This window comes from Triticum urartu, chromosome 4A, assembly GCF_056163025.1.
Source record: "Triticum urartu cultivar PI428250 chromosome 4A, HENAU_Tu73, whole genome shotgun sequence".
NCBI classification, from domain to species: Eukaryota; Viridiplantae; Streptophyta; class Magnoliopsida; order Poales; family Poaceae; genus Triticum; species Triticum urartu.
This window is the reverse complement of record NC_141876.1, coordinates 139,434,801-139,506,889: the sequence shown is the minus strand read 5'-3', so window position 1 is coordinate 139,506,889 and position 72,089 is coordinate 139,434,801. Positions and strand designations below refer to the sequence as shown.

Sequence of the window (72,089 nt, the reverse complement as noted above, 5' to 3'; positions counted from 1 at the left end):
ATCAGGAAGTTAATACTACAGGAGGCCCATGACTCACCATACTCGATACACCCCGGAAACACCAAGATGTATTTGGATTTAAATGAACGTTTCTGGTGGACGGGTATGAAGAAGGATATTGCCGAGTATGTAGCTGTATGTGATGTATGTCAAAGAGTGAAGGCAGAGCATCAAAAGCCGTCAGGATTGTTACAGCCTATGTCGATACCCGAATGGAAGTGGGATAAACTTGGCATGGACTTTATCACAGGATTGCCCAGGACCAAATCAGGATATGATTCCATATGGGTAGTAGTTGATCGCTTGACCAAAGTGGCTCAATTTATCCCAGTGAAAACCACTTATACGAGTGCGAAGTTGGCCAAGATATATATGTCCAGGATCGTATGTCTGCATGGAGTTCCGAGGACCATCGTATAAGATAGAGGAACGCAGTTTACCTCAAAGTTTTGGCATCAGTTACACCAGACTTTGGGTACGAGATTGGAGTTCAGTACAGCGTTTCACCCGCAGACGGATGGACAGACTGAGAGAGTCAACCAGATTCTGGAAGATATGTTGAGAGCCTGTGCGCTAGATTATGGGTCTAGTTAGGATGACAATTTTCCTTACGCAGAGTTCTCATACAACAATAGCTACCAAGCTAGTTTGAAGATGGCACCGTTCGAAGCCCTGTATGGATGAAGGTGCAGAACGCCGTTGATGTGGGATGAAGTAGGAGACCGACAGTTGTTTGGACCAGACCTGATTAAGGAGTCTGAAGAGAAAGTTAAGCTGATTCGTGATAGACTGAAGATTGCTCAGTCCAGGTAGAAGAGTTATGCAGACTCAAAACGCAAGGAGGTAACCTATGAATTTGGAGATAGAGCATATCTGCGAGTATCACCCTTGCGAGGAGTGAAACGTTTTGGAGTTAAAGGAAAGTTAGCCCCGAGATTTGTAGGACCGTATCGTGTTTTGGAACGGATGGGAGAAGTTGCCTACAAGTTGGAGTTACCCGAAGGACTGTCAGGAGTTCATGACGTGTTCCATGTTTCGCAGTTAAAGAAGTGTCATGCTGAGATGGCCGATATACCATTAAGAGATACAGTACCCTTGGAGGCGATTCAGTTGGACAGTGATTTGACTTATGAGGAGAAGCCAGTTAAGATTCTTGAGTTTGCCAGCTGAGTCACCCGCAGCAAGGTGATCAAGTTTTGCAAAGTTCAGTGGAGCCACCATACCGAGGATGAAGCCACCTGGGAACAAGAGGATGATCTTCGCAAAGACCACCCACACCTATTTTCTAGCCAACCCAAATCTCGAGGGCGAGATTCATCTTAAGGGGGGTAGGTTTGTAACATCCCAAATTTTCAATTTGGAATGTTATACATAGATCATTCATGCATATCATATTTTATTGCATTTTCATGCCGCAATCCTCAAAATCCTAAGCAACTCAAGGACCCTCGGAGAGAGTTGGGGATTTCCCGGTTTTCATATTTGAATTTTATCAAATAACGAAACGAGGATTTTTGATTTTGATTATTTTTCTCTCCGAAAAATATTTCATAATAAAATATATGAGAGGAGATAATATGACTTCTCCAAAATAATTGAAATATTGGAGGAAAAATATTAAAATCATTTATTTGATTTTATTTGGATTTTATTTGCAATTAGAAAAATTGCACGTTTTCCAAAATTGCATTTTAGGGCCAAGAAAATGTTCATCTCGTCCTAAATATTTTATTTAGAGGGTGAAAATTTATTTTGGAATTTTTAGATTTTTATTTTATTTTTTTAGGATTTATTTTCTGTTCGGCGAAATTATTTAAAAAGAGACCACGCCTAGGCCGACTGGGCTGAAGCCCAGCCGGCGGCCCAACTCCCGCCGCCGCCGTCTCCCGCGCGGAGCCGCGCGCGCCGCCGCCGCCGACTCGGACCGGAGTCTGAGCCGGACTCCTCCCCGCCGCCTTGCCCCCTCCTCCAAGCCACCCCGCCCCGCCCCTTTATAAGCCGCCCCGACCCCCGCCACCACCACCACAAGCCGCCGCCGCCGCTTCGTCGCGCCACGCCACCGTCGCCCCACTGCCCCGCAAGCCCGCCACCCCGCCGCCGAGCCCCGCCTCGCCGGAGAGGTAATGCGCCGTTTTTGCCGCCGCCGGTTTTTTTTTAAGAAAAACCGATTCGGTTTTTTTAAGAAAACCCTAGTTCGTTTTTTTATCGGTTCGCCATTTTTTCCAGTTCTTCTATTTAGCGGACGTTCGTCCGTACGTTCGTTTCAACGAACGGTTTTCGCTCGCTAGTTACAGATAATGAACGCTCGTTCGTTAGCCTGTTCGTCAGTTTTCTTTTATCGGATTTTTCCGCGATTATTCTCGATCGCGATTTCTGATCCGATTTTCGTTTCTGTTTATCTTTTCGCTCATTAGTCGGAATCAGGCGATTCAAACGCCTAGATCTTTGTCTCGAGACCCTCTTTCCGCTTAACCAACTTGAACAAGATTTTGGTACTGTAAAATTTGACTTTAGTTTAGATTAGTAAATGGATCTTGTTTCCTTCGCCGTTTGAGTTTTGTTGCTCCGTTTGATTTGATTCTTTTTGCAAACCGGAGTTCTTAAGTTGAACTTTCCGGTTAGATCTTCTTATTTGAGTTTTACCCGTGCTTCTTAGCTTGATTGCTTATGTATGATATTGTTTGCTTGTGATAGAATTCCCGGAGTGCGAAGCGTGTTATTTGGAGTCTCTAGGTTTCGCGGATCGTCAGCAAGGCAAGTAACACTTTGATCATACCCCTTTACCACCCAGTTTTTATGATTTAGTACCAATCCTCAAACATTGCATGGTTAGGATGTCATTAACATGTGGGTTGGGAAGTAGTTGATGAGGTAGAACCTATTACCCTGTTTCATTCAAACCCTTGGGAGTTACTTCTACGCGTTGCTTATATTGCTATGCTATGCTCGTAGACGTGGTTTGGGTGAGTGAAATCCATGACAGATGTGAGATTGTTAATTAATGGTTCAACTTAAGGTGGCAACTTAAATACACATCTGGGTGGATTGAGGCACCTGGAGTACCCAGTGTTGCCTGTATTTTTGGAAATCCCGGAGTACCCATGTGATCTTCCTATGGACCGCCACCCAGGCTCAAAGGGAACTGAGATGATTCATGCTAGAAACTTCCGTGTGCAGCCACAAGCTATTATGGGCTCTAGCATAGTTGAGTATGTTACATGAAGCTCTTGAAGAGGTAGATCAGCAGGTAGTGGGTTTTGTAGGTTTGGTATGGTCTGCTCGGAGTAGAGAGTTAATGTTTCTGAAAGACTGTGTCTCGGTCATCCGTTTCTCAAACACCATGTAGTGCGAGAAATCCAATGGAGGAGATCAAGTCTTGTGGGGAAAAATGCGCAAACCTCTGCAGAGTGTACAAACTAATCATGGTTAGCCGTGTCCCCGATTATGGACAATCTTGAGTATCTAGTACTTGGAGTATCTTAAGTATCTCATCACTCTTAATTAATATTGTTGGGTTGTTAATCACTTTAATTGGGATTGAGTTGGAGGAACCTTCTCAATGATGTTTCAACTACCATGATAATTAAATTAAAATCTATTCCTTTGTTGTAGGGAAAAATTGGCTTTTCGCAAAACTGTAACCATAGAGCTTTCGACCAGCCAAATATGCATGTAGTGATAGCATTATTTTGTTCTTGCTCTACTGTGTTACTTTGCGAGCATATTCCATGTGCTGGCCCGTTTTCGGGCTGCAACGTATTATGTTGCAGACTTTTCAGACGAGGAATAAGGTTCGTTAGGTCGTTGGCGTGCAGCTCAACTATGCTGTTGGAGTTGATGGACTCACTTTATCTTCCAAGCCTTCCGTTGTTATCGTATTAGATGGCCTTAAGCCATATTTATTGTATTAAGTTCTCTTTGGAGACATTCGATGTAATAAGTGTGTGATTGCTACTCTGTTATAAATCCTTCGAGTACTGTGTGTGTCAGCATTACCGATCCAGGGATGACACTGAAGCATAGAGACTTGACCGTTTGAGGTCAGGTCACTACATAGTGTGCCGATGGCGATCACATCGACTTTGGAACCATTTCCCACGTGCATCGCCACCTCGTCCTTAGCCAATCTTCGCTTAATCCGTAGCCCCTATTTCGAGTTGCAAATGTTAGCAACTGAACCAGTATCAAATACCCAGACACTACTGCGAGCATTAGTAAGGTACACATCAATAACATGTATATCAAATATACCTTTCACTTTGCCATCCTTCTTCTCCGCCAAATACTTGGGGCAGTTCCACTTCTAATGACTAGTACCTTTGCAGTAGAGGCACTCAGTTTCAGGCTTAGGTCCAGACTTGGGTTTCTTCACTTGAGCAGCAACTGGCTTGCTCTTCTTCTTGAAGTTCCCCTTCTTCCCTTTACCTTTTTTCTTGAAACTAGTGGTCTTGTTGACCATCAACACTTGATGCTCCTTCTTGATTTCTACCTCCGCAGCCTTTAGCATTACGAAGAGCTCGGGAATAGTCTTATCAATCCCTTGCATATTATAGTTCATCATGAAGCTCTTGTAGTTTGGTGGCAGTGATTGAAGAACTCTGTTAATGACACTATCACCAGGAAGATTAACTCCCAGCTGAGTCAAGTGGTTGTGGTACCCAGACATTGTGAGTATATGTTCACTGACATAACTAATCTCCTCCATTTTGTAGCTATAGAACTTATTGGAGACTTCCCATCTCTCAATCTGGGCATTTGCTTGAAATATTAACTTCAACTCCTGGAACATCTCATATGCTCCATGACGTTCAAAACGTCATTGAAGTCCCAGTTCTAAGCCGTAAAGCATGGCACACTGAACTATCGAGTACTCATCAGCTTTGCTCTGCCAGGTGTTCACAACATCTGGCGTTGCTCCTGCAGCGGGTTTGTCACCTACCGGTGCTTCCAGGACGTAATTCTCCTGTGCAGCAATGAGGATAATGCTCAAGTTATGGACCCAGTTCGTGTAGTTGCTACCATCATCTTTCAACTTAGCTTTCTCTAGGAACGCATTAAAATTCAAAGGAACAACAACTCGCGCCATCTATTTACAACAACATAGACATGCAAAATACTATCAGGTACTAAGTTCATGATAAATTAAAGTTCAATTAATCAAATTACTTAAGAACTCCCACTTAGATAGATATCTCTCTAATCATCTAAGTGATCATGTGATCCATATCAACTAAACCATGTCCGATCATCACGTGAGATGGAGTAGTTTTCAATGGTGAACATCACTATGTTGATCATATCTACTATATGATTCACGCTCGACCTTTCGGTCTCAGTGTTCCAAGGCCATATCTGCATATGCTAGGCTCGTCAAGTTTAACCTGAGTATTCTACGTGTGCAAAACATGCTTGCACCTGTTGTATGTGAACGTAGAGCTTATCACACCCGATCATCATGTGGTGTCTCTGCACGACGAACTGTAGCAATGGTGCATACTCAGGGAGAACACTTGTACCTTGAAATTTAGTGAGAGATCATCTTATAATGCTACTGCCGAACTAAGCAAATAAGATGCATAAAGGATAAACATCACATGCAATCAATATAAGTGATATGATATGGCCATCATCATCTTGTGCCTTCTCCATCTCCAAAGCATCGTCATGATCACCATCATCACCGGCTTGACACCTTGATCTCCATTGAAGCATCGTTGTCGTCTCGCCAACTATTGCTACTATGACTATCACTACCTCTTAGTGATAAAGTAAAGCAATTACATGGCAATTGCATTTCATACAATAAAGCGACAACCATATGGCAGTTGCCAGTTGCCGATAATTCTGTTACAAAACATGATCATCTCATACAATAAAATTTAGCATCATGTCTTGACCATATCACATCACAACATGCACTGCAAAAACAAGTTAGACATCCTCTACTTTGTGGGTGCAAGTTTTCCATGGCTGCTACGGGCTGAGCAAGAACCGTTCTTACCTACGCATCAAAAACCACAATGCGGTATAGTGATTGCTTTTTGATCTTCAGAAAGAACCCTTTTCATTGAATCCGATTCAACTAAAGTTGGAGAAACTGACACCCACCAGCCACCTGTGTGCGAAGCACGTTGGTAGAACCAGTCTCGCGTAAGCGTACGCGTAATGTTGGTCTGAGCCGCTTCATCCAACAATATTGTTGAATCAAGAATCAACTAGTGACGAAAAGAAATATGTATATACCTATGCCCACAACTCCTTTGTGTTCTACTCGTGCATATAACATCTACGCATAGACCTGGCTCGGATGCCACTGTTGGGGAACGCAGTAATTTCAAAAAAAATCCTACGCACACGCAAGATCTATCTAGGTGATGCATAGCAACGAGAGGGAAGAGTGTTGTCCACGTACCCTCATAGACCATAAGCGGAAGCGTTATGACAACGCGGTTGATGTAGTCGAACGTCTTCATGATCCAACCAATCCTTGCACCGAAAGTACGGCACCTCCGCGATCTGCACACGTTCAGCTTGGTGACGTCCCACGAACTCTTGATCCAGCTGAGTGTCGAGGGAGAGCTTCGTCAGCACGACAGCCTGATGACGGTGATGATGAAGCTATCGGTGTTGGGCTTCGCCTAAGCACTACGACGTATGACCAAGGTGGATTATGGTGGAGGGGGGCACCGCACACGGCTAAAAGCAATCAACTTGTGTGTCCTAGGGTGCCCCTGCCCTCGTATATAAAGGAGCAAGGGGGGAGGCCGGCTAGACCTAGGGGAGCACCAAGGGAGGAGGAATCCTCCTCCTAGTAGGAGTAGGATTCCTCCTTTCCTAGTCCTAATAGGAGGAGAAGGGGAAAGAGGGAAAGGAGAGGAAGAGGAGAAGGAAAGGGGGGGCGCCCCCTCCCTAGTCCAATTCGGACTCCCTATAGGGAGGGGGCGTGGCTGCCCCTTGTGGGCTGCCTCCCCTCTTCCCTATGGCCCATGTAGGCCCAATCTTTCCCCGGAGGGGTTCCGGTAACCCTTTGACACTTCGGTTTTCTCCGAAATCACCCGAAACACTTCCGTGTCCGAATATAGTCGTCCAATATATCAATCTTTATGTCTTGACCATTTCGAGACTCCTCGTCATCTCCGTGATCATATCCGGGACTCTGAACTACCTTCGGTACATCAAAACACATAAACTCATAATACCGATCGTCACTGAACGTTAAGCGTGCGGACCCTATGGGTTTGAGAACTATGTAGACATGACCGAGACACATCTCCGGTTAATAACCAATAGCGGAACCTGGAAGTTCATATTGGCTCCCACATATTCTATGAAGATTTTTATCGGTCAAACCGCATAACAACATACGTTGTTCCCTTTGTCATCGTTATGTTACTTGCCCGAGATTCGATCGTCGGTATCTCAATACCTAGTTCAATCTTGTTACCGACAAGTCTCTTTACTCGTTTCATAATGCATCACCCCGCAACTAACTCATTAGTCACATTGCTTGCAAGGCTTATAGTGATGTGCATTACTGAGAGGGCCCAGAGATACCTCTCCGATACTCGGAGTGACAGATCCTAAACTCGATATATGCCAACTCAACAAACACCATCGGAGACACTTGTAGAGCATCTTTATAGTCACCCAGTTATGTTGTGACGTTTGATAGCACACTCACTTCTTTCGAGAGAAACTCCTTCTCTAGAAAGGATCCATTCTTAGCAACGAATATCTTGCCTTCGGATCTATGATAGAAGGTGTACCCAACAGTCTCCTTTGGGGTATCCTATGAAGACACATTTGTCCGATTTGGGTTCGAGCTTATCAGGTTGAAGCTTTTTCACATAAGCATCGCAGCCCCAAACTTAAAGTAACGACAACTTGGGTTTCTTGCCAAACCACAGTTCATAAGGTGTCTTCTAGACGGATTTAGATGGTGCCCTATTTAATGTGAATGCAGCTGTCTCTAAAGCATAACCCCAAAATGATAGCGGTAAATCAGTGAGAGACATCATAGATTGCACCATATCTAGTAAAGTATGATTACGGCGTTCGAACACACCATTACGTTGTGGTGTTCCAGGTGGCGTGAGTTGAAAAACTATTCCGCATTGTTTCAAATGAAGTCCAAGCTCATGACTCAAATATTAGCGTCCACGATCAGATCGTAGAAACTTGATTTTCTTGTTATGATGATTTTCCAATTCACTCTGAAATTCTTCGAACTTTCAAATGTTTCAGACTTATGTTTCATCAAGTAGATATACCCATATCTTCTCAAATCATCTGTGAAGGTGAGAAAATAACGATATCCGCCACGAGCTTCAATGCTCATTGGACCACATACATCAGTATGTATGATTTCCAATAACTCTATTGCTCGCTCCATTGTTCCGGAGAACGGAGTTTTAGTCATCTTGCCCATGAGGCATGGTTCGCAAGTACCAAGTGATTCATAATCAAGTGATTCCAGAAGTCCATCAGAATGGAGTTTCTTCATGTGATTTACACCAATATGACCTAAACGGCAGTGCCACAAATAAGTTGAACTATCATTATCAATTCTGCATCTTTTGGCTTCAATACTATGAACATGTGTATCACTACTATCAAGATTTAGTAAAAATAGACCACTCATCAAGGGTGCATGACCATAAAAGATATTACTCATATAAATAGAACAACCATTATTCTCTGATTTAAATGAATAACCATCTCGCATTAAACAAGATCCAGATATAATGTTCATGCTCAACGCTGGCACCAAATAACAATTATTCAGGTCTAAAACTAATCCTGAAGGTAGATGTAGAGGTAGCGTGCCGACGGTGATCACATCGACTTTGGAACCATTTCCCACGTGCATTGTCACCTCGTCCTTAGCCAATCTTCGCTTAATCCGTAGCCCCTGTTTCGAGTTGCAAATGTTAGCAACTGAACCAGTATCAAATACCCAGGCACTACTGCGAGCATTAGTAAGGTACACATCAATAACATGTATATCGAATATACCTTTCACTTTGCCATCCTTCTTCTCTGCCAAATACTTGGGGCAGTTCCACTTCCAGTGACCAGTTCCTTTGCAGTAGAAGCACTCAGTCTCAGGCTTAGGTCCAAACTTGGGTTTCTTCACTTGAGCAGCAACTGGCTTGCTCTTCTTCTTGAAGTTCCCCTTCTTCCCTTTGCCCTTTTTCTTGAAACTGGTGGTCTTGTTGACCATCAACACTTCATGCTCCTTCTTGATTTCTACCTCCGCAGCCTTTAGCATTGCGAAGAGCTCAGGAATCGTCTTATCCATCCCTTGCATATTATAGTTCATCATGAAGCTCTTGTAGTTTGGTGGCAGTGATTGAAGAGCTCTGTAAATGACACTATCATCAGGAAGATTAACTCCTAGTTGAGTCAAGTGGTTGTGGTACCCAGACATTCTGAGTATATGTTCACTGACAGAACTATTCTCCTCCATCTTGTAGCTGTAGAACTTATTGGAGACTTCATATCTCTCAATCCGGGCATTTGCTTGAAATATTAACTTCAACTCCTGGAACATCTCATATGCTCCTTGACGTTCAAAACGTAGTTGAAGTCCGAGTTCTAAGCCATAAAGCATGGCACACTGAACTATCGAGTAGTCATCAGCTTTGCTCTGCCAGGTGTTCATAACATCTGGAGTTGCTCCTGCAGCGGCTTTGTGACCTAGCGGTGCTTCCAGGACGTAATTCTTCTGTGCAGCAATGAGGATAATCCTCAAGTTACGGACCCAGTCCGTGTAGTTGCTACCATCATCTTTCAACTTAGCTTTCTCTAGGAACGCATTAAAATTCCATGGAACAACAGCACGGGCCATCTATCTACAACAACATAGACATGCAAAATACTAGCAGGTACTAAGTTCATGATAAATGAAAGTTCAATTAATCATATTACTTAAGAACTCCCACTTAGATAAACATCTCTCTAATCATCTAAGTGATCACGTGATCCATATCAACTAAACCATGTCCGATCATCACGTGAGATGGAGTAGTTTTCAATGGTGAACATCACTATGTTGATCATATTAATATATGATTCACGCTTGACCTTTCGGTCTCCAGTGTTCCGAGGCCATATCTGCATATGCTAGGCTCGTCAAGTTTAACCCGAGTATTCCGCATGTGCAAAAACTGGCTTGCACCCGTTGTATGTGAACGTAGAGCTTATCACACCCGATCATCACATGGTGTCTCGGCACAACGAACTGTAGCAACGGTGCATACTCAGGGAGAATACTTATACCTTGAAATTTAGTGAGAGATCATCTTATAATGCTACCGCCGAACTAAGCAAAATAAGATGCATAAAGGATAAACATCACATGCAATCAATATAAGTGATATGATATGGCCATCATCATCTTGTGCCTTTGATCTCCATCTCCAAAGCACCATCATGATCACCATCGTCGCCGGCTTGACACCTTGATCTCCATCGAAGCATCGTTGTCGTCTCGCCAACTATTGCTTCTACAACTTTTCGCTACCGCTTAGTGATAAAGTAAAGCAATTACATGGCGATTGCATTTCATACTATAAAGCGACAACCATATGGCTCCTGCCAGTTGCCGATAACTGTATTACAAAACATGATCATCTCATACAATAAAATTTAGCATCATGTCTTGACCATATCACATCACAACATGCCCTGCAAAAATAAGTTAGATGTCCTCTACTTTGTTGTTGCAAGTTTTACTTGGCTGTTACGGGCTGAGCAAGAACCGTTCTTACCTACGCATCAAAAACCAGAACGCGGTATAGTGATTGCTTTTTGATCTTCAGAAAGAACCATGTTCATTGAATTCGATTCAACTAAAGCTGGAGAAACAAACACCCACTAGCCACCTGTGTGTGAAGCACGTCGGTAGAACCAGTCTCGCGTAAGCATACGCGTAATGTCGGTCTAGGCCGCTTCATCCAACAATGCCGCTGAATCAAGAATCAACTAGTGACAGCAAGCAATATATATATACCCACGCCCACAACTCTTTTGTGTTCTACTCGTCCATATAACATCTACGCATAAAGCTGGCTCGGATGCCACTGTTGGGAACATAGTAATTTCAAAAAAACTCCTACGCACACGCAAGGTCATGGTGATGCATAGCAACAAGAGGGGAGAGTATCGTCTACGTACCCTCGTAGACTGTACGCGGAAGCGTTATGACAACGCAGTTGATGTAGTCGTACGTCTTCATGATCGACCGATCTAGTACCAAAGATATGACACCTCCGCGATCTGCACACGTTCGGCTCGGTGACGTCCCGCGAACTCACGATCCGGTAGAGCTTCGAGGGAGAACTTCGTCACCACAACGGCGTGATGACGGTGATGATGTTGCTACTGGAACAGGGCTTCGCCTAAGCACCGCTACGATATTACCGAGGTGGATTATGGTGGAGGGGGCACCGCACACGGCTAAAGATCAATGATCAACTTGTGTGTCTATGGGGTGCCCCCCTCCCCCGTATATAAAGGAGTGGAAGAGGGGGAGGGGGTCGACCTCTCTAGGCGCGCCCCAAGCGAGTCCTACTCCCACCGGGAGTAGGATTCCCCCCCCCCTTCCCTTTGTTGGTTTTAGGAGACAAGGAAGGAGGAGGAAGAAGGAAGGAAAGGGGGGCCGGTCCCCCTCCCAATTCGGATTGGGCTTGGGGGACGCGCCCCCTGATGTCTACTACGCAACCTTCTTCTTGTAGACGTTGTTGGGCCTCCAAGTGCAGAGGTTTGTAGGACAGTAGCAAATTTCCCACAAGTGGATGACCTAAGGTTTATCAATCCATGGGAGGCGTAGGATGAATATGGTCTCTCTCAAGCAACCCTGCAACCAAATAACAAAGAGTCTCTTGTGTCCCCAACACACTGTGACGCCCCCGGTTTGACCGTACACTAATCATACACGCAAACGTGTACGATCAAGATCAGGGACTCACGGGAAGATATCACAACACAACTCTACAAATAAAATAAGTCATACAAGCATCATATTACCAGCCAGGGGCCTCGCGGGCTCGAATACAAGAGCTCGATCATAGACGAGTCGGCGGAAGCAACAATATCTGAGTACAGACATAAGTTAAACAAGTTTGCCTTAAGAAGGCTAGCACAAACTAGGATACAGATCGAAAGAGGCGCAGGCCTCCTGCCTGGGATCCTCCTAACTACTCCTGGTCGTCGTCAGCGGGCAGCACGTAGTAGTAGGCACCTCCGGTGTAGTAGGAGTCGTCGTCGAAGGTGGCGTCTGGCTCCTGGGCTCCAACATATGGTTGCGACAACCAGGTAGAAGGGATAGGGGGAAAAGAGGGAGAAAGCAACCGTGAGTACTCATCCAAAGTACTCGCAAGCAAGGAGCTACACTACAATGCATGGGTATCAAAAGGAATAAGGGTATCATATGTGGACTGAACTGCAGAATGCCAGAATAAGAGGGGGATAACTAGTCCTTTCGAAGTCTACGCTTCTGGCAGCCTCCGTCTTGCATCATGTAGAAGAGAGTAGACTGAAGTCCTCCAAGTATCATCGCATAGCATAATCCTAACCGATGATCCTCCCCTCGTCGCCCTGTGAGAGAGCGATCACCAGTTGTATCTGGCACTTGGAAGGGTGTGTTTTATTAAGTATCCGGTTCTAGTTGTCATAAGGTCGAGGTACAACTCCAAGTCGTCCTGTTACCGAAGATCACGGCTATTCGAATAGATTAACTTCCTTGCAGGGGTGCACCACATTCCCCAACACGCTCGATCCCATTTGGCCGGACACACTTTTCTGGGTCATGCCCGGCCTCGAAAGATCAACACGTCGCAGCCCCACCTAGACCAACAGAGAGGTCAGCACGCCGGTCTAAACCTAAGCGCCCAGGGGTCTGGGCCCATCGCCCTTAGCACACCTGCATGTTGCGTGGGCGGCCGGAAGCAGACCTAGCCTAGTAGGCGTTCCAGTCCAATCCAGCGCGCGCCGCTCCGTTGCTGACGTCACGAAGGCTTCGGCTGATACCACGACGCCGGGATACCCATAACTACTCCCGCGTAGATGGTTAGTGCGTATAGACCAAATGGCCAGACTCAGATTAAATATCCAGATCTCGTTAAGCGTGTTAAGTATCCGGGAACGTCGACCAGGGCCAGGCCCACCTCTCTCCTAGGTGGTCGGAACCTGCCCTGTCGCTCCGCCTCAAAGATCCACTCGCGGGTGCTCCTCAAGCCGACCCGTCTTTAGTCACCACATGTATCATGTATAAAGTATATAGTATATACCCGTGATCAACTCCTGAGTGATCACGGCCCGATAGTATAGCATGGCAGACGGACAAGGATGTAGGGCCACTGATGATAAACTAGCATCCTATACTAAGCATTAGAATTGCAGGTAAAGGTAACAACAGTAGTAGCAAGGACGGGCTATGCATCAGTATAGGATTAACGGGAAGCAGTAACATGCTACCCTACTCTAATGCAAGCAGTATAGAGAAGAGTAGGCGATATCTGGTGATCAAAGGGGGGGCTTGCCTGGTTGCTCTGGCAAGAGAGAGGGATCGTCAACTCCGTAGTCGTACTGGGTAGCAGCGGCGTCGGTCCCGGTGTCTAGCGAGAGAAGAGGGGGGAGAAGCAATAAATATTTAAGCAAACAGATGCATAGCGATGCATGACATGACAAGTATCGGTGCTAGGGGTGCCCTATCGCGGTATGAGGTGATACCGGTGAAGGGGGGAAACATCCGGGAAAATATCCCCGGTGTTTCGCATTTTCGGACAGATGAAACAGAGGGGGAAAGTTGCGTGTTCGCTATGCTAGGGATGCGTGGCGGATAAACAGGCTGCGTATTCAAATTCGTCTCGTCGTTCTGAGCAACTTTCATGTACAAAGTATTTTCATCCGAGCTACGGATTATTTTATATTAATTTTTAAGGATTTTAAATCATTTTCTAGAAATTAGCATAATTAAATTAATTTAGAAATTGCAATTATGATGTCAGCATGACATCAGCAGGATGTCAGCAGGACCAAAGGTTGACTAGGTCAACCCTGCAGGTGGGTCCCGTATGTCATAGTTACAATAACCTAATTAATCTATTAATCAGTTTAATTAGTTAATTAGGTACCTAATGTTTAATTAGTTTAATTCAACAGGATTAATTAAGTTAATTAAGTCAATTAATTAATTAACATTTTTATTTACTTATTTAGTTAATTATTTATTTTTAAGTTCCTTTTTTTAATCGTTCTGGTGCGGGGCCCCTTGTCATAGGCCCCTTGGGGCCTAGCGGGTCGGGCGTGCGGGCGCAGGGGCGCTAGCCCCTAGTCCGAATGGGCGCCGATGCGGGAGCGAGCGCCGGCAGTGGGAACCGACGCAGCCGGCCGGCGCGGGCGTTGACGGTGCCGTGGACGCGGGCGGTGGACGGCGCGGCGCAACGGAGCACCGGCGCACTAGGCAGAGCGGCGGAGGCGGGACGGCGCGGCGAGTGCAGCAGGAGCAGTGCGGCATCGGGGCGGTGCGCGGATGGGGGCACAGTGAGCGCGCATCGGGCGCGGCCGGAGATGGCGCGGTGGACACGGGCTGGGCGCGGCGAAGGTCGGCGCCGGTGCGCGCACGGAACAGGGAAGAGCGGGAAGGGCATGGCCATGGGCAGTGCGGCGCACGCAAGCGTTGCGCGCGGCCGGCGGGGCGAGCACGCAGGACGAAGGTAGCAGCAGTGGGGAGACGCGGGCGAGGTGGATCTGAGGGGCTCACCGGGCCCTGCAGATGTGCGAACGCGGGCTCGGGGGAGGCTTGGTGGAGCGAGACGGGGAGGCAGCGGCGTCGACGTAGAAGAGGCAGACCGGCGAGGGAGCGCCGGCGACGGGCGGCGGGGCGGCGTCGGGCGCGCGGGGCATCGGGCGACCAGGGTGTGGGGGCCGTTGCCCCCCTGATCGAGATAAGGGGGGAGGGGAATGGGAGGGGATCGTGGGGGGGGGAAGTGGGGGAGGGGGTTAGGGTTTGGCCAAGGGAGGCCATATACGGGACGGGGTGGGCTGGCCTAGGTGGTGGCCTCGTGGGCCAAGGCCGTTTGGCCAAGTTGGGCCACGGCCAAGTGGGGGGGGGTCCTTTTCCTTTTTGTTAGTTTTCGGTTTTTGTTTTCCTCTTTTTTTTCCCATTGATTTTCTTTTCTGTTTTAATTCATTTTGAAGTACTTAGGCATTCTGTAAAAGCGTGGTCTCTTCACCATAATTATCTAGGCATTAATTGGCACATTCCGAACATTTTAGTTTTAACATTTGAAAACTTTTATTGTTTGCATTTGTTTTAAATTTGAAATTCGAACTAGGTTTCGAACTGACGTGAGTTTATCAACAGTAACCGAGGTGACGTGGCTTCATTAGCGGAGGTTCACTGTAGTTTAATTATCCGGGCGTCACAATTCTCCTCCACTACAAGAAATCTCGTCCCGAGATTTAAGAGAGGGACTAGGGGTAAGGTCTAGTAACAAAATTCTAACGAATCTTCTCGGTCTTGATTGCTCTTCTCGAAGAGGTAGATCCACTACGTTGATGTCTTCATTTCTCTGCTTCAGGTCATCATGATGAAATTGTCGTCCTTCCTTCCGAACCTTCACCGTACTCACGAATAGGTAAGGGGCAGCTCGGCTACGACAGAGTGCTTATGAGGGAAACAATCTGGGGTTAACCCATGAATGATCATACGAGTGCCTCTCGAGTTGAACAATTAAAACACATTGAGAGTAAAGTTCGAAGGTACAATGAGAGGGTCCAAGCGGATAGATAGCTGCTCAAAGTCTGAACCAGAGTGAGAAAGGGGTTCAGAGCGGCGAGAGTAAGCATTGTGTCTGATACCAGAATAGAGCACTAGGAAGGTGGCCCATGAATTAAATACGAAGCCAAGCATGGAGAATAACCATTAGAAACAGGGTTGTATAGGAGAGTCAGGTTTCGATCCTGGGAACTGTGGGTTATGGGCCCACCATGTGGGTTAAAAGTAGGAAGGCGGTGACGATTTGCACGACCATGTAAGGAAGGCATGTTAGAGGATAGCCTGTCAGCTATGTCGGCAACAACATCGATACCAAGGGCGAGGGACGAAGAGAACCACTTTCTTGTTGTTGAAACGAGGCGGGCCAATAGGTAAAGTTCTCGTCCATCGGTGGTTACTAGAATGTCAACAACAATAGTAACAGGGTCTTACTGACAGAGTTGTACACTGAGGTGCTTATAAAAATAGTGACGTATTGCTGCTTAGATCATATAAACCTCAAGAAGGTTAAACAGAACAATGGAAAGGAAAATATGATTATTAGATTAAACAGATCAATGGGAAGGAAAATGTGTTTAAACACATATTTCAGGGGTATATCCTTCCAAGAACAAGCAGAGTATGATATCCAAGACCAGATAGAAGGTAGAAATCCACTTAAGTAAGGGGGAGGAAGCTCATGATATTACCCATACAACGGTATTTGGATAATTGAGCAGGAAACATTTAGCATTAGCTTCAATGTTATTGTTGAAAATCGGAATACCATAGACATGCTTCGAGATAGCATTGACATGGTCAACGGGTGAAGATCAGACTCTGGAGACACAAAGGATCCATCAGGAATAACTTGAAGAATAGGTCTTACAATTCCCTCATGGAAGCAGGGATAGCCTTGCTGAAAAGGAATCTATAACAACAAGTCCTCCGACCAGGTGTGATAGGCATGACCCCACCTTACCGATATATAAGGACCAATGTAATAACTCTTGGAAATATGTTCCAACCATCATATCTGATCGAGATTCAGATCTGATTGGTGCCAGGATGCCTCAGACTCAGGATGCCTGAGAAGAAAAGGTGCAACAAAAATTGACGGCATGACATTGTAAGATTCTCGGGAAATGAACTATGGGAGCGAGTTCCGAACAAGGGTTCACCATTAAATCAAGGAGAGGTGAGGAGGTGACTGAATGACTCAGCGACAATCCATTGAGGTTTCCAAAAGATGGATTTCCCCAACTATGTGAACAAGGAGATAACCTTATCTAGATCAATTGACTTAATGATGTATGCTCGAGGAAAACATACACAATTAAACATCGATTGAAATGTGCACCCGAAATATGGGCTTAGTTAGCATGTCCGATGTTAGAATGGTGATTCGATAACCAATGGTCTAAGAATGAAAGGTCGACCATTAACTCCAAAGCAATATGGTTGCTAGAAGTACAGAATCCAAGCAACATCGTTCACCTGTTGGTATCCCGGCTAGAATCAACACGGGAACCAAGAAAGAATGATGATGGTGAGAACTATCACTATACCAAGAATTCTCAAGAGGTGGTGAAATTCTCACAACATCCTTGATATATAAGATGGTATTACTTCAAGGTAGGACAGAAGACAAGCTGGATAGCCAGGAACTCAAGGTACAGCCACAACACGAACAAGTTTGTGTTGGAAAGAAGGCAAGGAAGTAGTCGATGACAACACAAATCATCAAGGGGCAAGGGTGGTAATTCTCATCATGAATTTGATTAATATTCTGGAAGAGCTCAGAATTTTGGTAATGATCACGACACATTTGTCGAGAGATTACCTGAAGATATAATCGATCAGCGATGACATCAAGTCAAAGGAATGATGAAGCAAGAGGTTATTGGAACCATGGTTACGACACAAGCTCATAATCCAGCTTGTGGTTCGAGGTGAAACGATAAGACGAGGAAATCGACGTAAGCTTAGCTTATTATCGAAAGATGTGCTCCGGTAATAAGGAACGGGTGGCACAGTTAAATTTTAGCATGATAATGACATAGCCAATCAGGCTAGGAATGACTTGAAGGTTTATTAACTCGTAAGCAACAAGAATTACTTAGAGTTATTGAATCGAAGTGCGGAATCGATTCACTTATCGGTGTTCCCGAGTGACTAATAACTCGGAGCCCGTGGAAAATTGGAATCAGTGAGAATGTAGCACTTGATGAAGAACTCATAAGAAGTTATGCAGTTCCATGATAATCTCGAGATACCAGGGGGGTAATACTCGACGACAGATCAAAGTAGAGGTTGGACTAGGGTAATGCTCTGCAGAAGACAAGTGCTTAAACTTGCACGAGAAACGGTACCTAAAAGAGAACATGGTCGAAACCACGATTGCAAAAGGCCAGATCCCAGATATAATATGAACTTATACCAAGGGAGTAATTAATTTAAGAGAAGCTTTAACGATAAGATCTACATCGTGTCCATGGGCATGAACACAAAGTTCAAGGTCGACTCCCACTTCTTCAATGCATAACCTTACATTTACCTCCCCTTTTTCGAAGTTGTAGTGTTGAAAAGTTATCTGACGAAGCGTCAGCAGGGTATAACCCGCATAAATTTCGAGGTCACACAAATTAAGGAAGGCATAGGCTCAACCCGTCAGGGTATCGTGGAAACATATACCACAAGCTTTGAGAGTAAATATTACCAGCTCGAAAGCAGAGCATGGTTGGCAAAAGGAGAGGATACAAATTACCAAAGGCATTATGTATCGGAGAAAGAACTCACAAGGTGATTAATTATGAAGGACATTGTCGGATAATAATCCAACAGTGGATATGGTGATCCACAATGGAGCTGATGTGAGTATCGATACCCAATCAGAGGAAGAAAGAACGCAAATGCATCGTTTTACAGAACATCTAAATAATTCAACGTTTAAATAACAAAGGATTTATGATTCTCAAATCAAGGGATCAGGAGCAAACGCTCTGATCAAGGACGGACAAGTTGAATAGACTTAGGGGTACAATCGATGGCAATCTGATTGGCCGAGGACCAGCTCATGTTTTAAATGACATCCGAGCTGGAAGGATGAATTCTATGATCTGAGTGAGGATTGCGAGCATTCGCAACATATTGAGTCAATGGACTCAAAATGATATTGACAAAGGTTGCCAATAAGATTACTATACTTATGGGATTAACCATAATGCAAGCAAGCAAGAATTTCAGGAGCAATAGGTTGCTCAGGATTTTTGGAAGACCGAATGGTATTTCGAAGAATTTTTGTGAACTGCATGAATATCTGGGGATGAGTGGATACTCGATAAATGCGAGTAATTATCCATAGTGGTATGCATGTGGCAAAGAACTGCAAGGCAGTAGGCACAAAGTATTCTCGGGGTATCTTATAATAACAAGATCGACTGGGAATAAAAGTAAGAACGACAAGTGCATGTATTTATCCATAGAGATATATCGATAATAGGGAATTGCAAAAGTGACGGGCACAAGGGTCTCGGGAATGATCGAAGAGTATCTTCAACATCTTCTGGTGCAGCCGGCGATCATCTGTGATAAGGGGGCTCTCCGGGAGAAGTAGTTACGAGAACCTAGAGTCAAATTTAGTAAAATCATTTAACCCGAGTAGAAGGGAGATAAGAGTCCCAGAGTAAAGGTCGAGGAGTAAAAGATCCTAGTACCACCCAATGGCGACGTGTGCCCGTAAGACACACAGCCAAGTTAGTAAAAGTTTTGCAATGCCTAGACTCGACTTCGGCCAAGGAGTTGTAAAGGGGGATTCCTACAGGCAGTCGGCTCTGATACCAATTTGTGACGCCCCCGGTTTGACCGTACACTAATCATACACGCAAACGTGTACGATCAAGATCAGGGACTCACGGGAAGATATCACAACACAACTCTACAAATAAAATAAGTCATACAAGCATCATATTACCAGCCAGGGGCCTCGCGGGCTCGAATACAAGAGCTCGATCATAGACGAGTCGGCGGAAGCAACAATATCTGAGTACAGACATAAGTTAAACAAGTTTGCCTTAAGAAGGCTAGCACAAACTGGGATACAGATCGAAAGAGGCGCAGGCCTCCTGCCTGGGATCCTCCTAACTACTCCTGGTCGTCGTCAGCGGGCAGCACGTAGTAGTAGGCACCTCCGGTGTAGTAGGAGTCGTCGTCGAAGGTGGCGTCTGGCTCCTGGGCTCCAACATCTGGTTGCGACAACCAGGTAGAAGGGATAGGGGGAAAAGAGGGAGAAAGCAACCGTGAGTACTCATCCAAAGTACTCGCAAGCAAGGAGCTACACTACAGTGCATGGGTATCAAAAGGAATAAGGGTATCATATGTGGACTGAACTGCAGAATGCCAGAATAAGAGGGGGATAACTAGTCCTTTCGAAGTCTACGCTTCTGGCAGCCTCCGTCTTGCATCATGTAGAAGAGAGTAGACTGAAGTCCTCCAAGTATCATCGCATAGCATAATCCTAACCGATGATCCTCCCCTCGTCGCCCTGTGAGAGAGCGATCACCAGTTGTATCTGGCACTTGGAAGGGTGTGTTTTATTAAGTATCCGGTTCTAGTTGTCATAAGGTCGAGGTACAACTCCAAGTCGTCCTGTTACCGAAGATCACGGCTATTCGAATAGATTAACTTCCCTGCAGGGGTGCATCACATTCCCCAACACGCTCGATCCCATTTGGCCGGACACACTTTTCTGGGTCATGCCCGGCCTCGGAAGATCAACACGTTGCAGCCCCACCTAGACCAACAAAGAGGTCAGCACACCGGTCTAAACCTAAGCGCCCAGGGGTCTGGGCCCATCGCCCTTAGCACACCTGCACGTTGCGTGGGCGGCCGGAAGCAGACCTAGCCTAGTAGGAATTCCAGTCCAATCCAGCGCGCGCCGCTCCGTTGCTGACGTCACGAAGGCTTCGTCTGATACCACGACGCCGGGATACCCATAACTACTCCCGCGTAGATGGTTAGTGCGTATAGACCAAATGGCCAGACTCAGATTAAATATCCAGATCTCGTTAAGCGTGTTAAGTATCCGGGAACGTCGACCAGGGCCAGGCCCACCTCTCTCCTAGGTGGTCGGAACCTGCCCTGTCGCTCCGCCTCAAAGATCCACTCGCGGGTGCTCCTCAAGCCGACCCGTCTTTAGTCACCACATGTATCATGTATAAAGTATATAGTATATACCCATGATCAACTCCCGAGTGATCACGGCCCGATAGTATAGCATGGCAGACGGACAAGGATGTAGGGCCACTGATGATAAACTAGCATCCTATACTAAGCATTAGGATTGCAGGTAAAGGTAACAACAGTAGTAGCAAGGACGGGCTATGCATCAGTATAGGATTAACGGGAAGCAGTAACATGCTACCCTACTCTAATGCAAGCAGTATAGAGAAGAGTAGGCGATATCTGGTGATCAAAGGGGGGGCTTGCCTGGTTGCTCTGGCAAGAGAGAGGGATCGTCAACTCCGTAGTCGTACTGGGTAGCAGCGGCGTCGGTCCCGGTGTCTAGCGAGAGAAGAGGGGGGAGAAGCAATAAATATTTAAGCAAACAGATGCATAGCGATGCATGACATGACAAGTATCGGTGCTAGGGGTGCCCTATCGCGGTATGAGGTGATACCGGTGAAGGGGGGAAACATCCGGGAAAATATCCCCTGTGTTTCGCGTTTTCGGACAGATGAAACAGAGGGGGAAAGTTGCGTGTTCGCTATGCTAGGGATGCGTGGCGGATAAACGGGCTGCGTATTCAAATTCGTCTCGTCGTTCTGAGCAACTTTCATGTACAAAGTATTTTCATCCGAGCTACGGATTATTTTATATTAATTTTTAAGGATTTTAAATCATTTTCTAGAAATTAGCATAATTAAATTAATTTAGAAATTGCAATTATGATGTCAGCATGACATCAACAGGATGTCAGCAGGACCAAAGGTTGACTAGGTCAACCCTGCAGGTGGGTCCCGTATGTCATAGTTACAATAACCTAATTAATCTATTAATCAGTTTAATTAGTTAATTAGGTACCTAATGTTTAATTAGTTTAATTCAACAGGATTAATTAAGTTAATTAAGTCAATTAATTAATTAACATTTTTATTTACTTATTTAGTTAATTATTTATTTTTAAGTTCCTTTTTTTTAATCGTTCTGGTGCGGGGCCCCCTTGTCATAGGCCCCTGGGGGCCTAGCGGGTCGGGCGTGCGGGCGCAGGGGCGCTAGCCCCCAGTCCGAATGGGCGCCGATGCGGGAGCGAGCGCCGGCAGCGGGAACCGACACAGCCGGCCGGCGCGGGCGTTGACGGTGCCGTGGACGCGGGCGATGGACGGCGCGGCGCAACAGAGCACCGGCGCACTAGGCAGAGCGGCGGAGGCGGGACGGCGCGGCGAGTGCAGCAGGAGCAGTGCGGCATCGGGGCGGTGCGCGGATGGGGGCACAGTGAGCGCGCATCGGGCGCGGCCGGAGATGGCGCGGTGGACACGGGCTGGGCGCGGCGAAGGTCGGCGCCGGTGCGCGCACGGAACAGGGGAGAGCGGGAAGGGCATGGCCATGGGCAGTGCGGCGCACGCAAGCGTTGCGCGCGGCCGGCGGGGCGAGCACGCAGGACGAAGGTAACAGCAGCGGGGAGACGCGGGCGAGGTGGATCTGAGGGGCTCACCGGGCCCTGCAGATGTGCGAACGCGGGCTCGGGGGAGGCTTGGTGGAGCGAGACGGGGAGGCAACGGCGTCGACGTAGAAGAGGCAGACCGGCGAGGGAGCGCCGGCGACGGGCGGCGGGGCGGCGGCGGGCGCGCGGGGCATCGGGCGACCAGGGCGTCGGGGCCGTTGCCCCCCCCCCCCCGATCGAGATAAGGGGGGAGGGGAATGGGAGGGGATCGTGGGGGGCGGGAAGTGGGGGAGGGGGTTAGGGTTTGGCCAAGGGAGGCCATATACGGGACGGGGTGGGCCGGCCTAGGTGGTGGCCTCGTGGGCCAAGGCCGTTTGGCCAAGTTGGGCCACGGCCAAGTGGAGGGGGGTCCTTTTCCTTTTTGTTAGTTTTCGGTTTTTGTTTTCCTCTTTTTTTTCCCATTGATTTTCTTTTCTGTTTTAATTCATTTTGAAGTACTTAGGCATTCTGTAAAAGCGTGGTCTCTTCACCATAATTATCTAGGCATTAATTGGCACATTCCGAACATTTTAGTTTTAACGTTTGAAAACTTTTATTGTTTGCATTTGTTTTAAATTTGAAATTCGAACTAGGTTTCGAACTGACGTGAGTTTATCAACAGTAACCGAGGTGACGTGGCTTCATTAGCGGAGGTTCACTGTAGCTTAATTATCCGGGCGTCACACACACCCAATACAATGGTAAATTGTATAGGTGCACTAGTTCGGCGAAGAGATGGTGATACAAGTGCAATATGGATGGTAGATAAAGGTTTTTGTAATTTGAAATTATAAAAACAGCAAGTTAACTAATGATAAAAGTGAGCACAAACGGTATTGCAATGCTTCAAAACAAGGCCTAGGGTTCATACTTTCACTAGCGCAAGTTCTCTCAACAATAATAACATAATTGGATCATATAACTATCCCTCAACATGCAACAAAGAGTCACTCCAAAGTCACTAATAGCGGAGAACAAACAAAGAGATTATGGTAGGGTACGAAACCACCTCAAAGTTATTCTTTCTGATCGATCTATTAAAGAGTTCGTACTAGAATAACACCTTAAGACACAAATCAACCAAAAACCTAATGTCACCTAGATACTCCAATGTCACCTCAAGTATCAGTGGGTATGATTATACGATATGCATCACACAATCTCAGATTCATCTATTCAACCAACACAAAGAACTTCAAAGAGTGCCCCAAAGTTTCTACCAGAGAGTCAAGACGAAAATGTGTGCCAACCCCTATGCATAAGTTCACGAGGTCATGGAACTCGCAAGTTGATCACCAAAACATACATCAAGTGGATCACGTGATATCCCATTGTCACCACAGATAAGCACATGCAAGACATACATCAAGTGTTCTCAAATCCTTAAAGACTCAATCCGATAAGATTACTTCAAAGGGAAAATTCAATCCATTACAAGAGAGTAGAGGGGGAGAAACATCATAAGATCCAACTATAATAGCAAAGCTCGCGATACATCAAGATCGTACCATCTCAAGAACACGTGAGAGAGAGAGATCAAACACATAGCTACCGGTACATACCCTCAACCCCGAGGGTGAACTACTCCCTCCTCGTCACGGAGAGCGCCGGGATGATGAAGATAGCCACCGGTGAGGGATTCCCCCTCCGGCAGGGTGCCAAAACAGGGTCCTGATTGGTTTTTGGTGGCTACAGAGGCTTATGGCGGCGGAACTCCCGATCTATTCTATTCCCTAATGTTTTAGGGTATATGGACATATATAGGCGAAAGAAGTCGGTCAGGGGAGCCACGAGGGGCCCACGAGGGTGGGGGCGCGTCCAGGGGGTAGGGTGCGCCTCCTTGCCTCGTGCCTTCCTCGAGGCTTCCCTGACGTCTACTCCAAGTCTCCTGGATTGCTTCTGTTCCAAAAATAACTCCCCCGAAGGTTTCATTCCGTTTGGACTCCGTTTGATATTCCTTTTCTTCGAAACACTGAAATAGGCAAGAAAACAGCAATTTGGGCTGGGCCTCCGGTTAATAGGTTAGTCCCAAAAATAATATAAAAGTGTTTAGTAAAGCCCATAAACATCCAAAACAGGTAATATAATAGCATGAATACTTCATAAATTATAGATACGTTGGAGACGTATCAGCATCCCCAAGCTTAATTCCTGCTTGTCCTCGAGTAGGTAAATGATAAAAGAAAGAATTTATGAAGTGTGAATGCTAGCAGGTGCACAAGTTTGATCAATGGTAATTTCAGTCACCTTTTCTAGCATCATTATATGTCATAACAATGGCTCATATCATAAAGCTTCTCATGATCAAGTAACAAACTATTCACATGTTAAAGTATAGATCATAAACTTTCTTGAAAACTAACAAACCGTGTTATTAGTCATCAAACAATTACAATTCATCTTATTTTCAGGAAGGGTCTATGTCAGAGCTTTGATTCAGAAATCTTCACGTACTCAACTATCATTTAGTCTTTCACAATTGCTAACACTTACGTGATATTTATGGGTTCAAAGTTTTAATCAGACACAGAGAAAGATAGGGGCTTATAGATTCGCCTCCCAACCTTTTACCTCAAGGGTAATGTCAACAATAATAGTTCATGATGCCTTACATCCAATTGGATATATATATCAAGATCTTTCCAACACAATGTGCTTGCCAAAGGATAAAATGTAAAAAGGAAAGGTGAAGATCACCATGACTCTTGCATAAGGTATAAGATAAGAATAAAAGATAGGCCCTTCGTAGAGTGAAGTAGAGGTTGTCATGCGCTTTTATAGTTGGATGCACAAAATCTTAATGCGAAAGAATGTCACTTTATATTGCCACTTGTGATAGGGACCTTTATTATGCAATCCGTCGCTTTTACTGCTTCCACATCAGAAGATCGTATAAAGCTTCTTTTCTCCACACTAATAGATCATACATGTTTAGAGAGCAATTTTTATTGCATGCACCGATGACAACTTACTTGAAGGATCTTACTCAATCCATAGGTAGGTATGGTGGACTCTCATGGCAATACTGGTTTAAGGGATGTTTGGAACCACAAGTAGTATCTCTACTTGGTGCAAATAATTTGGCTAGCATGAGGGGAAAGGCAAGCTCAACATGTTGGATGATCCATGACAATATACTTTATTTCAGATATAAGAAAATATAACCCATTACGTTGTCTTCCTTGTCCAACATCAACCTTTTAACATGTCATATTTTAATGAGTGCTCACAATCATAAAAGATGTCCAAGATAGTATATTTATATGTGAAATCTCTATTCCCTCAATATTTTTTCATGAATTGTTCAAGTGACCAATACAACGTTTGCTAACCTTCAATAAATTTACCACCTCTACTTCTTATATGTGAAGTCATTACTCCCCATGGGATAATCATATGAAACATATATAATTTCATATTTATTATATTCAATTTATTCAACCAATTACTCATAGGATATATGTGAAGCACATGAATGAATAACAAACTACTCCGAAAGATATAAGTGAAGATCAATGAGTAGTTAAATAATTATTTAGCTATGTGAAGACTCTTCCATTTAATAATTTCAGATATTGATATTTTATTCAAACAACAAGCAAAAAAATGAAATGACATTCTAAGAATAGCAAACATCACGTGAAGAAGCAACAACTTAGGATCAACCGATACTAACCGATAGTTGTCGAAGAAGAAAGGTGGGATGCCAACCGGGGCATCCCCAAGCTTAGACGCTTGAGACTTCTTGAAATATTATCTTGGGATGCCTTGGGCATTCCCAAGCTTGAGCTTTTGTGTCTCCTTAATTCCTCTCATATCACGGTCTCCCTAAATCTCAAAAGCTTCATCCACACAAAACTCAACAAGGACTCGTGAGATAAGTTAGTATAAACCAATACAAAAACCTTATCATACTCTTCTGTAGCAAATCACTAAAATTATTAATCAACATTGCATACTAAATGCCTCCGCATATTTAATAGTTATATCCTCAAATAGAATCATTAAACAAGCAAACATATGCAAACAATGCAAACATAACAGCAATCTGCCTAAACAGGAGAGTCTGTGAAGAATGCAGCAAGATCCATACTTCCCTAGCTCCAAAAATTATGAAAGAAAATTCCCACTGTAGTAAATTTATCAGATTTTATTATGCAAAATGTTTCAACATTTTATCACATTCTGACTTTTCTAGGGAATTTTTGCAACAGCGGTAAACTTTCTCTTTTCAAACAGCAACATGTAGACTTGTAAAATAGGCATAGTAAAGGCTATCAATGCCACTTTTATTGAAATAAAATATGCAAAATATTTTTATAAATAACAGCAAGAAAATCCTAACAAAATAAATTGACGCTCCAAGCAAAACACATATCATGTGGTGAATAAAAATATAGCTCCAAGTAAAGTTACCGATGAACGAAGACGAAAGAGGGAATGCCTTCCGGGGCATCCCTAAGCTTAGACTCTTGGTTGTCCTTGAATATTACCTTGGTGTGCCTTGGTAATCCCCAAGCTTAGGATCTTGCCACTCCTTATTTCATAGTCCATCGAATCTTTACCCAAAACATGGAAACTTCACAACACAAAACTTAACAGAAAACTTGTGAGCTCCGTTAGTAAAAGAAAACAAACCACCACTTCAAGGTACTGTAATGAACTCATTATTTATCTATATTTGTGTTAAACCAACTGTATTACAACTTTTCTATGGTTCATAAACTCTATTACCAGCCATAGATTCATCAAAATAAGCAAACAAGACACGAAAAACAAAATCTGTCAAAAACAGAACAGTCTGTAGTAATCTGTAGGTTTCGAATACTTATGGAACCCCAAAAATTCTAAAATAAATTGCTGGACGTTAGGAATTTATCTATTAATCATCTTCAAAAATAATTAACTAAATAGAGCTCTCCATTAAAAATGGCAGCAAATATCGTGAGCGCTAAAGTTTCTGTTTTTTACAGCAGGATCGCAAAGACTTTCCCCAAGTCTTCCCAAAGGTTCTACTTGGCACAAACACTAATTAAAAGCATAAAGCCACGTCTAAACAGAGTCTAGATGAATTATTTATTACTAAACAGGAGCAAAAAGCAAAGAACAAAGATAAAATTGTGTTGCCTCCCAACAAGCGCTATCGTTTAACGCCCCTAGCTAGGCATGATGATTTCAATGATGCTCACATGAAAGATAAGAATTGAAATATAAAGAGAGCATCATGAAGAATATGACTAGCAAATTTAAGTCTAACCCACTTCCTATGCATAGGGATTTTGTGATCAAACAATTTATGGGAACAATAATCAACTAGCATAGGAAGGCAAAACAAGCATAACCTCAAAACTTTAAGCACATAGAGAGGAAACTTGGTATTATTGCAATTCCTACAAGCATATATTTATCCCTCATAATAATTTTCAATAGCATCATGAATGAATTCAACAATATAACCAGCACCTAAAGCATTCTTTTTCATGATCTACAAGCATAGAAATTTTATTACTCTCCACATAAGCAAAATTCTTCTCATTCGGAATAGTGGGAGTATCATAAGAAACTCGAATACTATAAATTGTTTACACATTAAAGGAGTAATGTTCAGAAAAAGGGTAATTATAATCATGACAAGTTTTATAAATATAATCATCACTAATTTTTCTAGCATAAGTGTCATCACAATAATCATCATAAGTAGCAACTTTGTTCTCATCATAATCAATTGAAACCTCTTCCAAGATAGTGGAATCATTACTAAATAAAGTCATGACCTCTCCAAATCCACTTTTATAATTATCACAATAAGATTCAACATCCTCCAAAATAGTGGGATCATTACTTCCTAAAGTTGACACTCTTCCGAACCCACTTTCATCAATATAATCATCATAAAATAGGAGGCATGCTATCATAGTAAATTTGCTCATCAAAACTTGGGAGACTACAAATATCATCTTCATTAAACATAGCATCCCTAAGCTTGGGACTAACATTAATTGCAGCAAATACATTTTCAAACATGCCATTCTCATCAAACATAGCATCCCCAAGCTTGGGCCTTTTCATATCATAAGCATAATCACTCTCATCATTAATAGTATGGATAGCACCAATAGTATAACAATTATCATCATCACAATGAGTAATAGGAGCAACATCATTTGGGAGGAATACCTTATTACCTTTGCATCTCTGTCTTTTCTTTTTCTTCTTCACATCATGTGTGGGTTTATTCCTCTTTTTGGAGCTCTTTATTAGTGATATTGGTTGAATAGAAAGCACCTCCTCGTTACCTGATTCATCATAAGAAAGAATAGGAGGATATGGGGAAATCTCTTCCCTTTCATTAGTATTCTCTTCATCTTCTATTTGTTTTCTTGACTTTATGTAATTGGCAATATAAGGATTTTCAATGCAATTCACCGCACAATACATATAAATTTCCTCTAGATCAAAATCAAGAAATAAATCAAGATTAAATTTTGGAATACCCTCAGTTATACGTTTCATTTCTTCATACCCCAAAAGAAGACTAAGCTCTTTATGATGCTCAAGGGTAATCAAATTATCACAATTTTTGGACACGATTTGATCATGAAACAAATAGCATTGGAGCTTTAAATGACCATGTTCATTGCAAAGTTCACAAGGGTGGTGATAAATATTGAATCTTTTAGCACAATCATCTAGCATTTCCTGCAACCATTTAGTTTCCAAATACTTATGCCTCTTGCAAAATCTATATTCCCTATTTGGTGTGTGCTTGCAAGCTCTATGTATTCCACAAAAGATGACATGCTTACAAGAGACATTTTCATCATGACTAGTGCAATCATCATTAGTACCATGGATATTCAAAGAGTTCATACTAATAACATTGCAATCATGCTCATCATTCAAAGACTTAGTGCCAAACATTCTAATGCATTCTTCTTCTAACACTTTGGCATAATTATCGGAATCCTTATTTTCATGAAAGACATTAAAAAGATGAAGCATATGAGGTACCCTTAATTCCATTTTTTGTAGTTTTCTTTTATAAACCTAAACTAGTGATAAAACAAGAAACAAAAAGATTCGATTGCAGGATCTAAAGATATGCCTTCAAGCGCTAACCTCCCCAGCAACGGCGCCAGAAAAGAGCTTGATGTCTACTATGCAACCTTCTTCTTGTAGACGTTGTTGGGCCTCTAAGTGCAGTGGTTTGTAGGACAGTAGCAAATTTCCCTCGGGTGGATGACCTAAGGTTTATCAATCCGTGGGAGGCATAGGATGAAGATGGTCTCTCTCAAGCAACCCTGCAACCAAATAATAAAGAGTCTCTTGTGTCCCCAACACACCCAATACAATGGTAAATTGTATAGGTGCACTAGTTCGGCGAAGAGATGGTGATACAAGTGCAATATGGATGGTAGATAAAGGTTTTTGTAATCTGAAATTATAAAAACAGCAAGTTAACTAATGATAAAAGTGAGCACAAACGGTATCGCAATGCTTCAAAACAAGGCCTAGGGTTCATACTTTCACTAGCGCAAGTTCTCTCAACAATAATAACATAATTGGATCATATAACTATCCCTCAACATGCAACAAAGAGTCACTCCAAAGTCACTAATAGCGAAGAACAAACGAAGAGATTATGGTAGGGTACGAAACCACCTCAAAGTTATTCTTTCTGATCGATCTATTAAAGAGTTCATACTAGAATAACACCTTAAGACACAAATCAACCAAAACCCTAATGCCACCTAGATACTCCAATGTCACCTCAAGTATCAGTGGGTATGATTATACGATATGCATCACACAATCTCAGATTCATCTATTCAACCAACACAAAGAACTTCAAAGAGTGCCCCAAAGTTTCTACCAGAGAGTCAAGACGAAAACGTGTGCCAACCCCTATGCATAAGTTCACGAGGTCACGGAACTCGCAAGTTGATCACCAAAACATACATCAAGTGGATCACGTGATATCCCATTGTCACCACAGATAAGCACATGCAAGACATACATCAAGTGTTCTCAAATACTTAAAGACTCAATCCGATAAGATTACTTCAAAGGGAAAACTCAATCCATTACAAGAGAGTAGAGGGGGAGAAACATCATAAGATCCAACTATAATAGCAAAGCCCGCGATACATCAAGATCGTACCATCTCAAGAACACGTGAGAGAGAGAGAGAGAGATCAAACACACAGCTACTAGTACATACCCTCAACCCCGAGGGTGAACTACTCCCTCCTCGTCACGGAGAGCGCCGGGATGATGAAGATGGCCACCGGTGAGGGATTCCCCCTCCGGCAGGGTGCCGGAACAGGGTCCCGATTGGTTTTTGGTGGCTACAGAGGCTTACGGCGGCGGAACTCCCGATCTATTCTGTTCCCCGATGTTTTTAGCGTATATGGACATATATAGGCGAAAGAAGTTGGTCAGGGGAGCCACAAGGGGCCCACGAGGGTGGGGGCGTGCCTCCTTGCCTCGTGCCTTCCTCGAAGCTTCCCCGACGTCTACTCCAAGTCTCCTGGATTGCTTCCGTTCCAAAAATAACTCTCTCGAAAATTTCATTCCGTTTGGACTCCGTTTAATATTCCTTTTCTTCAAAACACTGAAATAGGCAAGAAAACAACAATTTGGGCTGGGCCTCCGGTTAATAGGTTAGTCCCAAAAATAATATAAAAGTGTTTAGTAAAGCCCATAAACATCCAAAACAGATAATATAATAGCATGAATACTTCATAAATTATAGATACGTTGGAGACGTATCACCCCCTCCTTTCCTTCTTTCCCCTCTCTTGCACTAAGGCCCAATGAGGCCCATATACCTCCCAGGGGGTTCTGGTAACCTCCTGGTACTCCGGTATACTCCCGATTTCACCCGGAACCATTCCGATGTCCAAACATAGGCTTCCAATATATCGATCTTTACGTCTCGACCATTTCGAGACTCCTCGTCATGTCTGTGATCAAATCCGGGACTCCGAACTACCTTCGGTACATCAAAACACATAAACTCGTAATACCGATCGTCACCGAACGTTAAGTGTGCGGACCCTACGGGTTCGAGAACTATGTAGACATGACCGAGACATGTCTTTGGTCAATAACCAATAGCGGAACCTGGATGCTCATATTGGTTCCTACATATTCTACGAAGATCTTTACCGGTCAAACCGCATAACGATATACGTTGTTCCCTTTGTCATCAGTATGTTACTTGCCCGAGATTCGATCGTCGGTATCTCAATACCTAGTTCAATATCGTTACCGGCAAGTCTCTTTACTCGTTCCCTAATGCTACATCCCGTAACTAACTCATTAGCTACATTGCTTGCAAGGCTTATAGTGATGTACATTACTGAGAGGGCCCAGAGATACCTCTCTGTCAATTGGAGTGACAAATCCTAATCTTGATCCATGCCAACTCAACAAACACTATCGGAGACACCTGTAGAGCACCTTTATAATCACCTAGTTATGTTGTGATGTTTGGTAGCACACAAAGTGATGTACCCGTGATTATAAAGGTGCTCTACAGGTCTAGGTGAGTCAAGTCAATCACATCATTCTCTAATGATGTGATCCCGTTAATCAAATGAAAAATCATGTCTATGGTTAGGAAACATAACCATCATTGATCCAACGAGCTAGTCAAGTAGAGGCAAACTAGTGACACTCTGTTTGTCTATGTATTCACACATGTACTAAGTTTCCGTTTAATACAATTCTGGCATGAATAATAAACATTTATAATGATATAAGGAAATATAAATAACAACTTTATTAGTGTCTCTAGGGCATATTTCCTTTAGGATCCCATCGTAGGGGGCTGCCGCCTCTCATGAGTCTTGATGGACGGAGGCAGCGGCCTCTACATCATCTTAACTGACACCCTGGAAAAGATGAAGGTCTCCTTGTCAGGGCTATGGAGGTCAGACGTAGGTTTCCATGGGGTGGTACCGGGCCACCCGGTCCATCCCTTGGGGCGGATCGAACTCGAGGTCGTCTTCGAAGACGAGTCTAATTACCGAAGCGAAACCATCCGGATTGAGGTCGCCCCCTTCCAGAGTGGCTACCACACGATCTTGGGTAGACCCATGTATGTAAAATTCATGGCAATTCCATCCTACGCCTATCTATAGGTAAATATGCTTGGCCCGAACGACACGATCATCGTACGGGGAAGCATGGAGAAGGCCTACAAGGCCGAAGTGGCAAACTTAGAGCTCGCTGGGCCGCCCTGGCCTCCGTCGAGCTCGCCAAGAGAAGAAAGCGGATGGGGCCATCAGAGGACAAGCTCCCCTAGAAACCAAGGCCTGGGCCTATCTTCCAACCGGCCAGACAGGCCAAAAAGTTCCAGGTTCACTCAGAAGATCATGACAAAATAGTGACTACTGGCGGAGACCTCTCAGAGAGCCAGGAGGTAGAGCTCCTCACTTTTCTTCGAGCTAGCTAGAACACATTCGTGTGGAAGCCCGCCGACATGCCAGGAGTACCAGCGAAGAAGGCCAAACACTGCCTGAACACCCGCAAGGATGTGAGACCAGTAAAACAGGCCCTACGACGCTTCACCATAGAAAAGTGAATGTCAATAGGAGAAGAGATAGTGCACCTACTCGCAACTAAATTCATAAGGGAGGTCGCGCACCCGGAGTGATTGGCAAACCCAGTGATGGTACTGAAGAAGAACAACACGTGTCACATGTGTGTGGACTACACCGACCTCAACAAAGCATGCCCCAAAGACCCGTTCTCGCTAGCCAGGATCAATCAGATAACCGACTCCATGGCGGGGTGCAAACGCCTATGTTTTCCTGGATGCGTACTCCAGATACCACCAGATACGGATGAAGGAGTCCGACCAGGAGACGGCCTCCTTCATCATGCCATATGGACCCTTATGCTACATCACGATGCGGTTCGGCCTCAAAAACATGGGGGCTATGTAGCAGCGGGCGGTGTAGAAGTGTTTCAATAAATAGATCGGAGTAAATGTGGAGGTCTACATTGACAACATCGTAGTAAAATCCAAGCAGGGATTAAGCCTCCTCGCCGACCTCCAGCAACAACCTCTGCATTTTCAACATGAAGTTAAGCCCCGACAAATGTGTCTTCGGGGTCCATGATGGGCAGTTGCTGGGATTCATTGTGTCCCAGCGAGGGATAGAGGCAAACCCGGAAAAGAAACAAGCCACAGTGGATCTCGAGCCCTCGGAGACAGTACGTGACGTACAGAAGCTCACAGGATGCGTGGCGTCCTTGAGTAGATTCATCTCACGGTTAGGCGAGAAGGCTTCCCCCTATACCGTCTTCTCAAAAAGGGCGACTAGTTCTAATGGAGCGACAAGACCAAGCGGGCATTCGTCAACCTCAACGAACTACTACAATCAAATCCGCTCCTAGTCTCCCCATCCCAATTAGAGCCCATGTTGATGTACATCGCAATAACCACCCAAGTGGCCAACATGGTCATTGTTGTGGAACAAGAAGAGGCCGAAAAGTGCACCACGTGCAACATCAAGTGTACTACGTTAGCGAGGTACTAACGCCTTGCAATACAAGGTATCCACATTACTAGAAGATAACATACAGAGTGTTCATGGCCGTAAGGAAGCTGCGGCACTACTTTCAAGCCAACCCAATAACGGTGGTCAGCCATGCACCGCTCTTCGATATCATCAAAAACAAAGGACACCACGGGACGCGTGGAAAAATGGGCGATCGAACTTCTACCATTTGAGCTCTCCTACAAGCCGTGCACGACAGTCAAATCTTGCCATTGTCGACTTCCTGGTGGAATGGACAGAGGCCCACCAGGTCCCCAAGACACACCGACCTTGAGTACTGGACTATGTATGTCGATGATTCGATGACCGTACAAGGACTGGGGCCAGAGTGGTCCTCGTCTCTCCGAGAGGCAACAAAATGAACTACGTCATCCAACTCCATTTTGGGGACTCCAACAATGTAGCAGAATATGAAGCCCTTCTGCACGGGTTCCGGATTGCGGCCTCCATGGGCATTCGACGTCTCATCTACCCCGGCGACTTCGACCTCGTGGTCCAGCAGGTCATGAAAACATCTGACACTAAGGACCCCAAGATGGCAACGTATTGGGCTGCCGCCCGGGCACTAGACGGAAAGTTTGATGGACTAGAACTACATGTCAAAAGAAGTGACAACATCGCGATGGGTAACCTTGCATGCACCGGGTCGTCAAGAGAGCCCATGCCGGATGAGACCTTCTTGGAGATACCGCATAAGCCATCCATCAAGATGCAAGGCCTCGACACAACCACGACAGACCTCGACACCTCAGAAAGCACAGCTCCAAAGGTTACTCCACCACCCTCAGACATATCAGAGGAGGCCGTAATGGTGATCCACACCCAAGACTGGTTCCAACCACTGCACGCCTATATGACCAAGGGTGAGCTCCCACAAGACAAAACGAATGCCCGTCGCACGTCTGTCGTTCCAAGGCCTACACAATAATCAATGGCGAGCTATACAAAGCGCAGTCAAGTGGGCGTCTTCCAGCGCAATGTCACACAGGAGGAGGGCAAGAAGCTCCTTGAAGAAATACACGCGGGGGCTTGCGGCCATCACGCAGCCCCCCGAACAATTGCAGCAAAGGCCTTCCGCCACATCTTCTTCTGGCCTCACGCAATGCGTGACGCCGAGGAAATTGTCCGAAGCTGCGAGGGATGCCAACGCTTTGCCAACAAAACATACACGCCGGTCTCAGCACTGAAGACGATCCCATTGACATGGTCATTCACGGTGTGGGGGCTAGACATGGTTGGCAAGCTCACGCCTTCGCCAGGAGGCCACAAATTCTTGTTGGTGGCAATCGACAAGTTCACCAAGTGGATCGAGGTTAAACCGGAGACAAACACCGAGGCCGAGTTGACATTCAAGTTCGTCTCCAGCCTCATTCACCGCTTCGGTGTCCCGCATAGCATCATCACGAATAATGGGTCCAACTTCACCGCTTCGATGTCCAAATATTTATGTCACCAAAGATGGATCCACATAGATTGTGCATCTATGGCACACTCTCGGTCCAACAGACAGATAGAATGAGCTAAGAGGCTGATCATGCAAGGCATCAAGCCACGTCTCATCACACCACTCGTTCGGGCAAAGAACAATTGGGTGGAAGAGCTCCCCTCCGTTCCTTGGAGCCTGCGCACAACCCCAAACAAATCCATCGGCTACACGCCCTTCTTCATGGTGTACGGGACGGAGGCAGTGCTCCCATCAGACATTGAATACGACTCGTCACGAATCTGAGCGTACGACGAGGAGGTCGCCGAAGAAAACAGGAAAGATGATGTCACTACAAAGGAAGAATCACCCCTCCTCATCATCGAACGCACCAACATCTACCAACAGTAGTTGCGACAGTATCAAGGCAAAAAGAACTAACAAATTGTGCCCAAATCTTACATTCTTAAGAAGTTGCTCCCCACTACAAGGTATTCTCTTAACATGCAAATGGTGCAACTCAGTATGCCATGTCATCAGATACCAGCCAATCACAAGTTCACAACTATCTCTCTCCCTGGCCAACACCTTTTCCCCACATCTCAGCCACATAACAATTCTTTTAGTTTTTATTTTAACAAATCATGTGGTTTAATTTCTTTGTAACACACATTTGTTCCTATTCCTATTCCGTAACCGACAAGACAAATAAGAGGAGCGATGCATGGTCTTATCTACCATGCCCCATCCGTCCGATAAACCAAAAGCTGGATTGCTTCTTCACTCGACCATTCGTGCCGGCGTGCCGGCCACAACTTCTTTGTGTGTCCACACAGGGTCGCCTATCTCCCCTGGCCGGTCGGCCGCGCCGGCTAAGCCGCAACCTCGCCTCGACCCTAGGCCACCGAATGCCTCCGACCACCATGCAGAGGCATGATATGCTGCACACACTACGTAATCAAGATGGCATATATTAGTTCTAATCTATCTATTCAGCATCCAGAAGCATCTCTTTCCATTACCGTTGTTGTTTTGAATGGCCATGTGCACTTTCATCAGTTGATTTAGCAGTCGTCCGAATGCCACCTGTTATTTCATCTACCCCACGGAGGTAAGAACTGATTTGCCATCTACAATATGACTATATGATGAGATAACCTATTCTAGATTTCTATACTATAATCTAAATATTCATAAATAACATGGTTGGTTCGTTCATCCTTGCAGGTATAAAGTGGAATATTTTACCAAAATCAGTATGACCACACAACACTTATGACCGGCAACTTTGATCCTGAATCAGTATCCCGCATTGGAATGATTGACGAAAAATTTCTCTATTCTTGAACCTGACTAATCTTTATGAGTCCAAATTTCAGTCACTTTCAGGTTTTCTGCTTTGACTTCTCATGCATGAATTTAATTTCCATATACATTGTCCATGTATAACCCATTTGGCTATATTTTCATTAGCATATATTCAAAGGCTCACCGTTGGGAGATGGCATGATAAGTGAGTGGCTTAAATATGAATGTCATAATAGTGAATTATATATAACGCACTTTGGACAAGTTAAGAGTATATGTTCAGAATTCATATAGCAATGATTCAACATCAAATTTCTTTAAAACTATAGTAAGGTATCAGTTGCATCCAAATGAAAAGGGAATTGAAGACTTGCATGATTGTTCAAGTTCTGTAAACAGAATATGAAACTTCAGATTTGTATGAACAGAAAAGGGTTGGTAGCTGCAAAAAACTCGAACAGAAAAGTGAACTGAATGATTACATAACATTCAAATAGATGCCTAGAATTACTTTATTATCTCTATGCGATAATCTGAAATAACTTGGTTTATTCGTGTATGCTTGCAGTATGCAGTCAAGGCGTTCTTTTCTTTCATTCCCAAATTAATATGACCTTGCAGAACAATGACGGCCGACATCATTCACATATGGCGGATGGATATTTCTATCTACTCTTCAATCCATCTAATGTTTATCATTGCAACACTTCAACCACTTTCAAGGAGCACTTAACTTAACCACTAGTGTTAATCAAAGCACCTGCATTGTGACATACTACAGACAATTTTGTCTCATTCCAAAATAACATGTACACATAACATGCATATTTTGCTTGCACCCCTTTTACCTATGTAATTCTGCACATATTTTTTTATCTCTAACACATGTTTTTGATACACTAATAGTTTACTGCAGGTTGGGCGTTTATCTCTGAACTTATTTTCCTTTTCTTCAGAATATTGCTGATAAGCTTTCTCATCTTTCGATTCTGAGCCGTTAATTCCATGGACAATGCTACCTCCCAATACAAAGTCGTCAGGGAACAGCGGTGTGAACAAAACTAGTGGAATTTTACCATACAAAACTGCAGGCATGCAAGATGCTCTCTCTATTTCACCCTCACTGGTTACTATGCTAAGACATATACTCGGTTTGATTTCCTAAAAGTGGGCAAGAAGCCCACCACAACATGTAACCTCCGTGGGCGACCCAGGGGGAACCCTAGCCGCCGTCCTCTCGGCCCTCCTCCGCTTCCACCTCTCCTTGCCGCCGTCCGCAGCGCCGCCGGGCAAAGCTCGGCCGGTTGGGCAGCGGCGGGGCATCTCTACCCCTTGGAGCATCGTGGGCAGTGCGGGACGACCAAATCGTGTAGAGGCGTCGGGCTATCACGGGGTCTGGCGGCACGGCGGGCGAGCATCTTGGCGGCGGTGCGTTACGGTGCCGGTGACGCGGTGCGGCAGCTGCGGCTTCGATGCGACTCCATGACGAGGTGGTGGATGCGTGGTCTTCAGATCGGATGGTCGCGTGCGCCACCATCTTCAGGCCGGATCCATATGGATCTGGCGCTTGGATGTTGTCGGCCGGCGCAGGGTGGTCGTCTACGCCGCTGGCCTCGTCGGATCATTGGATCCGGCGCCTGGAGATCTACGTCGGCTGTCTTTCTTGATCCTCCTTCCTGGTGGGTTGAGTCCCATGGCACTTGCATCTCTGCTGGTCTCGGTTCGTCTCGCTGTCGGATCCGGAACAGTCGGAGGTTTGGTGGTATAGGTTGGGGACCGAAGGAAACTTTGGCCGGCTGGTCCGGCCCGGCATCGGCGGTGTCCGTCGATGCCGCTACCCTTCCTGGAGGCGAAGCCGAGGTTCCTCCTATCCATATCTGAATCCCTCCTAGACGAAAGTCCAAAATTCAGTCTGAATTGGGCGGTGGTGGCGCCCTGCGCGTCGTAACCTCCACGGAGGCGCCGTCTTGGGAGGCTCAGATGGTTGGGTGAGAGATGCTATGGGTGGTGGGCGCCGCATGGCCCCAGCAGCAGTGACGATGTGAGCTCCGGGGGAAACCCTAGATTTGGGACTACCGAATCGGACAATGATGGCAACTTCGATGCCGTTGTCCCTCCTGGGGGCATCATTTTGGAGCACGCGCTGCCTGGAGGGGACAAGAGGAGCGGTGTTACATCTACCGCGAGGCCGACGACGGATCCTGGCGGCATGGCGCTGCGGAGGTTCGGCGATGGGCGCGTTTGGAGATGGACTTGCGCAGGAGGAGGAAGCTGTCTGGCGTCATGGTGGCGTTGATGGCAGAGAGGCCTGGCAAGGTCGGTGCAACTGTTTTGCTCTGAGTTTGGACCGAGGGATGATGGAGGTGATAGCCCTGGCAACCTGCGGTGCTCATTGGGAGTGTGCCTGACCGGTGTGGGTCCCAATCCAGGTAGTGGCTTGGAGGGGACACCCGACTTTAGATGTTAGGCTTTAGTGCGATGTCTGTTTGGTATTAGGCCCGAACATTTGTCACGTCTTCATCAAAGGGATAGGAGTAGCAATCGTGTTGCCAAGATGATGGCTTCAGGCTTATTGATGTATCACCTTATGTGGTCTTTGTGAATTAATTAATAATATGGCTGCATGCATTGTCCAGATGCAGAGGCCGGGGTGCATCCTCCTTTTCTAAAAAAAAAATGTAATTATGCATTCTCTTATCCTACTTATATTCTGTTTATACATATATTCTTTTTTAGTTCTCTTTAATATTAAATATTCATCTTCCATACAAACAAATCTTAATAACATATAGTATGTTGCAACTAATTCTCAATTCCCGCAGCAACGGGCGGGTATCATCTAGTTCGAAGAAATTCTTCCTCTGTTGCCCGTTTTGCCCAAACACCATCGTCTCCGCTCTTCTCCGACGAGGTACACATTCCGTTTCCCCTCTGCTCCGCTCCCCCACCTACCCTGCCCAGCAGCGCCAGCGACGGCAAACCCACCGATGGACGCAACCGAGCGCCGCCTCCGCGCCGTCTCCGCCCACCTCCAGCCCCAAGCAACCGCCGCCCGCCGCACCTCCGATAGCCTCGCCCCCAATCCCACCGCAGGAGAGTACGCCCACGGTACGCACGCATCCCAGGCCCTCTCTCTTTCCTCCCCTGCCCGCCGTTGACTCGCTGGGCGGCACTGCCGTACTAGTACCCCCAAGAGAGCGAGCGACAGGGATTTTTTTCCATTTGTTTCAAATATAGCTTACCGGTCGTCAGAAACTTACCGCAAATAGTTTCTCCAGTGCTTGGCTACAGCGCTGTCCTCCCCGAGAAGTTGCAGACTGGAAAATGGAACGTGTACCGGTAGGTTCTTGAGGCAGTATAATGTTATGCTGCGTTTTGCCTATGTCGTGACTCATAATTGCGCTTCTGATCTTTGGCAGATCTGCACATTCAGGAACTATAATGTTATTATGTTGCATTTCTGCCTATTTCGTGACTCATAATTGCGCTTCTAATCTTCTGCAGATCTGCACATTCACCTATAACGCTGATAGATAGATTTTCAGACTACCCAGACATTGGGACGTTGCACGATAACTTTGTGTAAGCATACTCACCTTAATTTCTCTCCTGACAAAATACTTCAGTCATAATAAGATCAATAAGATCTATTAAGCCTTTTGTCCCAAACAAGTTGGGGTAGGCTAGATATGAAACCCTTTCACGAGGACTTCCCGGGAGGTCACCCATCCTAGTACTACTCTCGCCCAAATGGGTTTCATACCCAATGGACTGGCTAGTTTTTACGTTGGCTCGCCAAGCCTATCACAACCCTTAGATATGAAACCCTTTCACGAGGACTTCCCAGGAGGTCACCCATCCTAGTACTATTCTCGCTCAAATGGGTTTCATACCCATGGGATTGGCTAGTTTTTACGTTGGCTCACCAAGCCTATCACACCCTCCTCCTTTACCCGGGCTTGGGACCGGCTATGCCTAGAAGACATAGGCGGCGTTGACAAAATACTTCAGTTATTTATCAAAAATAAAATAAATATGAATGGTAGCTAGGAGAAACTAGCCAACTGGCTAAATAAAGCAGGAGTGAGGATACGATCCCAGGCTGGCCTGCCCACGGTGCTAGCCGGTAGAACCCTTGGTGTTAATCACTTCAGTTTTTTATCACTGTAGTTCTTTTCTTTGTTTTTGAGAGAATATGTTCTCGTGCATTTCATTAAGTTAGAAAAAAGAGTCTTATGACAGCACAGGGCGACCTAGAGCTCACAGAAAGCGATACAATCCGGAAGTGCCATCGAAGTTATTCTAATGCGCTTGTTTCTATTGAGTAGCAAATCCATGGGTTTGGCACAAACTAATGCAATTTTTTTTTGCGGTGAAAAAGGGAGCTTAATTTAGTTACTGATAGGATTACAATCGGTAGCCAGAAAGCTAATCAGAGCATCAGGGGCGTCCGACAACCACAACCTAATGCAAGTTGGGACTCTCTTTTTCTTGGTTTCTTAGTTTTGCTGCCAGAGGAAACTTGCCGCTAATCAAGAGCTGCTAAATAACTTGAATATAATACAGAAGCTTTTGTCTGAAGATTTTGTTTAAAACTGGCAAAATGAGTTGGTGCAGCCTAAGTTGGTGATAAGAAAATTAAATGCTCAATGATATGATATTCATAGTCTTACTTGTTTTTGAAAACCTTGGGCTGATGGGATGTTTGGCTAAAGTGACCCTCAGTATGGACTATCAGTGTGCCATGCAAAAAGTTTCTAGCTATTCCTAATGTGTCTATATGGTTGTATTTCATATTATTCCAATCGCAGTACCTTAACAATCTCTCATGTATAGTGTCCTTGCTATCTTTAATTGGACAGAAATGCAGTTGAGACTTTCAGAGACTGTAGATACCTAGGTACAAGGGTCCATGCAGATGGAACAATTGGAGAGTAAGGGTCAATTATCTGATGCATGCCTTAAATTTACCTTTTGTAGTGTTGCTTATCTTATCCTAGCTCTTGAGCGAGAAATAACATTACAGCTACAAATGGATGACTTATGGAGAAGCTGGCACAAGCAGGACTGCAATAGGTTCTGGTCTTATTTGTCATGGAATACCTAAAGTGAGCCATCAGTGTCTGAAAAAGGCACTTATCCTTTTCTTTCTGTTCAGATAAAGCTGTAGATGTTGATGTCTTGAAATAGCACTTGAATTGCCCTATAGGGAATTTGTTTCAACTTACCTTCGAGTATTCTTTTGATCTGAATCAGGGCGCACGTGTTGGTCTGTATTTTATAAACAGACCTGAGTGGACCATAGTTGACAATGCTTGTTCTGCGTATTCATATGTTTCTGTGCCACTATATGATACTCTTGGTATGTCCACAGCACAGAACGATCATTGTTCTCCCTTTAATCATATTAGAGACTGATTTTGTTTTTCTTACTGTCTACAGGTCCAGATGCAGTTCAGTTCATTGTGAATCATGCATCAGTAGAGGCTATCTTCTGTGTTCCTCAAACACTAAGCACTGTGAGCTTCAATGATTTATCCAAACCTAGACTATTCCTAGTTTGTACAATACATTAAAACATCACTTATAGAAGAGCACTGAATAACCTGTAACCTTACATTGACACACTGGTAGAAAGTGAGCCTAGCCCACTTGGTTGGGGGAGTGGATGTCCAATCCCGCTACATGGATTTAAGTCCTCGTGGATGTGAATTTGGGTTCCTATTTATACTGTAGGGGCATCCCTTACAGCTTTCTTTGTCATGCTGGTCCTAGCTAGGCTTGCAACTGGCAAGCACACTCCTGGTAAATGGAAACTGAGTCTTCCTTTTAGTGTTGATGTTATCCTACTCGGGGCTTTGTTTATATATATCTCATATACTCACTCTCAGGAGTGCTTCATAGTGTCAAAAGCTCGTATAGTTTATGAATGCATATCAAATGCCGTTAGTTCTGGATCATATCTGCATACATGCATCACCGAAGTGTTGGGTACTGGGGTCTGATCTGGCGACAATTTTTGTGTGTGTGCGATGATCTGGCAATAGGTTTGACTTGGTCTTTAATCCTAATTTAATTCTAGTATGTTATATGAGATGCTAAATCATATTATACACATCAGCTTGCATTTAGCTTTGCACTGTATAATGAGATAGGCTCTGATAAGGAAGTACTCAAAAACATATGAATTTAAACTTATTTTGACTTACATTTGTCTGCTCATTTCAGTTGTTAAGCTTTATAACTCAAATGCCTTGTGTGCGCCTTATCGTGGTAAGTGCAGATCATTTACGATTAAGATATGCAATTTGAAAAACCCATGATTGTTAAAAAACCTTCATTCTTAGTCTTTCCTTAATATTTTCTGTTTAGGTAGTTGGTGGAATCGATGAGAATATGCCATCTTCACCTGCAGCTGCTGGAATGGAAATCATAACCTACTCCATGCTACACAGACAGGTGGGCTTTCTGAATAATCATTGAGTTTTCCTGTACAAACCTTGTTGGATCCTTTAACACCATACAGGTCACTTTTCATGAATGTTGCCAGTCAACACAATACCATTTAAACTAGTTGGTAAATCATTGTTTATGTGTATGTGGAGTTGAGAAATATTAATGTTATAGCCATTATTGCCGACATCAATCTGGAACGGGCTTAGTTGGTTTTTGTGGAATCATTTCGCAGATAGGTACAAAACTGACACATCTCGCTGATGCTTATGTTAGAATATGCATTAATTTTTTCCATGAGAAAACGCAAAAGCCTTGCATTTTGATGCATTGACAGAAGAAGAGTTAGTACAAACCCAACAATGGGCAACACCCACATATTACAACACAACACCCCAGCCGCTAGACTCCGTCGCTACCGGTAGCAGGGCGGCCAGCCCCTTTCCACCCCCCAACACCCCTTGCCTGTCTTCCGACTTGGTCACTCAAACAGGCGAGCCTGTCACGCCGTTCCCTGCTAACTGAAGAAATACAAGTGTTCTCCCCTGGCTCTCCTGCGAAGTTACCGGTTCGCCAAGGCTGATTGCTATCGATCGTCCCTTTGTAATCTAACGGCCACAAGGCCTTCTTCAGTCACTGTTTGCTTTCCAGAGCGGCATGTGCTCTGTCTCTACTTTCTTCCTCGCTCTGCTTCTGTAATGGCTATAAAGCCGCTAGTCGCTCCTCATTTTGGACCAGGATTATTGTATCGGGCTTTGCCCTAAAGCCGCCTGTGGCGTGCTACCTTACTTTCCCCTTCCTTGAGCAATACAAACCCTAAATTGCCGGCCAATTTCGTCTGGATTTCTTGGTGAGATAGTGTTAAATTGAGCCGATCATCGTCAGGTTCCTGACAATTGGTATCGTGAGCCAGTCCCTTCTCGGCGGTGGCGTGATTCTGACAGCTTAGAGGTTGGGCGACCGTAAAATCCCTCAAAGAGCTAAGATCTGGGCGGCGGCGAGCGCGTGGTGGCGGCCGGAGAGGCAAAAGTTCGGGTGCAGTCAAGAACTCAACCTGGTTGCCGGCGAGTAATTCGCGGTGGTAAAACCCCAGGCCCTGAGATCTGACCATGCATCACCGGCGGCGGGCGTAGGCGGCGGTGTAGGCGGCGGTAGACTGCGGTACCTGCGGGGTCCTTCCTGAAAAATCCCTCCCGTCCCAACCCTTGCTCTGTAGAAAGGGGCTCGTTTCCTTCTGCAACCATGGCCATCGATGAATCTGCAACTTCGGCTGACATCCAGTTGGATGCGCTCGAACTGGATATAAAGACGCTGCAGCGCGAGCAAGAGGAGGACCGAAAGGAGTTCAGAGAATTTCAAGGTATGGTCAACAGGAACTTTGCCACTATGCAGAAGAATTTCGACAAGATCCAGGAAAATTTCAGGCGTCTCCTCTTAGAGCCTGAACCTGAAGAAGTGACGGATGAGCACTCTGCCCAGGCAAGTGCACAGAAGGACGCCCCAAACAAGTCACCTGTTATTCCGGCTGGGCGCCCCAAGCAGTACCAGCCAACTCCCCCGTCAGTAACTATGCCAGATAAAAATGTTCCTTCAGCAGTTGGGACAGCAACATTAAGGGAAATTAATGGCAAGGAACTGAACCTTGATGGCACGGCCAAAGCTCCCTACAGACACCCCAATTTTGGCCAGCAAAGAGCAGAGCAAGCAACTGTTGTAGGGCAAGGAAATCGTCAAGCGCCAGCGAATGTGGAAGTCATTGCAGATGAGGATGAACTGGAAGCTAACTTTCAAAGGTCCAGACCTAATACACCGGTGGATGGACGAAGAAATGTGCTCACTGTCAAACCAGCAAAACTGAACTTATCTGAATTTACAGGAGAAGACCCAGACTCCTGGATTCAGAACTTGGACCAATATTTTGCTGCAGCAAGGACGCCCATTGAGCACAGAACTGAATTGGCTGTATCCTACTTGAAAGGGCCTGCTGTGCAATGGTGGAGAGGCACAGGATATGCCCCTAGCAATGTACCTTGGCATAAATTCTGCTCTTACCTGTCTGACAGATTTGCAGTGGATTCTGTATGTGAGGTTGTAGGCTCTTTTCATGCCATACAACAGACATCTACTGTGGCTGCATATGTGCAAGACTTTGAGAGACTAATGAACATAATGAGAAGAGAAAACCCAGCTATCCCTGATGATTATTATGTCACTAGCTTCATGTATGGCCTAAACCCCTACATCAGAGGGCATGTGGAGTGTTTTAAACCCAAGGATATGCAGATAGCAGTGTGGTATGCTAGACGTATGGAAAAAGCACAATCTGCCCCTACTGTCAGAGCTTATGTTCCCCAACCCAAAAGGCAGGTCCTTTTTGGCACTCCTAAACAACCAGTCCCTCAGAACACACTCAACAGAAATGTAGTGATCCAACAAGCAAAGCAGAACCAGGTCTGCTACAAATGCAGGGAGCCTTGGGTACCAGGACATAGACAAGTTTGTAAGATGAGTCAAAAGGCTCAAATCCAAGCATTGCAAGCCCAGGAAATGGACCAATCTGAAACCATATTTGTCACTGACTTTGAAGACCCAGAGCTGGAACAAGTAGAAGCACCTCCAGGAGAAACAATATTGCAGGTGTCCATGCATGCTGCTATGGGCATTGGAGCTGTTAAAAACACTTTCATCCTTACAGTTAAGGTTGGTACAGCCACTGCAACAGCCCTGGTAGACAGTGGCAGCACTTCAACTTTTGTATCCCCCGAGATGGCAGCAAAGTTACTCACCCCAACAGTGTCCCACACCTAAAATCAAAGTACTTGTGGCCAGTGGAGGAGTGTTGTGGAGTGAATTTACAAACTACAACTGCCCTTATACCATACAAGGCCACCAGTTTACAGACACTTTCAGAGTTCTGGAACTTAAAGGTTATGACATGATCTTGGGGGTCGATTGGCTCAAAAAGTATAGTCCTATACAAATGGATTTCATCTTAATGGAGATGAGTGTCACAACACCACAGAAGACACAAGTGACCTTTGTAGATGAGACTATACCATGGGAACAACCGCCTGAAACTATAGACACTGCTGACAAGCTTATGGAGCAGGCTGTATGTGGGTTCTTCTTATTTACTACTGCCTGTTCAGAATTCTTCGCAGCAAGTCAACAAGTGCCCCCCGAGCTCCAACCAGTTCTCCAAGAATATGAGAAAGTCTTCTCCACACCTACTGGATTACCTCCTAGCAGGCCTTGCGACCATAGAATTCCATTGGTGGAAGGGGCAAAGGTTGTAAACCGGAGGCCCTACCGAGTTCCCCACCATCAGAAAGAAGCATTGGAGAAAATCATCTTGGACCTACTAAAGGCTGGCCTCATCAGGCCTAGTACCAGCCCCTTTTCCTCTCCTGTGCTCTTAGTGAAAAAGAAGGACGGCACATGGAGGTTATGCATTGACTACAGAAAACTCAATGCCGTAACAGTCAAAAACAAATACCCAATCCCCATCATTGAAGACTTGCTGGATCAACTAAAGGGAGCTCAGATCTTCTCCAAGATTGACCTAAGAAGTGGCTACCACCAAATAAGAATGGCAGAAGAGGATATCTACAAAACGGCATTTTCCACGCTGCAAGGGCACTTTGAGTTCCTGGTTCTATCCTTTGGCCTCACTAATGGCCCTCCCACATTTCAGGCCCTCATGAACTTCCTATTTGGTCCCTTCAGCTTTGTGGTAGTTTTCTTTGACGACATCCTAGTGTTCAGCCACTCCCTAGAGGAACACAAGGTACATTTGTCCAAAGTATTTGCCATACTCCAGGAAAACCAGCTGTATGCCAAGCTAGACAAGTGCTCCTTTGGTCAATCTGAAGTGGAATATCTGGGCCATGTTATTAGCAAGGATGGAGTGGCCACCGACCCTGCAAAAATCAAGGCAATTCAAGAATGGCCAGCACCAACAAATGTCACTGAGCTAAGAAGTTTCCTTGGGCTGAGTGGATACTATCGAAGATTTATCCAGGGTTTGCATCATTTGCAGACCCCTGTTTGACTGCCTAAAGAGGGATGCATTTTCCTGGCAAGCACAACAAGAACAAGCTTTCACCACCCTGAAGGACAAGCTAACTAATGCACCTGTCCTAGCCCTGCCAGATTTCACTCAACCTTTCATTCTGGAAGCAGATGCTTGTGGATACGGATTGGGAGCAGTCTTGATGCAAGAAGGAAGGCCTATCTCATATTTCAGCAAATCTATTGGACCTAAAGCAGCAGCTATGTCCACATATGACAAGGAGGCCCTCGCAATTATTGAAGCAGTGAAGAAATGGAAACACTACTTCCTGGCCACTTCCCTTGTGATTAGAACTGATCAACAAAGCCTCAAGTACATTCAAGAGCAAAAGCTAACAGAGGGCATACAACATAAGTTACTTGTCAAACTATTGGGATACAACTTCAGAGTGGAGTACAAGAAGGGGAAGGAAAATAGAGCTGCTGATGCCTTGTCCAGAGTTAAGTACATGGTGTCCATGCTGACTGTCAGTACCAACACTCCTACCTGGATACAGGAAGTAGTTAAGAGCTACAAGTCTGATGCAAAAGTGCAGGAGTTAATAGCTGAGTGCTGTTAGCAAAGATAGCTCAAATGCATACTCTTACAAGAATGGCATCTTAAGATTCCATAACAAAGTGGTGGTGGGCACAGCTACTGCTCTCAGACAAGACATACTAAAAACATTCCATGCTTCTGAGCTAGGTGGCCACTCTGGGGAAAGGGCAACCTACCAGAGAGTCAAGCTCATCTTCCACTGGCAGGGCCTCAAGCAAGATGTCATCAGCTTTGTAAAAGCATGCCCAGTCTGCCAGCTCAACAAGGCAGAACATTGTCCTTATCCTGGTCTATTAGACCCATTGCCAGTCCCTGATTTTGCATGGGCACACAGTAGTATGGATTTTGTGGAGGGTTTGCCCCTGTCTGAGAACAAAGACTTGATCCTGGTGGTTGTGGATAGATTCACCAAGTATTCACATTTTATAGCAATGAAACACCCCATCACAGTCCAATCAGTGGCAAGGGCTTTCTCTGATACCGTTTTCAAGTTACATGGCATGCCCCTAGTCATTGTAACTGACAGAGACATGATATTCACTAGTCACTTGTGGCAACAATTGTTCAAATCCCTCAAGATCAAACTCCACATGAGCACAAGCTACCATCCACAGTCTGATGGCCAAACGGAACGAGTAAACCAGTGTTTGAAGAACTATCTCAGATGCATGTGTTTTCAGCAGCCAAAGAAGTGGCATGGATGGCTATCTCTGGCTGAGTGGTGGTACAATACTAGTTTCCACACAGCATTACAAATGACACCATTCCAGGCCTTATATGGATTCCCTCCCCCAATGATTGCAGAATCTGCCCTACCAGACACCATATGTGAGGACAATGACAATCTCCTTCAGAACAGAGAGGTAGCTCTAGAGATAATCAAGCAAAACCTCCTCAAAGCTCAAGCTCGGATGAAGCACTATGCTGACAAGAAAAGAAAGGAAAGGGAGTTCTCTGAAGGGGACATGGTCTACCTCAAGTTACAGCCTTACAGGCATACATCCCTGAGTTTGCACAGGCATCTGAAACTGCACTCCAAGTACTACGGTCCATTCAGAATTCTTCAGAAGATTGGCAAGGTTGCCTACAAACTGTTGCTGCCAGAAGGTAGTCAACTACATGACACCTCCATGTGAGCCAACTCAAGAAACACATTGGTCCACAAGTGGTTCCGTCCAAGCACTTACCATTGGTGGGATCAGATGGCATGATCAGAATGGAGCCGGAGGCAATTCTGGACAGGAAGCTGATACCCAGACCACAGGGCAACATTAGCATACCCGTGGTCCGATGGCTGGTCAAATGGGTTAACCTACCAGTTGAAGCTGCCACCTGGGAAGACTCTGCGTTCATTCAAAAGGTGTTTCCATCGTTTCAAGCTTGAGGACAAGCTCAGTCTTAATAGGGGGGAATTGTCACGCCGTTCCCTGCTAACTGAAGAAATACAAGTGTTCTCCCCTGTTCTCCCCTGGCTCTCCTGCGAAGTTACCGGTTCGCCAAGGCTGATTGCTATCGATCGTCCCTTTGTAATCTAACGGCCACAAGGCCTTCTTCAGTCACTGTTTGCTTTCCAGAGCGGCATGTGCTCTGTCTCTACTTTCTTCCTCGCTCTGCTTCTGTAATGGCTATAAAGCCGCTAGTCGCTCCTCATTTTGGACCAGGATTATTGTATCGGGCTTTGCCCTAAAGCCGCCTGTGGCGTGCTACCTTACTTTCCCCTTCCTTGAGCAATACAAACCCTAAATTGCCGGCCAATTTCGTCTGGATTTCTTGGTGAGATAGTGTTAAATTGAGCCGATCATCGTCAGGTTCCTGACAGAGCCAAGCTTGGCTGGGCGCCGTTGAAGATGTTTGTGTTCCAATGCTTCCAGATGCACCAGGCCACCAGCACTATAACAGAGGCAGTGCCCTTCCGGGCTGGGGTGGGGACTGAGCGATAGCTTTGCACTTAGGTTGCCGTTATACATTTCAGATTTTTGACTAGTACCTTATTAAGCCTTGCAGTCAGCACATGATATGAGGTACGGTATTGGGCTCAAGCAGAATGTGCAACTTATATCCTGACTAATCTTGCATGACATAATATGTAAGTGTGCTCAAATACATTGACTCTTTACTTCCATTGTAATACATGTGACCAAATGAGTGTATACTGCAATCTTGCATGACTACGAAGGGTGGTGGGTCTGTATATTAATTCCGTTCTGGACAAAGTTGTTCATAAGTTGCAACTGTACATACACATTAACATTCACCGATTGTATTTGTTCATGCTTGAGCTTAACATGTTAACTTCATTTAATATGATTTGAAATGCAAAACCTATGTGTAACCACCATCCATACTTTATTTGCTTTGATTTTGAATAAAGGATATCACCACTTTTAGCTTTATGCTCATCCCTATTACTGGTCCCCCTTTTTATTTATTTATTGACTTCTTTTTATTTTTTTAACTCAGGGACATATGAGTCCCCAACCCTTTCGGCCTCCAAAACCTGAAGATGTTGCCACTATCTGCTACACTAGTGGCACTACTGGCACACCAAAAGTAAAACATTCATTCCTATGATGATTTGTTTGCTCCATTAGTCGGATTCTTGTACCCTAATTTTTCAGATATTTAAAGTTGGAGGCCAATCTTTTTTCTCAGGGAGCTGTTCTTTCTCATGCGAATTTCATTGCAAATGTAGCAGGCCAGGACTTGGGCGTTAAGTTTTACCCCTCGGACGTGTGAGATCTTAAATTTAACTTATAATTGTTGTTTTCCTGTGCAGTTTTCAGTTTATATCTGTTCACATTATTGACAACACCACTCGCCATTCTCCCCAGGTACATCTCATATCTACCTTTGGCACACATCTACGAGAGAACTAACCAAATATGGCTCGTTCATCGCGGTGCTGCCGTTGGGTTCTACCAAGGGGTATGTAGATCTGGACTATTTAGGACAATGTGTTTACGAATGGCTTTGTATTATCATTCAAATAACTGCGTGTAGAACAATTTTGATAAGCATCCAATATTAAGTGATAATCAGTTCTTCTATAAGTTATTGCCAGACTTAAGTTGGAAGTGGATTATCAAATTCGTTGGTTCACATTTTAGTTGTTTCTAGTGTAAATAGTTCTACCAAACTTGTTGGTCATTTATTGTTTAACTAAAGACCATTAATGTCTCCTTTGGAGGATTGTTCGTGTTCCAAGATAATATTGTAGTGTGTATACATTGTATGTTGGCTTCTTTTCATCTTTTTGATGAGTATTTTTCATTCATTCCAGGATAATTTGAAGCTGATGGATGATCTTAATACTCTGAAACCAACAGTATTTGCGAGTGTTCCCCGGTTATATAACAAAATTTATGCTGCGTAAATATCACTAAACCAGTATTTTTTTTATATTTTTCCTCTTTGGTATCATATGTGATAGTACCCGCCCATATGTTTGGCTTATTTATGCAGAATTACAAATGCTGTGAAGGAGTCTGGTGGGTTGAAAGAACAATTATTTCATGCTGCATATAATGCTAAGAGGCAAGCTATTATTAATGGTAAGGAATTGGTTAAAGATTCTTTTGTTCCGTCACATATATAAGTAAAAAGCTTAAATATGCCCACTTCAGTCATCCATTATTAGTTTGGACTTAAGAGATCATTAGGGTCAAGTCACACTTTAGTCATCAACTTAGGATTTCCCTTTTCTCTCTATCCAAATTGATTTCCAGAGGGCATATTTATAATGATTGAGTTATGGAGAGGCCTTGGAGACATAGCAATAGTATGGCTAACTAAGCTTTGCAACCTCATTTTTGGTCAAATAAGATGCCCGAAGAATGGAGGCGGAGTATATTTGTACCAATTTTCAAGAACAAGGGGAATATTCAAAGTTGTACTGACTACCGTGGAATTAAGATGATAAGCCATACAATAATGACAAGCGTGACTAAAAATCAGTTTGTTTCATGCCTGGGAGGTCGATTATGGAGGCCATTTTCTTGGTACGACAACTTATGGAGAGATAAGATACCGCGGAATGTCATTTGGTGGGCCTTGGAGAAACACAAAGTCCCAACAAAGTACATTACCCTCATCAAGGACATGTACGATGATGTTGTGACTGTTATGATGCAACTTATCTCTATTAACTTGAGGTGCAAGGAAAGTAAACATAGTCTAATAAGGACTCCTAGATCCATACTAATTCTTCCTAAGCCCCCCCCCCCCCTCTCAAATGCAAAGCGTATGCAATAGCATTGCATTTGAAGAAGTGTAACACTAGAAAAAAATGATAATCCAAATCCGCGTCTTGAAAGTGTCGTCGTAGCATGAAGAGTCGTCAAAACCTATCGAGTCAAGACGAAAGGGTAACGAAGAGATGGCACATCAGAGGTATAAAGCATTGCATAAAAAATCATAGCCCACAACAACCGACGGCGAAAGAAGCTCGGCGGCTAAGGCATAATGGGCATAGATCGACAATGAAGAAAGAGTCCAGAAAATCCTATAAAAACAACAAGGGCAAGTAGGCCACAAAAGTTGTATACAAAGGATCAGGACCAGAGAAAGGCTGACGGACAAAGGTATGGTGGACTTGCATGGCATAAGGAACACAAAATATCAACGGATTTGGTGGATACACCAGAAAACAAAGAGAACTAGAAAGAAAAAACACACACGAGACGTAGATGCAGGAGCCATCGTGTTTGCAAAATAAACTGTAGAGAACCTAGTGCAAGTAATACGTCTGCTCACGAGAAGGACCAATGGTAATTAAGAAAACAGCAAACAGCAAACAGAGATGCACGAGTGCTACATGGTTTAGCAGCAGCCAGCGCAGACAAGCATGAAGCAGCAGCAAGCGTAGCAGGAGATAGCAGCAGCCACGCACACGGGCGTGCGGGAGCAGAACAGCACCCGATGCGGCCAAGGGAGCACGCAGCAGCAAGTAGCGCACGTGCGGAGCAGAGGCAACGGCGGCCAAGAGGAGCACACGCGGGCGGCGGGAGACAGCTGCGTGGGACGCACTCGGAGGCGGAACAGCAACGCAACGGCCGCAGCCTCGATCTGGAAAGGGCGCCTACGAGGGCCACGATCTGGACGTCATGTGTGATGGGATCTGGACCACGGCCTTGGGAGCATGGATCAGGAACCTTCTGGCCTGGGAAACAACCGACGGATCGAAGGCAGCATCCTGGAGAAGGGTGGCACGTCATTGTGCGGGACATGCAGCGCCCCGACGGCCACGCGGAGACAACAGCCTGGATGAGCACCAATGGAGTCGTGGCTGTCCAGCGTGTAGAGGCCCAAGTTGATGCAGAGGAGTTCCACCGGGGTCAAAGGAGACAGCCACACCAGGTCTTGGAGCGGAAGCAGAGGAAATCTTCATCGAGAAGAGGTGGATCTAGAGAGAATTCACCGGATGAGCACAGGAGATGTGCGGATCGTACAGACCGAAAAAAAAATCGATCGAAGAGCAGGGATGGGTTGCGGTGTCCGGAGGAGACCTGAACCTAGGCTCTAATACCATGTTATGATGCAACTTATCTCTATTACATAGCCCATAGGGCATATATATATTACATAAGACTTGAGGTGCAAGGAAAGTAAACATAGTCTAATAAGGACTCCTAGACCAATACTAATTCTTCCTAAGTGTTTAGACAAGTGATGGCTGTTAAGCTTTATGCACTAGCCAATGCAAGGAAAAGTTTGAACTATGGGAGAGGGTCGGACATTACACTCCAACACGTCTATGCTCCTTTGGAGTTATGACATGGGCAGCGGGAGTGGGGGTAGCCGCAATTATTTATTGTGTTTACTGGGTTTTGAACCCTGAACCTCTTGGTTGTAAGTCATGCACCTCACCAGTTCACCCATCAGCTTGAACTAATGGAAAGGGCTAGACAATCCACATATACACTTCAGCACCCCCTCACGTGTGATACAGGAAGTCAACACGTGAATAGACTTAGAGGTATGGTTCAAGAGGCCTATACGTGGACACAAAGGGGGCAACAACAATTTATCGTAATTTGTGAAAGCCAGGACTAGAACTCAAGACCTTGGGCCCTGATACCATGTTAAGCTTCATGCACTAGCCAACGTAACATGAATTGTGAAAGCCAGGACTTGAACTCAAGACCTTAGGCTCTGATACCATGTTAATCTTCATGCACTAGCCACCACAACCAAAGTCTGAACTGATGGAAAGGGTTAGGCAATCCACATATACACTTCAACAATGGCGACACTGACGACTTTTCAATTAAAATAGGACTGCACCAAGGGTCAACTTTGAGTCCTCCTTTTTGCTTTGGTGATGGACGAGGTCACAAGGGATATACAAGGAGATATCCCATGTGGTATGCTCTTTGCGGATGATGTGGTGCTAGTTGACGATAGTCGGACGTGGCTTAGTAGAAAGTTAGAGCTATGGAGACAGACTTTGAAATCAAAAGGTTTTAGGCTTAGTAGAACTAAAACTGAGTACATGAGATGCGGTTTCAGTACTCCTAGGCACGAGGAGGAGGGGTTAGCCTTGATGTGCAAGTGGTACCTTAGAAGGACACCTTTCGATATTTGGGGTCAATGCTGCAGAAGGATGGTATATCGATGAATATGTGAGCCATCAAATCAAAGTTGGATGGATGAAGTGGAGCCAAGCTTCTAGCATCCTCTGTGACAATAGAGTGCCACAAAAGCTAAAAGGCGGGTTCTATAGGACGACGATTCAACCTGTGATCTTGTATTGCGCATAATGTTGTCCAACTAAAAGGCGACTTGTCCAACAATTAGGTATAGCAGAGATGCACATGTTGAGATGGATAGGTGGTCACACAAGTAAGGATCGGGTCCAGAGTGATGATATACGTGATAGTTGGGGTAGCACCGCTTGAAGAGAAGGTTGTCCGGCGTCGTCCGTGATGGTTTGGGCATATACAACACAAGCCTCCAGAAGTGCATGTGCATAGTGGACGGATAAAGCGTGCTGACGATGTTAAGAGAGGTCGGGGTAGACCAAACTTGACATAGGAGGAGTTCGTTAAGAAGGATTTGAAGGACTGGAATATCATCAAAGAACTAGTCATGGATGGGGGTGCGTGGAAGTTAGCTATCCACGTGCTAGAACCATGACTTGGTTTCGAGATCTTATAGGTTTCAACTCTAGCCTACCCCAGCTTGTTTGGGACTGAAAGGCTTTGTTATTCTTGTATATGTATACTGATTACGTGATCGTCAAATATAGCTGGCAAGAGAAACATAAACGGTGCAGTCAGCCATTTGGACACTGATATGCAAATGATCTTCATGTAGGTCACTATTTGTGAAATGAAATAGGGTTATAGGCGCGGGAAACGGAAGCTGGAAGCCTTTATAATGACTTCAGAGTTTCCTATCACAGAGCACGTATTGTTAGTGCACTGAAGCTTGAGCTAGTAATCCTCTTGGGTTAGTTACACTAAAGCATGTAACTCATACACTGAAACTTGAGCTAGTATCTGAATTACCAAGAAGTTTTCATTGTACTGAAAGATGCATTTTAGCATTTACTGAACATCATTTGATTCAATCTTATTTACCACCAATACGTATAATGAATGAATATTTTTACTCTTAATGTCATTAGGACGGAATCCATCCCCAGTGTGGGATAAGCTGGTATTTAACAAAATAAAAGCTAGGCTGGGTGGACGAGTAAGGGTTATGTCTTCAGGTGCTTCTCCATTGTCGCCAGATGTAATGGAATTCCTCAGAATGTAAGCTAACTTCATTTGCCCTCCCTTAGTGTGGCATGATGAAGAACCTGGCTTTATTAATCATAACACTTTCTTTTATAGATGCTTTGGTGGTGATATTCTTGAAGGCTACGGAATGACGGAAACATCTTGTGTCATTACTTTAATGGATGTTGGTGATATATCAATTGGTCATGTTGGATCTCCCAATCCTGCTTGTGGTAAGCTCCATTTTTCAGGCGCGGAATCAGATATGCTTGGCTATAGTTGTGCTTATACAGATGCTAATTGCCCATGAGGCCAACTTAATGCAATAACAGTATACAGAGAAGCCACCCTAAAGTTATGACACACTTGCATGGATTTGATTATTTTGCAATGATGGTCATATTTTGAAAGCTGATGGTTACTACAAAAATAGTTGCATCAAAGAAACTTATACCATATAATCATTATTTTATATTTTGTGTTTGGCATTTGTTTTGGAGTTACTTTTAAGTTCTTCAATTTGTTTGATTCTGCATGCTGATTGGATTGAATTAAATTAGTCTAATTGTTGTGAAAGATATCAAATATTCTTACTCATGTAACAAATGAAGCCGTGTTCCATTTGTTTCGTAATATTTGCACAGCTCACTCACATGCTTTCATAATGTAAACCCTGTTTTCATTTTCAGAGGTTAAACTTGTGGATGTCCCTGAAATGAACTACACATCTGAGGATCAACCATACCCTCGTGGAGAAATATGTGCCCGGGGACCTATAATATTCCAGGGTTACTATAAAGATGAAGTTCAAACGTAACTTGATATCCTACTTCTGTTTACCTTTTGTTAAGTAAGATTCCATAAATGGCTCATATAATTTGTCAAGTGATATACGGATGTGTTTTGTAACATGCAGCAGAGAGGTCATTGATGAGGATGGTTGGTTGCATACTGGGGACATAGGTTTGTGGCTGCCTGGAGGGCGCCTAAAGATTATAGACAGGTAAAACTGAAAGACACTCCATATTTCCATGAGGCTTTTATTTTACTTTGAGTGCTGTATGTATTGCATCTTATCTGTCTGTTGTTTATATACTCTCCGCATGTCTTTCCCCTGGACTCTGTTTAGTCTGGCTTCTCTTCCTAAATTACTATTTTTTATATCTCCGTACCTCAAGGAAAAAGAACATTTTCAAGTTAGCTCAAGGAGAATACATAGCTCCGGAGAAGATCGAGAATGTTTATGCCAAGTGCAAGTTCATTGCCCAGTGCTTTGTATATGGTAATATCATGGTTTTCTATTTGCTGTAACTATTAATGTTGGTCATGCATATTTTGAATATGTTGGTCTGGATGCAGGCGATAGCTTTAATTCTTGCCTAGTTGCCGTTGTTGCAGTTGAGCCAGAGGTGTTGAAGAGTTGGGCTGCATTAGAAGGAATCCAGGTAATATTCGTTGATTGTTGCATACATGCATCACCTTCTCCTAATCTCTTAAGAACACATAATCAGAGTAACCCTAACTAGAAAATACCGATTATTTGGAAGTGTAAACCATCAATTTTTTTTCCTTGTATGTTCGGATTATGTATACTTTTTTCTTTCGTGGGTCCAGATTATGAATACTGAAACAGTGATTTATGTATAATTACGAAAATAGAGATCCTATTTCCAAAACCAGAGCTATAAATGAGACTCTAGATATTTGTGTTGCATGTTTATGCTCTATGTATTATGAGAATACAACAGTTTAAATTACTGTGAGCTGTTTGGCAACCACACAAAACTGCAATATTAATACAGCAGTATTCCCTAAACCACGGTATTTTCTCTGCATAAAAAAACAACCCTGGGCCTCTTTTTTTAAAACAGAGCATGTGAAAAGAACGAGCCCATCCTTGGCCGCGGCCGCCGCCCTGTCGTTTGTGGAGGCTGTCTTGTTCACCGGCCATGAACAAATCAAAAAGGTTCCTCCCGCTGCTTCCTCCGATTTTCCCGGAAGTCGTGTCCGTCCAATCCGTTTTTCGCTCTGCATGATGGGCCTGGCCGGGATGACCAAGCCGCTCTCGTCCATGCGCCGCTCCACTTTGCGTGGTGCGCCGCCGGCATAGCCGTGTTGCGGAGTGTCAGGTCGTTGCTCCGCGCCAGTACGTTGTACTAGTTCGATTGCATCCTTGGTGAGTGTAACATGCATCGAGCTTGTCCGTCCGTTCAATTAGTCCGTGGTCGTACTAGTTTGTGCATGCTGGTGCTTTGTGCATGGCTGTTAATCAGCTTGCAACTCTAGCTAGCTAGCAATGCGAGCGTTTGCAACTGCTTCAAACGGCGAGATAGTTAATTTTCGTTGGCGCATATAAGCTCTTGCCAAACAGGTCCACAGTATTCCCAATACTTCAAAATACTTTGTTATATCAAAACTGTGGTTTTCTGTACCTACAGATTAAATTACTGTAGTTTTCAATACTTTGGTTTTTATAATAGTTTGCTATCAAACACAGCCTAATTTGTCCTTGCTAACCTGTAGTATGAGGATTTAAGACAGCTCTGTTCTGATCCTAGAGCAAGAGCTGCTGTGCTGGCTGACATGGATTCTATTGGGAAGGAAGCACAGGTCCCTCTCTTAACTGTTGCTGCACACTCTCCATAACTAACATTCTCTATTCTGGACGTGATCGAATGATTCCTGATGATATTTCTGTACTTATTGTTGTATCAGCTAAGAGGTTTTGAGTTTGTCAAAGCTGTTACTCTTGTTGCTGAACCATTCACACTAGAAAATGGCCTCCTCACCCCAACATTCAAGGTAGGCCCATCAATTCTGTTTAAGTGGATTGAAATGCAGGAATGCTGACACTTCATTTCCATACTTTTGTAGGTCAAAAGACCGCAAGCAAAGGCGTATTTTGCAAAAGAAATCACAGATATGTATGCACAATTGCTTGATGCAGAGTCAGCCAAGCCCAAGTTGTAATTACACAAGTAATGGTCAAAATAAGCAGTCAATCAAGGTAGGAGATTAAGCTTTACAATTGTTCAGTTCATAGCATGAAATAAGTGGATGTCTTGTACTGACGCGGCAAGCAATGTGATGATGATTCTTGAACCTGTTCCTCCCATGTGCAGGAACCAAAACTAATCTTTCCAATCAACAACAGCCTGGGCAAGTGCTTGGTGCAGTTAATTTGATTACCGTGGTCAAGTATAACTGGATGAGCCCAGCATACGCATTTTCTTAACTTCTTTTCCCTTTTTTACAATATACACTCATGTAATCCTGCCGTTGTAAAGATATATAGAATAACATATTGGTGCCCTAATTTTGATCTGCTGTATGTGCAATATATTACAAGAAAAGCCAAGTGTACGCAAAATCAGGAATTAAGCTGCTGTGCGTGGTAGTATATGATAACCACATGACGTCTTGATATTTTTAGTTAGAATAATCCAGAACATGTAACCTATGATAGTGTCAAAAAACGTTTTACATTTTAGGACGGAGGGAGTAAAAGAGAAACTTGAAGTTTAGTGAAAGTACCTTTCTACATCGGAGCTCAAATGCTCTTGGTGTGAACAGTAAAATCAAAAATAGGAAAAAGTTTTAAAAAAATTCTGATTTTTTTGGCATCTTTAACTTGTTGTGCATGCAAAATTTCATCAAGAAATCACATTGATGGAAAGTCGTGAAAAAAAAAACAAAATCAGAGCGCCAAAACGCGTTTGAAAGTAACATTTTGAAAGCATCGATTTTGTTTTTTTACCATGCCTTCCACCAATGTAATTTTGTGATGAAATTTTGTATACACATCAAATATTTCTTAAAGTATGCCAAAAAAATCCAGAATTATTTGCATTTGTTTTCTATTTTTCTTTATTTCACTGTTCACACCAGGAGCATTTTGTGCCTGGTGTAGAAACTTCATATCCGAAGTTTAGGCATTACTCCTATAAACTATGTTGGGAGTACCCGCCTCAGGGGACCCTCGCCGCCTGAGAGTGCCCTTCGCACCATCTGTTTTGTCTGAGCCTCATGCAGTTAGCTCCCTTGCGCGCTCATTGTTGTCCGATCTATGAGGCTGTCATGGACTTGTCTAGTTTTTCTAAAGGGACCATGACGCATGAGCCACAGGTGAGCTCGGGTCCACCTTCCTGCAGGGCTTTGCGTCGCGCACGCTGCGATGTCACACGTGTCGAGCGAGGTTGGGTCTACTTGTCAGCATTGTTGCCCCCTGCCGAGTTATTTCGCTCACGCCAGCTAGGCATGCGCGTGCACCCTGCTTGGCGTGTGATAGTCGGGTGGTTGAAGAGTTCCATCCAGTCAGGGGGCGCGACGGCAAGTTGACCGGCCATGAGGGTCGTCTGACCAGTGGTTGGCAAGGCTACTGGCCATGAAGGCCATCCGGCTAGGGGTTGCGTCGACAAGAGGTTGGCAGACTAGCGCCCGACCACATCCAAATGCGATCTCGAGGGTTGTTTGGTCTTTTTCTTAAGGTGGTTGTTTTTTTCTATAAGTTCGCTATTTTATGCCGCATGTCGGACACCACACACATTGGCCTCCCTCCTTGCAGCTCTTCGCTTTGGAGTGCTCTTTGCTTGTTTCCGTCGACGACGGTCGAACACGTCACCGGCCTCTCCCTTCTCACACAGATGTGATGTCTCCTTGTTCTCCGTCCTCAATAAGCTTGTAGTTCGTCCCCGGTCCGCATTCCGTTTCTGTTTTGGTGGCTAGCTCCCTTGCTCCATTGTCCGCGCTCGTGTTTTCTTTGACGTCTTTTTTCTTTCATCATGGCGCCGCAAGACACACCGTTTCCTCTCTTTTTTTGTCATTTCGGCAGCGAGTTTTCGACGACCACGATGTTTTAGGCCCACGGCGATAAACATATGGTGAAAGTTGGTCCGCGCTAGCTTGTAAAGGTGCGATCTTCGCGGCTGCTAACAGGGCCATTATTGCCCTTTTGTCATGGCTGGGTTAGGGCCTGACAAACATAGCACGGTGGTGCCGGTGCTGTTGTGTCACGTCCCATCATCTGTTGTCTATGTTGCATTGCATGTAGGTGTATGTTTCAGCAGGTGCCTTGGTTGTTAAGCCACTAGGAATTTGATTTGCCAAAACCGCGTGTGACTAGAGGCGTTGCAGTCTTCGAGTATGTGGGATGTGCCCAACGTTCACCAGGTTGGTTTCCGGCGCATGCATAGAAAAAGGCACGTTGTTGGGGTATCTGGTTGGTGTAGACGAGGTGCTGAGAGCCATGAAGATTGGTATCCATTCCATTGTCCCGGTAAGGGCCATAACATTGTATCGTGGCCAGCCCAGCTACACATGCATGGTCTTGATGATTGAGGGAGTTCTGGACTAAGGGGTCCTTGGACGTCCGGCCTGTTAGTCATGGGCCAGACTGATGGGCTGTGAAAATACGAAGACCGAAGAGTGCACCCGTGTCCGGATGAGACTCTCCTTGGCGTGGAAGACAAGCTTGGCGACGCGATATGTAGATTCCTTCTTTGTAACCGACCTTGTGTAACCCTAGATCCTCTCGGTGCTTATATAAACCGGAGGACTTAGTCCGGAGGGGGAGATATTCATTACCATAGCCATACAAGGTAGACCTCTAGGGTTTAGCCATTACGATCTCGAGGTAGATCAACTCTTGTAATACTCGTATTCATCAATATCAATCAAGCAGGACGTAGGGTATTACCTCCATAGAGAGGGCCCGGACCTGGGTAAACATCGTGTCCCCTGTCTCTTGTTACCATCGACCTTAGACGCACAGTTCGGGACCCCCTACCCGAGATTCGCCGGTTTTGACACCGACATTGGTGCTTTCATTGAGAGTTCCACCGTGCTGTCGCTAAAAGGTTTGATGGCCCCTTCAATCGTCAATAATGACGCTGTCCAAGGAGAAGCCTTCCTCCCCGGACAAATCTTTGTGTTCGGCGGCTTCGCACTGCGGGCCAATTCGTTTGGCCATATGGAGCAGATCGAAAGCTACACCCCTGGCCATCAGGTCAGATTTGGGAGCTTGAACTACGTTGCGGACATCAGTGGAGACTTGATCTTCGCCAGATTCGAGACCACGGCTGCCACTCCAGGTCACCCCGAGAGACATGACCTAAATCTGTCATCGGACTGCATCCAGGAGATAGCTCCCGTAACCGCTTTGGCCTTAGATCCGGAGCAGACTGCTCCATCCAAGGACGGGAAGCTCAACCCCGCCACGAAGGCCACAGATTTCCCGGCGTTGGAGCCGCACATAGACTTGATCTCGCACGATACCTGTGCCACCGGAACTCCGGACTCGTCTCCGACCGTAAGTTCCGAACCATGTGAGCCCGCGGACGCCGAACTTGATCGTTTATCGATCTTCGAATTCAGCGCCGCAAATATCTTCCAGCACTCGCCTTTGGGCGACATGCTAAACTCATTAAAAAAAACTGCCCTTGACGGAGGGCTCGCAGCCGAACTATATCCGGTTCGAACTAGAAACTGATGATAGGGAATTTCGCTCCCCACCCGCCACCCACTTTATAGCCACTGTCGAAGACTTAACCGACATGCTCGATTACGGCTCCGATGACATCGGCGGTATGGATGACGATGCCAGAGAAGAAGAGGCCCAGGACCCGCCGTTCACTGGACGCTGGACGGCCACTTCCTCGTACAATGTGTACATGGTGGATGCACCAAAGGAGAATAGCGGTGATGACAAAGAAGACCCAGTTGAGGATAAACCTCCTGAGATACAATCGAAACACCGGCGTCGGCGACGCCGCTCTAAGTCACGCCGCAGTAAAGATATCAACACCAACACAGGAGAAGATAACACTCCGAAAGGTGCCGAAGACAACGAAGACCCCGTTGGCGTAGCTACTGAACGGTATGAACGGGAAGATGGGCAGGTTAGCCCTGGTAGACAGGCCACACACAAGGACTTGGAGGACAATAATTATCTTCCGCTCTTCGAAGATGAGGCGAGCCTCGACACCGAGGATTTCACTGTGCCTGAGGAACCTCTTGAGCAGGAACGCTTCAAGCGCCAGCTAATAGCCACTACAAGGAGCCTGAAAAAGAAGCAGTAGCAGCTTCAAGCTGACCAAGATCTGCTCAACGCTAAATGGACCAACGTCCTAGCAGCCAAAGAATACGGCCTCAAGCGCCCGGCCGAAAGCTACCTGAAACACAAATTACTACATCAGTTCGACGATGAGGCGTCGGGACACATACCACCATCACGCAATGCGGCTGACCGACCACCATGTGGACGGGACAAAGCGGCAACTCAAGCCGAACACCAGCCCGCCCCACCTCATCGCAAAGGCAGAGGTAAATTAGCCCACGACCATACATATGACCTCCGGCAAAATCTGAACAATAAAGCAGGACATACCAGATCAATCTACGGATCGCGAGGACGTGCCTCGACACGTGACGACGACCACCTATTCGGACGTGACAAACCTAGTCATGCGCGGGCTGAAAACCGCAGACGGACTCCATCAGAGCTACGTCATGATACAACCCGATATAGAGGAGCCGCACACCCTCATTGCTTCACTGATGAGGTCCTGGATCATGAATTCCCAGAAGGTTTCAAACCCGTGAATATAGAATCATACGATGGAACCACGAACCCCGCTGTCGGTGTCAAAACCGGCGGATCTCGGGTAGGGGGTCCCGAACTGTGCGTCTAAGGCGGATGGTAACAGGAGGCAGGGGACACGATGTTTTACCCAGGTTCGGACCCTCTTGATGGAGGTAAAACCCTACGTCCTGTTTGATTATTCTTGAAAATATGAGTAGTACAAGAGTTGATCAACCACAAGATCGGAGAGGCTAAACCCTAGAAGCTAGCCTATGGTATGATTGTCTGTTGTCCTACGGACTAAAACCCTCCGGTTTATATAGACATCGGAGGGGGCTAGGGTTACACAAGGTCGGTTACAAAGGAGGAGATATACATATCCGTATTGCCTAGCTTGCCTTCCACGCCAAGTAGAGTCCCATCCGGACACGGGACGAAGTCTTTAATCTTATGTCTTCATAGTCCAACAGTCCAGCCAAAGGATATAGTCCGGCTGTCCGGAGACCCCCTAATCCAGGACTCCCTCAGTAGCCCCTGAACCAGGCTTCAATGACGATGAGTCCGACACACAGTGTTGTCTTCGGCATTGCAAGGCGGGTTCCTCCTCCGAATACACCACAGAAGAGTTTGAATACAAGGATAGTGTCCGACCCTGCAAAATAAGTTCCACATACCACCGTAGAGAGAATAATATTTCCACAAATCCAATCTGCTGACACGTTTTGGCAGCATGACATCATGCCATGGTCCGGTAATTATTCGAACCATTTTTCTTTAACCAGCCCTGCACATAACGCGAGACAGTTTCTTGACACGTTGAAAGTGCAACTATCCCTAGGTGGTTTTGGTAATTCCTAACAACATATAGCTCATTGAGCTAATGCTATTCCAAGATTAATATTTCAGGAAAAGCTCAATGAATGGCATGGCATGGATGAGGAATGTGGACCCCTCAAAATACTAAGGACAAAAAGATTGGCTCAAGCTCAAAGCTCAAGACTCTACACTTTATATTTTTGTGATCCAAGATCACATTGAGTCTATAGGAAAAGCCAATACTATCAAGGAGGGATGAGGTGTTGTTTAATGAGGTTCTTGCTTCATAGTGCTTAGTGATATGCTCCAAAACCCTCAACTACCTTCGCACATCCACATATGACCTAAACCAAAAGTCAAACTCGGCCCCACCGATTCTTTATATCCGGCGCCACCGAGTTTCAAATGTCATAGCCACTGCCACAAACCCTAGGCAAATCGGTCTCACCGATAGGGATTTCGGTCACACCGAGATGGGGTTGTAACCTCTCTGTTTCCCTTCATAACGTTTCGGTCCTACCGAGATGAGCGATCGGTCCCACCAAGATTGCAAAGTAAACTCTCTGTTTCTCTTTCATAACATTTCGGTCCCACCGAAATGAGCGATCGGTCACACAGAGTTTACCTTATCAACTCTTTGGTTAGCTTATTACCAAAATCGGTCCCACCGAGTTTGTGTAATCGGTCACACCGAGATTACGTTATGCCCTAACCCTAACCATATCGGTCCTACTGAGTTGCATCTCAGTCCCACCGAAAATCCTAACGGTCACTAGGTTTGCTGAATCGGTCTGACCGAGTTTCTCCATTTGGTCTCACCGAGATTGGTAAATTATGTGTAACGGTTAGTTTTTGTGTGGAGACTATATATACCCCTCCACCCACTCTTCATTCGTGGAGAGAGCCATCAGAACATACCTACACTTCCAACCTATATTTTCTGAGAGAGAACCACCTACACTTGTGTTGAGACCAAGATATTCCTTTCCTACCATATGAATCTTGATCTCTAGCCTTCCCAAGTTGCTTTCCACTCAAATCATCTTTCCACCAAATCCATATCCTGTGAGAGAGAGTTGAGTGTTGGGGAGACTATCATTTGAAGCACAAGAGCAAGGAGTTCATCATCAACACACCATTTGTTACTTCTTGGAGAGTGGTGTCTCCTAGATTGGCTAGGTGTCACTTGGGAGCCTCCGACAAAGATTGTGGAGTTGAACCAAGGAGTTTTTAAGGGCAAGGAGATCGCCTACTTCGTGAAGATCTACCACTAGTGAGGCAAGTCCTTCGTGGGCGATGGCCGTGATGGGATAGACAAGGTTGCTTCTTCGTGGACCCTTTGTGGGTGGAGCCTTCCGTGGACTCGCAACCGTTACCCTCCGTGGGTTGAAATCTCCATCAACGTGGATGTACGATAGCACCACCTATCGGAACCACGACAAAAACATCCGTGTCTCCAATTGCGTTTGAATTCTCCAAACCCTTCCCTTTACATTCTTGCAAGTTGCATGCTTTATTTTCCGCTGCTCATATACTCTTTGCATGCTTGCTTGAATTGTGTTATGATTGCTTAACTTGTGCTAAGATAGCTAAAATCTGCCAAAGACTAAAATTGGGAAAAGGATAGATTTTTATTTGGTCAAGTAGTCTAATCACCCCCTCTAGACATACTTTCGATCCTACAAGTGGTATCATAGCTTTGGTCTCCATTTGCTTTGATTTCCATAGCTTTTGGTGGTCATAGACTTGGTTTCAAAACCTAGGAGAGTATGGCGTCTAGCGAGGGAAATTATCACCGTAGAGGTCCTTACTTTGATGGTACTAATTTTGCTAGTTGGAAGCATAAGATGAAAATGCATATTCTTGGACATAACCCCGCCGTTTGGGCTATTGTGTGTGTTGGCTTGCAAGGTGAATTCTTTGATGGGAGAGAACCGAATCGTGAAGCTACCGCAGATGAGTTAAAGATGCTACAGTACAATGCTCAATCTTGTGATATCCTTTTCAACGGATTGTGCCCCGAAGAATTCAACAAAATCAGCCGTCTTGAGAATGCAAAGGAAATTTGGGATACTTTGATTGACATGCATGAAGGTACCGTCTCCGTCAAGGAATCCAAGTTGGATGTGCTTCAAATTCAACTTGACAAGTTCAAAATGAAGGATGGTGAAGGTGTCGCTGAAATGTACTCTAGGCTTGCTCTTATCACAAATGAGATTGTCGGCTTAGGAAGTGAAGAGATGACCAACAAATTCATCATTAAGAAGATCCTAAGAGCCTTGTATGGAAAATACGATACCGTATGCACATTGATCCAAATGATGTCAAATTACAAAGATCTCAATCCAACGAAAGTCATTGGAAGAATTGTTGCTCATGAGATGTCACTCAAGGATAAGGAGGAGCTCCATAACAAGTCAAGTGGTGCTTACAAAGCCTCATGTGAAGCTCCGACATCATCGAGTGAGAAACAAACCTTCAATGAAGAATTGAGCCTAATGGTGAAGAATTTCAACAAGTTCTACAAGAGTAGAAGCAAGGAAAGAAGTTCCAAGTCAAGGTCCTACAATGGCAAAAGATCTTCTAGTCGAGAGCGAAACTGCTACAATTGTGGAAGACCCGGACACTACTCTAATGAGTGTACGACACCCCACAAGAGAAGAGAAGATTCTCCCAAAAGAAGAAGTAGAAGAGAAGAATCACCATCAAGGGAGAGAAGGAGTAGGGATGATCGATATGAACGAAGACACCCTCGGAGAAGCAAGGATTCAGAAAGGAAGGACAAGTCATCAAGGAGCTACACAAAAAGAAGACATCAAGCTCATGTTGGTGAATGGGTATCCGGCTCCGACTCTGACAATGACTCCGAGAGAAGCTATCACTCCGACTCCGAATATACTCAAGATGAAGGTGTTGCCAGACTAGCACTTGTGTCAACCAACTCCTACGACATATTTGATTCACCAAATGAAGGAATTGGAAGATGCTTCATGGCCAAAGGTCCAAAGGTATCACACCCCAAGTATGTTGATTTCAATAGTGATGAAGATGACTTGTTAGGTGATGATGAGTTACTTGTTGACAACTATAGTGATGAATACTATAATGAAACGAATGACAATGATAAGGAGAAGATTGAGTCTCTAACTAAAGGACTAAACACTCTTAAGTTAGCTCATGAAACTATCTTAGGAGATCATCGAGAACTTTTAAGGACTCATGAGAAATTACGTTTTGAAAAGCTCAATCTTGAGCAAGAGCATGTGTTCTTAAAGGCAATCAATAATGATCTTCGCAAGGAAAGTTCTTCTTACATTGCTAAGCGTTTACTCTTATCCACTTACATGCCTCAAGTCAAGTCTAGTAACAAGAACAAGAAAGATTCTTCCTCTAGTAGTAACAATAATCATGCTAAATCCAATGTTGTTGCTTCTAGTAGTTCTCTTGATTCCACTAATGATTCTCTTATCCAAGTTACACTTGAGCAAGAAAATAGCTTATTGAAGGGAATTATAGAGAAAGGTGTTTACAAGAGCCTTGCCGGGAGCAAGCAATTCGAGGAAATTGTACGCAAGCAAGGAAGGCACCGGAAGAATCAAGGTATTGGTTTTGAACGAAGGTTCAATGCCAATGGAGTTGAATGGGAAGAATATCAATACCCCAAGACAAAGTTTGTTCCTCAACAAGAGAAGTATGATCCTACTTCATCCAAAGGAACACAAGCTCAAGATGATCTTCCACCACAAGACCACAAGCAAAAAGGCAAGGACAAGCTTCAAGAGGAAATTGATGCATTTGAAGAAGCTCCTAAGGCCTTAGTCAAGTGGGTTCCCAAGACTACATCAAGTTCCACTTCATCAAGTACAACTACAACTCCGAGGATTCCCATCAAGATGGTGTGGATCCCGAAGAAGAAGAACTAGAGAGTTCTTGAGGGTGACTCCGCCAATATACTTCACTCTTATCATTTTGGCAAGAACAAGTGCAATCAACTTCCACATCTTGCACTAGTTCAAGGAGTCACAAACCCTCTTATTGGTAAGACAAGGGACAAGGTAACCTAAAGCTTTCATAGACATCATCTTGTGTGCGCATCACTCTATGTCTATGGATATCCTTGTTTGTTCCTTGTGGGACTAACCCGTGTAGGTATTGAAAGTGCAACTCACTCCAAAGGATAGCTCCAAATGATCTACAATAACATAGAGCATCCACATCTTCAACACCTACATGAAGTCATCATCGACAAAAACCAAGGTTAGTTCATCCCTCTTAGGGGGATCTCACATCTAGGGGGAGCTTTACTCTAACAATTGAGTTAAAGCAACTCTAATGGTGTGAACACAACAACACTTTATGTAAAAGTGGTAACCCCACTTGTGCTTAAACGATGAGTATGACCTATGATCAAATGTTCTCATTTGACTCCTAAGTCAATATACTCATATATAGATGACCTAGTCATCGCCAATTGCTTGATAGATGCTAGAATTGTTTGTGCATGCTTTGCCACATATTTCATTTGCCATTTTATTGTGTGAGCATGTTTGTTGCATAATTTACTCATTCGAGGACATCCACTTGTTGTTTTGATCGATTGGTTTCCTTTTCTTTTGGCCAAGTGGATGGACAAGAATGCCTAAGAACCTTCTCTAGATATCTATGCTTTTCTCGTCTCAAACTCTATTCATGCTGCATCACAAAATTTGATCAAGTCAGATTCGGACCACTCTGTGTGAGGAGCACTCGGAGTCCCTGATTTGTCATAGACTTAAACTTCCAAAACTTCTTTGTGCGTTTCGGTCTGACCGATTCACCCATTTCGGTCATACCGAGATCACTAAGTCGATCTAGGTTTTCAACCTCAGTGCAACCGATTCGAACTTTTCAGTCACACCGAGTTTCAGTAACTGCTTGCAGTTATGAATCTTGGTGCCACTGAGTTGTTCCACTCGGTCACACCGACAGGGTCGGGCTATATATACCCACGGGTCAAATTTTGGAAAACTTTCTGAACCTCCTCGACCCGCGCTTAGCCCGCTCTGCCTCCAGGGTCTCCGGATCGTCTTCCTCGTCGCCAGCCGCCTCCTGCCGCTGGTCTCCGCCGCTGTCAACGGGAATCAACCCCGCCGTTGCCGCCGTAGCGAGTTCATCACCGAACTAGGGTATGAACTCGATCACTGTGCTGTTCTATCTCCGATTCCCCAGCACATTGCTTTGCCATGTATCTTGCCATGATTGAGATCATTCTATCCAGTCAAAACACTCCGTAGTTTAGTCGTGAATTAAGAATTTAGGGTTAGGATTCCACCGAAACCATCTCGGACCCACCGAGTTGTGGAACTCGGTACCACCGATTCGGCTCAGGCCATTGCACATGTGATTCTCGTTCTGACCGAGAATTGCAAATCGGTGTGACTGAGTTCAGGACTTTGTGAAACCCTAGCAGTCTCGGCGCCACCGAACTGTGACCCGGTCTGACCGAGTTCACTAGTTTAGGTTCCAAAAGCTGCTTCGGTATCACCGAGTTTACAAATCGGTTGATCCGAAATGCTTTCTATGGAAAACTAAAACTAAGTTTTTGATTCATTCTTTTGCAAAAACCTCTGCATTTTGTGATGCTTATCCACTCTATCTCATCTATATCTATTCACAGGGTCTGCTGTCAGTGTTTGCATTATGTCTGATTAGAGTGACAGTCAGAACAGGTCAGAGGAGCAGGTTAACATGAGTGAGGGCACTAGTCCCTCTAGCAGCTCAGATGATGGCAGCAGGAGCACCCCAAGAAACTTACCCAAAGCTGCCACCAGGGCCAGCAAGAAAAGAACTTCAGAGTCAGAGGATGAGGACTATGTGGCTGAGGAAGAAGAAACCACCTCAAAGAGAAAAGTCCTGAAGAAGGAATATGGCACAGCTGCTGCCACCAAGCCAGGCATGAAGCAAAAGGTTCCTGCCAAGAGAGCTCCAATGTCTAAGGCCAGAGCATCCACTCAAGAGACTTTGGGAGATGCACCCAAAGAGCAGGTTGTGGCAGAGAAGAATAGGAAAGAGAGGGTCAAGAAGACCACTGCCAGAGTGCTTAGGAGATCCTCAATCATGAGAGATTCTAAAGAGGAAGAGGAAGAAGATGCTGCACCGGCACCCAAAGCTCAGAAGCTTATGGGTGATGCCATCAGGGCAGGGGTTGTTCCATCTAAGCCTAAGACTGCTCCAAAGGCTGCAGCTCCAGCTCCAAAGGCAAAACCGAAGAGGAGCACCGGGAACATCCCTGCTGAGGAGAAGAACAAGGCCCCAGTGCCTGAAGCTGAAATGGAAGAAGAAGATGATGAGTCACATGTCTTGAGGAAGCTGAAGCCAAAAATCCCAGATCACAATGATGCTCATCCAATTGCTGAGAACATGAAGATCAGGAAGGACTCAGGTCTGAGGCTATGGAGAGAGTCTGATCCATATGCCACCAGGAGAAGGATTGTTGTGGACTACAGGTTCCATACAAAGGAACAACAGGACTTCTATGAGACAGTGTTGCTTGACAAGAAGCCCATAGTGTGTGACATGAGATGGGTCGACTGAGACTACATCAAGGAGAATGAGGATCACTATCCAGGTGTACTTGACAGTTTCAAGGCTTGTGGAGTTGATGAGTTTGTGGCTCGGAAGCTCACAAAATGGAATGATGAGCTCATCATGCAGTTCTACTCCACAGCTCATTTCTACCCCGATGGAAGGCTTGTCTGGATGTCTGAAGGTATGAGGTACCAGTCCACGGTTGCTGAATGGGCGAAGTTGATCAATGCCCCAAAAGAGAGTGAAGACGACTTGGATGTCTATGCCAACAAGAAGAAGGATCACAACACCATGGCACACATGTACAAGGAGATCCTAGATGCTGCTCTTGAGACACATAAGTTTGGATCTGTACATTACCTTCTGTCAGGCTTGCCAACCATCAACTGGATCCTCAGGCACACTCTCTTGCCAAAGTCAGATGATCACAAGATGATCAGAGGCCATGCAATAAACTTGCTTCATATCTTTGATGTCCCACAGAAGTTCAAAGTCATGAGCCTTATAGTTGAAACTATCAAGAGGACAGCTGCAGATCAGAAGAGGAGTTGTGGATATGCCCCACAAATCCAAGAGCTGATCAACTCCAAGATGGGCACTGGTACATATCTGCTGGATAAGGAGCACATGCCTATCTATCCAGACTTTGAGGACAACACTGTAGTGATGGATGAAGATGAACCATCTTCTGTGCACGCACAAGCCAAGAAGGAGAAGGCAAAGGCTGAGAAAGCTGCAAGGATGCCAACTACTGAAGAAGCATCTCAGTATCTCCTGAAGAGCAAGCAAGATCATCTTGGCTACCTGATTGCATCCACTCTGAGGATTGAGAAGGGACTGGCCACCCTGACTCAAAACCAGGAGAGCTTGGAAAGAATCATGGAGCAAAAGTTCTATGACTTGGATGTGAAGGTAACTGAGATCCAGTCTGTTGTGGAGCAACTTCAAGATGATATGCAGGAGAGGAAGGGCAAGATAACCACTGATACATTTGCCAGAGTGCCTAGAGCTCAGAGGTCTACTGCAGTGCCTGTTCCAGACACCAGAGCCACTTCAGCTGCACCAGCTACATCTTCAGTGCCACTAGCTCCAGCACCTACTCCATCAGCTCCATCTACTTCGACTGAAGCCTTCGTTCTTGGAGTTATCCGGACACCACCACCTAAAGACCAAGCCTGAGAGACGATTTAGTGCTATGCATTTTCTAGGAACTTTTTTGTAACTTGTTGCCAAAGGGGGAGAAAAATGTATAGATCATAGGCTTCGAGAGAGAGCGTTGCTTTTTATTCTCTCTTGCTTTGGTGGTTGAACTTTATTTGATTTGCTTGTTTGAGATACCTTTTGTCTATGCAATACTTGGATGATCATGTGTTTGATCATATGCTACCTTAATGCTTGTTGGATGACATTATCATTTAATCCCTATATGATCATTCACTTTGCTTGGTGATGAGTGCATGTATTTAATTTTTATTATTTTGAGCACTCCACCAAGATGTATGTGACATGGAAGAGTAACCCATGAGCCTAATTCTCTGTGCATTTGCAGTCCAAAGCAAATCATAAACTATGAA

At 44.9% G+C, this 72,089-nt stretch overlaps 1 protein-coding gene and 1 pseudogene across 3 annotated transcripts; both read left to right on the top strand.

Annotated features, from left to right (window-relative positions):
• Window positions 1-39,587: 39,587 nt before the first annotated feature.
• Window positions 39,588-58,969, top strand: LOC125551037 (long chain acyl-CoA synthetase 6, peroxisomal-like). Of its 3 annotated transcripts, none has more exons than XM_048714188.2 (24): window positions 39,588-39,875; window positions 40,046-40,106; window positions 40,272-40,349; window positions 41,630-41,701; window positions 41,794-41,875; window positions 42,024-42,129; window positions 42,210-42,286; window positions 42,996-43,040; window positions 43,140-43,226; window positions 50,290-50,379; window positions 50,482-50,561; window positions 50,661-50,754; window positions 51,110-51,198; window positions 51,292-51,380; window positions 55,457-55,586; window positions 55,668-55,786; window positions 56,243-56,366; window positions 56,470-56,556; window positions 56,732-56,835; window positions 56,913-56,998; window positions 58,077-58,163; window positions 58,269-58,355; window positions 58,428-58,560; window positions 58,676-58,969. In XM_048714188.2, exons 1-23 carry the CDS (start codon window positions 39,755-39,757, stop codon window positions 58,521-58,523), a joined length of 2,091 nt encoding a protein of 696 aa, XP_048570145.2. In that variant the 5' UTR covers window positions 39,588-39,754; the 3' UTR covers window positions 58,524-58,560; window positions 58,676-58,969. The 3 variants fall into 3 exon arrangements, with proteins under 3 accessions (XP_048570145.2, XP_087374149.1, XP_087374148.1); XM_087518023.1 differs by having other exon boundaries at window positions 39,600-39,875; window positions 40,037-40,106; window positions 56,952-56,998; XM_087518022.1 differs by having other exon boundaries at window positions 39,601-39,875; window positions 40,037-40,106.
• Window positions 43,234-50,283, top strand: LOC147975149 (uncharacterized; annotated as a pseudogene).
• Window positions 58,970-72,089: the final 13,120 nt, after the last annotated feature.

Bases quoted from the DNA above. Each gene is read 5' to 3' on its own strand.
- LOC125551037 (XM_087518022.1), top strand. From the start codon at position 39,755: ATGGACGCAACCGAGCGCCGCCTCCGCGCCGTCTCCGCCCACCTCCAG. The intron at 43,227-50,289 runs GTGGGCTTTCTG...TTTTTAACTCAG, and splicing joins ACTCCATGCTACACAGACAG to GGACATATGAGTCCCCAACC. The intron at 56,367-56,469 runs GTAACTTGATAT...TGTAACATGCAG, and splicing joins TATAAAGATGAAGTTCAAAC to CAGAGAGGTCATTGATGAGG.